This window comes from Candoia aspera, chromosome 7 (assembly GCF_035149785.1).
Source record: "Candoia aspera isolate rCanAsp1 chromosome 7, rCanAsp1.hap2, whole genome shotgun sequence".
NCBI classification, from domain to species: domain Eukaryota; kingdom Metazoa; phylum Chordata; class Lepidosauria; order Squamata; family Boidae; genus Candoia; species Candoia aspera.
Window position 1 is genome coordinate 70186315 of NC_086159.1, and position 72089 is coordinate 70258403.

At 43.1% G+C, this 72089-nt stretch overlaps 1 protein-coding gene across 5 annotated transcripts; it reads right to left on the minus strand.

Moving 5' to 3' along the window:
• Positions 1-274: 274 nt before the first annotated feature.
• On the minus strand, positions 275-29795 carry GSAP (gamma-secretase activating protein). 5 transcript variants are annotated; one of them, XM_063308057.1, is made up of 24 exons: positions 29777-29794; positions 29056-29160; positions 26797-26856; positions 25276-25319; positions 24530-24615; positions 23188-23265; positions 22544-22621; positions 21936-22032; positions 21613-21826; positions 20714-20783; positions 20285-20367; positions 19874-19927; positions 18717-18845; positions 16758-16810; positions 15394-15425; positions 13975-14036; positions 13058-13153; positions 11531-11601; positions 8577-8671; positions 6840-6959; positions 5950-6015; positions 2769-2869; positions 2396-2489; positions 275-1778 (listed from the first exon to the last, which is right to left on the minus strand). In XM_063308057.1, exons 2-24 carry the CDS (start codon positions 29158-29160, stop codon positions 1687-1689), a joined length of 1980 nt encoding a protein of 659 aa, XP_063164127.1. In that variant the 5' UTR covers positions 29777-29794; the 3' UTR covers positions 275-1686. The 5 variants fall into 5 exon arrangements, 4 of the variants coding, with proteins under 4 accessions (XP_063164127.1, XP_063164125.1, XP_063164128.1 ...); XM_063308055.1 differs by having other exon boundaries at positions 16758-16807; positions 29777-29793; XM_063308058.1 differs by lacking the exon at positions 2396-2489.
• Between the last annotated feature and the right edge of the window lie 42294 nt (positions 29796-72089).

The window sequence follows — 72089 nt, forward strand, 5'->3', positions numbered from 1 at the left end:
CAGCTCTGAAGAAACAGACTTTGGTTGTATTTCTGCACAGTTAATTATTTCAGTCCTGTTCGAATAGGACACTGACACTATGGTTTTTACCATTTGCTTCCTACAAGTCAAGTCCTTGAGTCAATTTTCTACAATGACAAGTAAAATTACATCACTATAATGGTATGCTGGCAAGGGGGAAAGTGAAGCCTTTCCAGCTGAACGCCAGCCTTTCTATTGTTACAGATGACAGCTAAAAAAACAAATGAATTTGCGCTCTATAAATAAATATATAAATAAAGGTGAGAAATGAGAACAAATTGGATGGCTGCATTTCAAGCAGTAACTTTTTTCATACTGACAATGTCGAGCAGGGAAAGGCAGCCTGGTGCTTTTGGGATGTTTTCATCTACAATTCCCACAGTCCCTCTCTATCTGCCATACGGATATGGCGGGCAGGAATTACTTCAAAACTTCTCAAAAGGACTAAGTAGCTTACTCTTGATGTAAATCTAGAAGCTGTAGCTATATCCCAAACTTAAGCTTCTTTAAGTTCTAGTAGAAGGAACTGAGGCAATTGCAATGGAATTAATAGAAGCTTTTTGAAAATCCCCACCATCAGCTAATGATTGTTAGAAGTTATGAATGTCTTAAGCCTATGAAATTACTATGCTAAAGTACCACCTTAGCTCTACTTCAAAGGTATTCGCAGGAGCATCAAAATATCAAGGTGGCAGCCACATTTAAAGTTAAATGCACATAAAAAGGGTGTGGGGCTTTGATTGCATGGTTTGAGATGCAATCTTGACTTTTTTGACTCCCCCTTCTAGCAGAACCCCCTGCTCTTCTTGCAGTATATTTACATAATTGGAAAATACAAAGTATATGACATCAATACAATAAAGACATTAATACCTAATTCCAAATCTATACATTTATTTCCATTTATATAAAACTTTGATTTCCCAATTGCAGTATTTTATAGTACCCTGTTCATAGATGTATTTCATCTATACATAATACAATAGCTGCCAGCTCCTTACTGCTCCATTATATTATTAAATCTTGCAGGTAATATTTGAATGCTAGCATTAGCAAATTTTATTCCATTTACTCTAGAAGACAATCATAATTTTGTAATTGCTCTTTACTGTAATTGCTTTGGGGCCTCAATGGTGCACCCCATTAATAATAACTACTATGTTGAACCCAGATTCAATTTATTCTTGTAATTCCATAGTGAGACAAGTCCCGTTCATTTCAATAGTGGATTATAAAATTTATTACAGAATATTTCAGTGCACCTATTCTAATGAAGTACAAAACATTTGAAGCTTGGACTATTTTGAATTCCAAAATACCATTTTTCTAATTCAAAAAAGTTCCTTTGTATTTGGAACAGGCTGTTTCCATGTGAAGCAACTATTTTGAAAATGAAATAGCCCATTATCAAGTTCAAAACCGTCTGAATTCAAAATATTTTGAATTCAGAACATTTTGCACATCCACTAGACTATTTTTAAAAGCCGCAAGCCCACTCATTATAATGAACTCTAGTCCAGCAGCAAGCAGAAGTTCTGGTATTTCTCTTCGACATAATATTAGAGCTTCGTACCGGTGTCCTCTCCAGCATTCAGTTGCATATGTTAAAAGGCACAACAAATTTCTGATGCTACTAGATTCATAATTTTGTCTCTGGGAAATAAATTAAAGACCTAAGAGCGTTGTAGTGTGCTTCAGTGCCAGCTCTTCAACCAATCTTGCATTCATGTTGGCTTGTTCCATAGAAGCTGCCCATCCTAGGAATGATCATGCAGAGAGAGAATACAATGGGCTGAATGTTGATCACTGGTGTCATTAGTAAAACTAAAAGTGCTAATCTCAGGTTGTAATGTTTTGCTTTTGAGCCTAGCTGGACAAACATACATCCTAACTAATGGAAGCACTGCATTTTTTTCTTTAGGCCTCTTGTACCTTTTCAGTTTTAGAACAAAATAAGAGGATATGCTTATTAGACTAATTGCAACAAAATTTGCAAACATTTAATTTTCTTAACAAGCCTCGAACTACATAGCTGAGCAAACCACAGCTACTGAAAACCCCATTTTCTTTTCAAGTGGTTCTGGACATGTCGGAAACATGCTACGGCCCTCAATCACTCTCCCATTGGGCTTGTGTCTCGTTTTCTTGCACATCCAACACAGGTATGTTGATGGTGATTATCTTCCATGTGTAATTGGTATAATATGAATAACATTTTAAAACATTTGACAAGCATAACACAGACATTAAAGGAAATTACTAGCTGGTCTCTTTATTCTTCCAGTTCAGGCTTTATGTATGGACAGTATGATAGCAAGTTGGAATGCCTTTTTAAGCTATCAAAAAAAGAAATAGAATATAGGAATAGAGTTACCTTGATGCTCCATCTCTCCTATGATAGTGACCAAATAGTTGAGTGGGAGAAACTCAATACGGGCTGATATTCTGTCCATGAATAATATATTGTGCTGCAAAGGAAAATGCATTTCACCATTTCGTGGCAATAATTTGGCTCCATGCTTCAGGGATTTCTTTTTTGAAATAACCAGAAGCAAAGTAAGTATGTTAAACCTACTGGAGACTTCAACTCCCAAAAAGCTAAGAAGGGGACTGTGTGAAAATTTCAGCCCTGCTCCTGGGAATGTCACTTCATTATTTCTGTGTTCTTGTGGCCCTGGAGGTCAGATTTTTTTAAAAGGGGAGGGGACAAACTATCCCATATTCTCAACACATGATCAAGCTTTTACCTGTCTATTTCTGAGTTCCTCAAACAAGAGTTTAACATAGTTCCTCGCAATAGCATTTGAGCTTAAAGAATGGTTCCACAGCTGACAAATCTTGCAGCCAAGTGCCTGCATGACCCAAAAAAAAAGGGGGGGGGAGTTTAAATATCAAGTAGGAAATGCAGCTTTGAAAATTGAATTTGTTCCTTCTACAAAGACAGCCGCATAATTATTCATTATAAACCATTGTGTAAATAGCAATTTTATGTATAGGACATATGTTGATAGGATTTCCTTTGCCTGTAAAGTAGGAAGAACTCCATTAACATATTTTACAGTTTAATCTTTTTATCCACTGCATTCTTTAACTTTCTGAATTCAATTACTGTCCAAATAATTGGATGCAGGTCTACAGAATACTATGGTAGGGGGTCTTTCTGCAGTCCATCCCTCTCCATACAAAGATCTGTCCTCCTAAATCTGAAAGCCAGATTCTTGCATCCTTGTACTGTTAGTATCAATAATTTTCTTCCAGTCCACCAATAAAAATATGATGTAAACTCGTTAAACAACAACAGATACACCAACAAGAGACAAATGTATCTTATTCAGCTACAAAGATAGATGCAAAATAATATTAATTCTGGCTCAAAATCTAAATTAAAATGTGACTGAAGAAATCTGACCCTATAGCTTAAAATAATTTCTAACGCCCACAGCCATTCTCGAAGAAAATGCCATTTTGTTGACTTTCTCTATCCTCTAAAACAAAAAGTACAGTGATAAGACTGGCTTTGTTTTTTTCAATACAGCCAAATAAAGAATGCCTTTCTGTAAGAAAGTTCAAGTCTTTGTTTCTTGAAATAGACGTGGCAGCTTACTGGAAGAAATTTGAGAGAGACAATGAGGTTTAAAGTCCTTTAGACCAACAGATCCACTTAAGCTTCTACAGACAATTCAAAATAGTGTACTGAAGAGGTAGCTGTATTGACCCTAGCCACAGAAATATAGATATATTTCTCTTTAAAGTGTTTCAGGAGACAAGCATATGATAAGAACGTATTTCTGAACTTACTTCCAGTTTATTTTCTGCAATAAAATTTTCCCCCTAAAGCTTTTATTGATATGATTGATTGATTAGGTGCCATCAAGTCAGTGCTGACTCCTAGCAACCACATAGATAGACTTTCTCCATGACAATCTGTCCCTAGCAGAGTCTTTCAGGTCTTCCAACTGTGCACCCATCACTACTGTAACTGAGTCCCTTCATCTCGCTGCTGATCATCATCACCCTTTTACAGCCTTCTCATAAACACTCTTAATAAATACCTGCAAACATGCTTTTCTTTAAAGAAATGCATAAGGATGTATTGGATGATCCAGAACTGCACTGCTTCTAGCTCTAAGTTCTCCATAAACAGTAGGAGTATTGGGGTTGTGTTTGAGGATATCAAAAAAGTGAAAGAGAGCTGCTCAGGTCTTATTAAAACGGGAACAGTATTTGGGGGTGTTGTACTTTAGCAGAGGGGAAGCAGGGAAAGGCCTGATTAGCTGATGGAGGAAAATCTGTTTCTGAAAACTTGCCCAACTTTTCCCAACTTTCAAAATCCTTACCAGAGTTTAGATAGTTGGGATAGGGTGGTGGAAATATTTTGGACCAAGCTTCTCTTATCTCTCAGAAACATGGTTTTTTTTATGAAGCTGTTGCTTTGAAATGAGGCATTTTTTAAAGATAACTCAGCTTTCAACTTAGCTCAGCAATGTAAGATGAAAAAAGAATTGTAATACAGCCATTAAAAAAGATGAACAGAGCCATTCCCATTAGGATCCTGTGGTTTATTATATTATTTTAGAAAAGGAAGAAAGAGAAGGCAAGACAAGGAATACAAATTATTCTTTCCTTGCCTCTCCAGCTATGATCCATCTGACTGATATGGATAAAACGTAGCAGGAAATGTTTTCAAGACTACTGCAACCCTCCTCAATGCCCTGAAAATCTACTGCAATTCCATTTGTAGCTTAGAGAAGCAATGGTTTTGCAACATTATGAATTTCTCAACTGGAAAGACCAGGAAGCACAGAATTGAGGAGCTGGCCAAAGGCTTCATCCCTGTTCCAACAAATAGAAGGAAGGAATTGAGGAGCCCTTAGTCTTGGCTCTTGAGGGATAAACACTGTTAAACTTGCACTGTTCATACCAAAATATGTCTTTTGTTAGAACTGCCAACCAAGACTTTGGGATGTCTTTTGAGAATTTGTATCAGTACAAGTCCATCCCACTGATAAATGTAAGGGAAGTTTATTAATTTATTTATTTATCAAATTTATATAGCTGTCCATGTCACAAAAAGTGACTCAGGACGGCATTCAACAATTAATTAAAACAATTAACATATAAAACCAGTCATTATTAAAATGTAAAAAACCACAAGGTACAAGAAAGATGAATGTTGACCATGGAGCCATCTTAGGGTTTCACTGATCCCCTGGGGCACCCAAGCCTGACATAGTCAGGGACTTGAGGGACTTCCGGAACATTAACAGGGATGGAGCTAACCTCACTTCAGGGGGGAATGTTCCATAAGGCGGGCACCATGGCAGAGAAGGTCCCTGGGACCCACCAAGTGTAATTCCCTAGCAGATGGGACCTGCAGCATGCCTCCTCTACCAGATCTGATGGGATGGGCAGATATAATTGGAGAGAGGTGGTCCCTCGGATAACCCAGCCCCATGCCATGAAGGGCTTTAAATGTTAGAATGAGCACCTTGAATTGGACCCAGAATTCAGAGTACGGGCAGCTATTTTTCTCAGTTATCCAAAGAATAGTTTAAGACTGAGTTCGTACAGAGGAAAGACAAGGATTTCATCTAACCTATGTACAAATTCAGGAATATGCCTCGCAAGCATGCCATAGGATCAAACTGATGGTGTGACTTGTAGCAAACTCCTCAGTCCCTCACTTCTGCTTCTAAATTCCACACTCAGTGAAGTAGAGTATCAGATGCTACTATCTGTAGGTGCTTAGGAAAGTGGTTCTGTCCTCAATATTTTTCTACTTTTATCCATCTCTAAACACTGCCCCGAAGATTTGTGCAGGTCAAAGAGAATAGAAGTTCTTGACTGATCTTACCCAGAGCAACCAAAAATATATTTACTGCAAACAGATCCAAGCTTGGCTGACCAAATATGTGAGTTAGTTAATAGTTACCTGGGGAAGCCTTGTAAGGATACTTAACTTGAGGTTCACATTCTTTTCAGTGTTGTCTAATTCTTAAAAACAAACAAAAAGATATGAAAAAAGTGTCCAGACTATATAGACATTGGTCTGGGTTCAGTTTAGTTTACTCCAACTGACATTTGCTTCGCAAACATATTCCATTCTACTGGAATGCAAAATATGGTTAGCAGGCTTTTCCCCCCTTATGCAAGAGAACGACACATATTACTGCTAAGCAAAAGCAACAGGTAGAGTCCCTCCTTGGGGGGGAGATGGGTGGTGATTAATTTGATAAATAAATAAAATAAATAAACAGTTCATAATCACTAGTTTGCAATACCTATATAGCTAGGTATTGCAGGATCCAGTATGAAGATCAAGGAGAGGGCTTTACTTGGCTATACAATGAGCCTCTTATGGCAATTTAATTTTATATGCAAGCTGTCTAGCAGATGGGTAGGTGGGTAAATAAATGAGTGAATGAATAAACAGTGGGACATTTTTTCCTCTTTTGCAGTGACGTGTGACCAAGCTGTATGCAATGAACTTTTATCTTTCACTCAACAACTAAAGGATATACCAGCTGCAGTCAGTCACATTATCTCATGATCCTGAAATCTTCACAAGTATGGAAGAAGTGACTGCCTTCTCTTATGAAACAATGAATAAATCAGCCAGATACAAACAAATTCTTTTTTGTATTTCTGAGCCTTTTGATACTTGCAACATATAACAGCTTGAACAAGTCTTATAACTCTGGCTCAAGGGGAGTTCCCAGTTCACCCACAGGCTGCACTGTCTGGGATTCCCTACCCCTGCTGCTTGTTTCTTTCCAAAAGTGGCTGCTAAATCATCTGGTCTGCAGAAATAACATTACCTTTCCAAAGATTCATGACATACTTTTCTGTTAGATGCAACACTCCGTGATCAATGTACTGTAGGACTGTGTGCAAAGGGAGGCATCTCATCCCTACCTCCAAATGCAGGGTGTGAAATCCTGCATTAAGGAAGAAATTAATGAAACTATGAATAGAAATGCAACTTCCCTTGCATAGAACCATAGAATGAAGTAAATGAGAAATGGTGTTGACAGAGTCTGTAAGGTTATCTTGTGACATTTATGGATTCTGTTTCTAATGAGAAAATAACATGACTACAGTGTAGGACTGGCGTGGTGAACAATATATATATAGAAATGATCTTATCACTACTTTTGGAATCTCTTCCATCAATGTTTCTCCCAGGTAGAAAAAAATAGACAAATGCAGAAGTTAAGTACTTCAGCGTTGATGTAACTTCTCTCTAGCTTTAACTGCATTTAAGCTATGTCATATGATCATTAGCCTTGATCACCAAGGCTAATGATCATTATCTGCCAATTAAAAGCAGGAGTGGGCTTTGGCTTTTAAAGCTTCTACCTAATATTCTGTCTCCCATATCAATACAAAAAAAAAGAATATTCAGCAATTAAGAAGTAATGCTCTGTAATTATTTCCATTTCAAAAACTTGTTTCTCCATAAAGTCTCTCCCGTAGAGGACATTAACATTTTCATCTGTCCTCAGACTTATCAGAAACAGTAATGAACCAGTTATGAAATAAACACTCATGACTTGACAGAAGTCAGCCTGAAGTGTCTTACACAACAAGTCATAATGGTTTCACAATGGACAAAATGATTAGCCAAGTTTTCTGGTGAGACCAGTTTTAATTGGATTAAAAACCAAGTCAAAAGTTTTGGGGACAATTATAACCTTTTGCCACTTTGGCAAGCTGTGCAGCAATGTCTTGGTGTTAAGACATTGGTAAGCTTCTTCTCAGAAGAAGGGAGTCTGCTGCTAGATACATGTCACAAGAACAACTGCTCTTTTCAAGGATGTTACTCTTAATCGGGTTTTTTTGGCCTAAAGACCCTTTGCTGAAAAGTGACACGGAATTCTACTGTTAGAAAAGTTTATAGAAAATGATCAACAAAGGGTTGCTGAACTACTCAACAATTGGCTCTGGAATGCTCATTGAATTCTATACCTTAGCAAAATCGAAATACAAATCTCCACAGTCCCAGGCCAACACGTCAAGTCAAAACTCCCCAAAGCTGACATTCCCCAACATGTTATAAATTACAGCTTCTATTATCTCCTGACAATTGATTTGATTATGTGCCATCAAGTCAGTGTTGATTCTAAGTGACCACACAGATATACCTTCTCCAGGATGAAGGAAAGAAAGCTTTAGTTCAATTCAATGCTTTCTCTATAGCAGTGCCTGACCTATGGAACAGCGTCCATCAAGATCTGGAGGATCCTGACCCTCCTTACCTACTCAGAAGCCACAAAGACTGGGCTCTTCCCCCAAGGGCTAGGCTGGGATGTCAGATGAAGTCAATATAGGTCTGGTTTGTGTTGTGAGTTATTATGGTTTTTAAATTTTGGTAAGAGATTTTATCACATTGTTTTTGTAGATTGTTGTCAGCAGCCCAGAGTTAGGAATGTAAGATGGGCGACCATATACATTTTCTGAATAATTTTTAAAAATACATAAATTTGGGGTGGCATAAGGTTAAGGATGGCTGTTCTAGGCTGATGAAGGTACAGCTCTGCTGCAGTAGGACTCACCTGGGGGCAAAGGCAAACACATCCCACTGGCTGCCTGCAGAATCTGACACATGATACGGAATACGGTGATCTCATTTGCTTTCCCTTGTTGCCTGCTGTATGAAAAAACAAGAACATGAATTGCAAATGCTGCACAGCAGTAGACAGCAGGCCACCCTCGTTCTTTACAATAGGTTGTCCTGCTTCATAAATCATATTCACTTCAAAGTTCTTCTCCTGCAGAGGGAGAAAGGAAAATGAGGGCACAGGAGGAGACGGGGAATTAGTCTGCCCTGCCAGCAGCTGCACTTGGGGAAATGGGACTGGTTTTCCCCCCCCTCCCTGAAAGGTTTAGCGGCATGAGAGGAGGGATGGATCTGATCTATGATTCGCCTCAGAAAGAAGCTTGAAGAGTCAGGCTAAAAAGTTTTTTTTAAACCACACATTTCTCATTTTAGGAATCTAAGCTTGTTGATCAACTCCATTCCACAAGCGATGGAACAAATAAATCAAGTAAATGTTGGACTCTGATCCACGCAATCAGCTATTTTGTGTGTCTCCATGTACATATTAAGCAGGGCATTTGTTCATCCAGAACCAGAGAAGACAACCTGGAATTCCTAGAGAAAGACAATTCTAGATAAAACGTTCACTTTCTTATGTCAAATTACTGCTATTAGCAATCACAGCATGCGGCAAGATTAGATGATTTCAAAGAAGCTAAACTGGGTCAGGCCTAGTTAGTACCTGGATGAAAGATTCATCAGGAAATCCAGAGCTTTAGGCTTATTTGGGAAATTGAAAAAAAAACTTAGAAGAAGGCTGTGGAATGCTATTTCTACACTGCTATTAAAAAAACAACATAGACAGGTCCATGTAGTCACCAGAAGTTGAGTCTGACTTGAAGGAGACACAACTGCTACCAGTACAGTGTTACTTTAAAATATTTTAAGGGCAACCACATGTTAGACAGTTCCACAAAATGCTTTTTCTACAATTAACTCACAGATATCAAATTGGAGATGCTTCAGAGTGTGCATAAAGCTTCCTGCAATGACTAAGCCAAATGTGTATTTTCCTGGCATCTCACTGCATCTGTGGAGAGCAGCGGTGCAATCCCAGGAAAAGACCCTACTGTTTTGAAAAGCTGCAGACAAGTGCCCCATAAGCAGTGCCCCTCCTCCCCCATGTTGCCTCTGAGCCCAAAGCACTGCACAGCTGTACTTATTAGCAGGAGTCTACAGAGAGGCGGTCACTGGGGCATGCAGAGCTTAGATTCAAGTCTTCAAGAAGAAACCTGAAGAGTTTCTTCAACAGATTATTCATTATCTGGAATTCCCATGTGGAGTTCTGGGCGTTCTGGGCCTTAATTGCTTGCAAAAGGTCAATCATGTTATCTGGAAGCGTTAATAGCACTGGAGTATAGTTGTTGGCTTTTTTGAAAGCAACTTGGAATCAAAATATGAAACTGACAGGGGTAGAATGGTGGTGGTGCTTGTACCTATAGCCCTCTGCTTGGAATCCTCCAATAGCTATCTACTCTTATTTCTCCCTACAATCTTACTCATGCCTTATGTTCCTCTGGGCAGAGCCTTCTTTCCATTCCTTGCTCCAGGTTGCAATTTCTAGGTTGCACGCTTTCAGGGAACTGTCTCCACAAATCTGGAATCTGCTCCCTCCTTCCTTTTTTTCTCTGTGGGAATTAGATGGTCTTTAAACTCCCTTTAAGACCCTTTTGAGAGCCAGTTTGGTGTAGTGGTTAAGGCACCGGGCTAGAAACCGGGAGACCCTTGGGCACAAAGCCAGCTGGGTGACCTTGGGCCAGTCACTCTCTCTCAGCCCTAGGAAGGAGGCAATGGCAAACCACTTCCAAAAAACCTTGCCAAGAAAACTGCAGGGACTGGTCCAGGCAGCCTCAGAGAATCGGACATGACTGAACAGCTTTAAAAAAAGACCCTTTTACTGAATAACATGCTAGTACAAAGTTGCATCTTTTACCCTACTCTAAGATGGGCAGTTTTTAGCTTACATTTGTTTTATACTAATTACAGATGCACTATGCCCTGCAGTATTGCAGGCAGTTCCTTGAAATATGTACAGTAGCATTTGATCTTAGCTATAAAAATTAGTTTGACTGGGTTAGTTGTTAAGTTGTGAACTCAGTTTATTGAATGGAACTTTGTAATTATTGTGTTTTTCATTTGGTCTTTTGGTAAAAGGGGTAACAACAACAGCAACCACCACCAGCACCACCATAAGAAAGAGCAATATCCTGCTCGCCTATGCTTATGATGAAGTACTTTTTGCTATTCCCGAAAGCCACCTTGGCCTCACCTACATGGAAAGGCAACCTGAAAACTAACAATGGTAAGTTACCAGCACCGATCTGAGGGCCTACGTCTGCTGCGTTCACACCACTGTCAAGCCTCAGAAGCACAACACAAAGTTAGGGAAGTCCCCAGTGGTATTTCTGACAGTCTCTTGAATAGCTGGATTCCCCATGCCATACCATGAACAACAAGCCTTCTCAGTTTCAAAAGTGGTTTGCTGTAAGATGGAAACTGACAATAAATGCGTTCATTTGGCCTAAATCATAGATAATAAAACATGAAGGCAGACATTTTTGAAGTGACCTTGACTTCTGGCAAGTATGTGGTTTTCTTGGCAACAGCTTGGAAGAGGTTGGCAACTGCCTTCTTCTAGTCTAGACTACAAACCATAAGATTCCTGGGGATCCATCATCTAGTTTCTAGCCTGGTCCAATTTGCTAAGCTTTTGAGCCCAAAGGTGGTAGTCAGGTGCTATGAGATGCTACGGTTCAACAAATAATAGCAATAAGCTCTTAAGTCACAATTACTGTTCATTCATTAAGAAGCCTATCAATGTGTGAAGTAATACATTTGCCACTGTTAATTCTTTCCTGTTTCTGTCTTTCTCTTTTATCATTAAATATCATATAGAAGTTATCTGCTTACAATGAGAAGGACAAGGAACAAGGACTGTATTTCCTCCAAGCATTCTCCACCATTCGACATATTAGGTCCAGCTGCAAATACACAGAAGAAAGAATGCATCTGAATTCTTAATGGAAGGCCCTCAGCTTCACTAACTCTGATTCTCAAAAGTATATTAGATCAATATCAATAATTCACTTACCAAATTACCAATATTATTTAACAAATGTTAAAGTTGAAATCCTAGGCACATTTACTGGCAAATAAATCCTTCTTGAAGTCATTAGAGCTTAATTCTGAGTAATTGTGCTTTGCTTTGTATGGCACCAATCACACACATTTGTACATTTTAACAGAACCCAATTAATTCAACCAAAACTGCCTTCAGGTCCTGAAAAATCTTTTACAAGACACTCTAATTTCACTAATTTATGTGAAAGGGTTTTCTGAATAGCTATCTCAAAGTCTTAATGGGCCAGAGCCAGGAGTATTCACAGGGTATGGCCAAAAAGTCAGGATGGTGGCTGTGGCAATGAAATCAAAAACAGAAAAAGAAAAAGAAAAAAAAGAGAAAGCACCAAAATACTCAAATGTCAAAGTTCCACTTCCATTCTATCATTTCAAAGTCTTACTTTCATACTGATACAAATCACTACCATTCAATTTTTAAACTGTAAATTGAACCGACAGTATTTGGAATCATGTACTAGAACTTAAGGTGGCATGGGCAATCTGTATCCTTCAGGTTCCCTCAGGGCTGCTGAATTTTTATTTCCTGCTAGTTTGAAGTGGGAAACATAGAAGAACTGTACTGCAAACCTAAAGTAAGCCTCCTGTATTTTTTTTAAGGAAAAATCAGTAGTCCACTCCAAAATCTCAAGAAAAAAGACAGGAAATCATGGATGGATGGATGGATGGATGGATTGATGATAGATAGACAGATATAAAAGGCAGCCTCTCCCCCTTTTTGTCCTCATCCTACCCACTGAGCTCTTGATCCCCCAACCAGTCAAAATTGCCACACTCTGGCCTTAACCATCATTAGAAAAAGGTTAGGCATAGTTGGACATGGTACTACGCAATGCAGTAGGCTATCACTAGATGACTTTCCAGAGAACACTAGATGATTTTCCAGAAATTGAAACATCAAATAGGTCTGCTTTGAAAATCATGAATACTTGTTTTACAACTATGCTGAGCTCCCATGAAAATCCAAAACACTTCTTGAGGACTAAACAGGGATAGGCAATCTACAACCCAACTCTGATTTTTGCAACCCCTGGAGTTTCTCTACAATTGCAGCAAACCAACAGCATATCTTCCTGCCACTTTGAGGAGTGGAAACACATGAAAACTACAATGTAAGGCTAAAATAGGCACATTAGTGTTAAAGACAAAGACCATCTAACACAGTCCCACTTTCTTATGAGATGTGGCCACACCCACCTTGGTTCCTCGACCCCCCTCTTCCCAAAAGGTTGCCGATCTTTCATGTAAGACCTTCCAAAAGTTAACAATTGCTTCATTTATTTTTTTAAAGAAACCAACCAGTTTTGAAACATAATCCACAGCTATTTGATCAATCTTCTTTTTGCCAACATACTGTAGGGGTCTTAGGAGATGATCTTTCAGCTGCGCCACCATCTGTAAAAATATGTGGATAATATTATTAAATTCAAATGTTAAAGTCTGCCAACTTATAATACATTACAACAAAGCAAACATAACTCCGATGCATAATCTTAGGTCTGCAAGCAAAGAGCCACAGAATCACATTACTTCTGCTATCAAGAAGTATCCTTATGAATTGTGAACAGTAAGCCAGCTGAGGAATTTTCTGCACAACAAAAAGAGGGAGTGTGTAAATTACAGTATCTGTTCCAGAGAACTAACAACAAACAACTAGAATCTCAATTACTAAGGATGTCTCAGATGGAAGATGCTAGCAAGGGAACAATTCAGTGGTCTTTCTGCTCTCTGATCATAAAAAAAACTATCTTTCTATTCAGTGGCCCTTTTTCAGCCATCTACTGCCAAAGTATCACAATCAGATTAGGAGGTGGTCTAACAGCTCTAGTGTTAAATGGCAACAATTAGCAAACACAGTTGGTTCCAGTTAATACTTGGAATAGAGACACCAAGGAATCTCAGAGCTGTAAGACCAAAAAGCCAAAAAAATATCTTGGCAGAACGCAATGCAAACTACTTCCACACTGTTGCCAAGATAATTACATGGATGTGTCCATGAAATCACCAAGAGTTGAATTTAAGTTGAGCAAGATCTTATCTTTTTAATGTCTTTAGTGGGCACTTGTACCTGAAACGTTGACCAGCATTTCTGTATAGCTGTTTTGCTAATGAAAGGAAACAGAGGCTCATAAAGGAGTTAAACAGTAATACTTATATTTTCTGATAATTCTTATTAAGGACTTTATGCTGTCAACCCAACTGGAGAATGAACATACCAATCCTGTTAGCAAGCGTTGCTGGTAATCCTCATCTTGAAAAAGAGGAACTATCCTTTCTTCTGAAAGTAAAAAAGAAAAGGGGAACAGCTAGTATGGAAAACCTGTGCTACATTTCAATATTGTTTTGCAAACAGAAGCTAGTTCTTAGTTTCCTCTAAGTGCTATTCAAGACTCTTAAATTTTACAAACTAATCAAATGTTTTGATTACTAACAATTCAATAACAGAGATTAGAAATTTCATAACAGATTTCAATTTATATTCATTTTAATGGGAGATGCAGAAGAAAATGAGTAACATATACTGTAATCTGTTTTAAATATTTCGACCAAATGATGGATTGAAGCACAACGAACACAGCATCCTTAAAAAACAACAACTAGCACATACATACATACATACGTGCATTGCTTTGCCTTTTTCCATTATGAGTTAATATAATGCATTCTCCTTATTCTTAAGCTATGCTAGTATCTATAAACATCGAACTTCCTGAAAATCAGTATCTTGATGTTCTTGAGACATGCCACAGCCATTTCCAATCTACCAGACGATATGTAAACCACAGTTTATCTATATAAGCCACCAGCCACCACAGGAACCAGCTTCTCTACAAGCTTATACGATTAAAACGACGAAACCACACATGGCTACTCAAGATATGCTCAGCTACCTTCCTACAAAGTCCAAGAGCTACCTATCCAAGAAACTATTTTGCCTCATCACAAGTCAGAACCAGCAAAATCACAGAATTTGAGGAAATAAGGGAAAGTCCTTTCTCTTTCTGAACTTGACCAGGAAGAACGTGCAAACCCTTTGAAGAAGAAAACAAGTGATACTTCTCAGAAGAACATCTACTCTATCTGAAGAAAAACTTACCCAAGTAAGCAAAACGAACACAACGGCTACCACATTCTATGTTTCACCCCACCGGATTTAAAGATTAACCTAGAGGGATTAATTTATAGATTTCTCTCAGTAACACTAACAGCCTTATTGTTCATGAATCCTGTAGGATTCACATTATATTCCAAGTAGGAAAACACAATAGAGATGAGAAACCTAATCAGTCCAAGGACTAAACCGACCCTCAGCACATCCTTCTTGGACTAGATGAAGTCAATGATCTGCCTTTTCACTGCCCAATATAATGTGCTCCCTAATGTTTCACCCGCTCAGCCCAAAAAACCTAATTCCTGCACGGGCTCTGTGTGTGCAGAGAAGAACAAGATTCCTTCAACCCATGGAGAAAGGGACTGAAGCTGGGGCAAGGTTTCTACAGCCAGATGCCTTGTAGATTTCTGGACAAAAGCAGAGTGAGAAGCCTATGGTCCTCCAGATCCTGTGAAGCAGTAACCCTCAGCATGGCCATGATGAGGGATGCTGCTATTTACAGATCAATAAACACTAATCTTACCTGTTTCCCATGTATTCAAACTAGATAGCACCCTAAAAGAAAAGAAGCAAATGTTTCTTAACAGCTTCAGTGGAGGATGACTTAAAAAGTCAACCCATCCAACAACCATGCTTGTTGGTTTGTATAATAAAATGATGCTTGTTGGTTTGTGTAATAAAACCCAATGCAAATGAAAAGGGGACCAGGAAGAATTAGTGGGGAATATATTATCTTTTCTAATGTTATGAGAAACAGCCATTGGCCAACTGGAACAGCTATCTATTTTCCTTATTAATGCTCCTGGGAATACGGTTATGTCATGAGTTAGTACCACTCTGCTCTGAGATGATGATGATGACGATTTGCTTTTTAACTTTCAATAACAAAAGTCAAATCATGTCACCTTTAGAAATAAGACAACCTGCTATTAAAATATTGGGATATTCCTGCCCAATGCAAACAAACTTCTGGGTTAAGTACTTCAGCCCCATGTTCCATATCGGTAGTCCTTGACTTACGGTCATCTGTTTAGCAACTGTTTGAAGTTATGGCACTGAAGAAAGTGACTTACGACTGGTCCTCACACTTACAACCATCGCAGCATCCCTGTGGTCATGTGATCACAATTTGGGCACTTGGCAACTGTTGTGCATTTACAACAGTTGCCGCATGTTGCGGTCACGTGATCGCCATTTGCAACCTTACCAGCCAGATTCCAACAAGCAAAGTCAATGGGGAAGCCGGCAAGGAAGTTTGCAAGTCACACGTGATGTCTCCTTTAATGACTGTGGTGATTCGCTTAATGACCACAGCAAAAAAGTTTGTAAAATTAGGAGTGGTCACTTGATGCCTCACTTAACAACTGTACTATTTAATGATAAATTTTCCTGACCCTATTGTGGTCGTAAGTCGAGGACTACCTGCATGCATGTAAAAAACATTCTTTAACCCTTCAGGCCAAGAACAGCTCTACTTTCACTAACAGTTTCTTGTGCCTCCACTCAAAAGTACTACTTCTCTAGTATTTCCTCAATAAAATATGTCATATTGATGAACACTGATCAAATAACCTATTGAAGTGATCAGGAGGCAGTAGAAATAAGGATGGAAAAATCAGGGCTTAACAGATCAGAGCAGATTGTATGAAGAAGCATATGAAACTTCTCTGCCAGCCCTTTGAGGCAGCTAATTTATTGACTTCATAAAATGCTGAGGAATGAGATTTTTTAATCCCTTCCAAAGAATATTCTGGTACACTGGGGACATCACTTCCTAATGGAGCTTTGAGAACTGGGGCCAACTAACCCTTTAAGGCCATTACATTTTGTAATGTACTGAAGACGGGCAAATATCTTCCATTCAATTTAGGAGGATTATCAACTCACCTTTTTGTGTTTTCAAATATACTTTTGATGTAAATTGTTCTTGCTGCAGTCTTCTAAAACAAATTGTGAACAAGGTTATACAGTCAAATTTACTCTCTCAATATTTAATAAGAACTGCACTCAATATATAAAAGACATGGTTTCGTATGTTCTTGAATTAATACTGTAGAAAGGGGACAGGCAAACCCAAGAGGGGGATCTCGTCTTTCTTTTGCAGCTGCCACAGGTGACCCCCAAGTTCATGTTGCTGAAAACTGCCAGCAAATACCCTAATATTTCAGCACAATTTCATGCCAAATTTGGAACAAAGACAGTGTATATGACCTTGGTAGTGCTGTACTAGTTTTCAGCAACTGGCACCTTAGGTGAACTATGCAATCAACAGCCACACCCCCACAAAAAAATTTCACTTTTTAAATTTATTTTCCCCCCTCTAAATTTTGTTCGCCATTTAACTTAATGCCTTAGGCAACTATCTATTTTTGTCTATGTGGACAGGTGTGCATGAACCACAGAGAAAAAACGAAATTAACCAACTTGCTAACAAATTCACTTGCTCGCTTGCATAACATTATGTCATTGCCTGACTCCACTGACCTTTGACTGCTGAAAATAATGATTTTTAAGAAGTAGAGTTGCTAGTCACAAAAAGGTCAGCAACTTAGAAAATGAGCCCCCCAAAGTAGGGGTGTTTCCAAAATAAAAGATGTACCCTCTGCTGTTTGGACTACATCACATGTAAAAGGAAACCAGCTCTTTCCTTTGAATGAGCCCCATAAGAGTTTGCTTTCTTCCTGTCCTTTTTCTTGTTTGAGCTCTAATTTTGGAAGATGGGATGTGAAATCATGCTATAAAAATCACATTCAATAAGCCACAGTGCCCAAGGGAAAACCCCAAAATACTTGATTACAGGTAGATGTTTCAGTCATCTCCTGGCTGCTGTGCAACATAAGACCAGAAGCTTGAGCCTCAAGCTCATTTATGAGTTGAAAATCAGGGCTGAAATGGTCTTTGCATCAAATATATCTTCAATGTGCAAGACACAAAGCTTGCGCTGGCCTCCTATAGTTTCCATCAACCCCATAAAGCCAATCGATACTCAATCCATACTCAAAATGAATGGATTACTGAAACAGATTTCTTAGTAACAAAGTAAAAGCATTTCTGAATAAATTACAGTATTTCAAATCAGGTAACATGTGGATTCAGAGTAAGATTACACTCTTTGGCAGCTTTTCTACACTGGATGATACAAGCCATCTTCCAGACACAAAACCGGCCTACCAGTTACAAGATATGTCCACAGTCATGCTGTTAAACCTTCTTTCTGCTGAAGGGAAAGGAATGATTGGGAAAAATGTTACTCTTTACGTAAGTTAAGTGTCAAGTAACATTATTTCTGCAATTTATGATTTCAGTCCTGAAAAACTTTGCAGAACAGCACAATTCAAGATTTGCACTGACCCAATAATTTTCCTGAGATGCAGTCCAATGATTCTTTTACAGGTAGTGCTCGCCTTACGATCGTTCATTTAATGATGCGCCAAAGTTATGATGGGCTCAGAATGGGCATCTGAGCATCGCAAAATGTCACATCACCCCCCCCAAGGCCACATGATCGCATTTTGGTGCTTGGCAACCAGCTCACATTTACAACCGGTTGCAGTGTCCTGCGGTCACGTGATCACATTTTGCGATGCCTTTTGCCGTTTCCGGCAAAAAATGCCCACTGGGGAAGCTGGATTTGCTTAACAACTGCGGTGATTCACTTAATGACTGCCATAAAAATGGCTGTAAAACACGACTTACGACGGAAATTCTGGTCCCAACTGTGGTCGTAAGTCAAGGACTACCTATATTCAGACCCACAACAAGATCATCACGTGAACAGTTGTGCTTGATGGTCAATCTGAAATAGCATCTACCCACTCAACAAATTGAGTGCAGGGAGACACTTACCTCATCTGAAAGCAACTTATCCCATTCCTTCCTAAGCACCTTGTGGCTGAAATGCAAGGGCTGTTCAACGTATTTCACATATTCCAGGTTCAGGTTTAACTTTTCCCAGAAGCCTTTGCAGTTTTGTACCTCAAACAAACAAAAAATGGGAAGGAAGCAAGAGAGGATTTTTTGTCACCTACCCACTCATTTTTAGTGCACAGTGAATGAGGATGGTGATGTTTAACTCAGCCATTTTTAAATGACAAAGTTTTACCACACACCCACACAGCTATGCAGCTGTAACCACACAATCCTTTTATTTTAAAATCCACTTTCCTGTACAGCATGACCATTCCAGTTCTCCTACAGTTATAATACCAATCTTAAGCACACCACACAGTATGCTCAATTCATTAAAATGTGACCATCCAGCAACAGGTGCAAACAAGAAGAAAAATACTGGGTACAGCAGTGCTTCAGAAAGGAAAGGGCACAAGTGTTCATTCTGTTACAAATCCCTGCTTAGAAATCATCAGTAAAAAATCTAAACTGATTTGTCTTCCTGGGTTGACTGGCACTGCTCTGTTAAATACAGCTCCAAGTGCTACAATTATCTCCAAATTTAAATGTTAAAGATATTACCTCATGATGCTAGTTATAGAACATGGAGGCCTTACTCCTTGCAACAAATATGCTATTTAATATAATTGCTTAGAATGAATGTGGAACAGTAGGGACCTCCAGTGGTAATTTAAAAAAAAGACTGCAACTATTAACTGCTCATAGCCAAACTGGACATGAGAAGGTTTCAGATGATTTCCATTTCTGGTCTGGAATCAAGATTGTGGATTGTGGAATTCAGGGAAGATGGAAATCAGACTGCCAAAACATAGTTTGGATGTTATGTTTGAACCAGCCAAGTAATCCCAAAGAATAAAGCAGTTTTAAAATGGTCAACAAACAAATATTAAGAACCACTGTTGAATCAAAAGCATCATCTCTCCATAACTATAATGGAAACAGTCCAAGGAAATCTCTTCCAAATTATTAACACTATTCCATGATGTGGTTTTTACTGCAGGAAACACATCCAGTGAAACCAAATGAAAATTAAGGTCCCAAGCATGCCATACACCATATTGTTAGTGTATTGTTATTGTCTTATGCAGACTTACCTTTAAAAACGGTAATGAGGTAATGTGTGTTTTACACAGAATTCCAGGAACTTCCTACAAATATGGGAATATCAAGCATAAGCTTTCATACAAAATACCTAAATGGAACAGAGTTCCCCTTGCCTAAAGCTAATAGTTAGTTTAACCTGAAGAACAAGATGCCTTTAAAGAAGGGATATATTAGACCTGTTTCAGAGGAGCCTGTTTTGTAAAGATCAATTAAAATATTTTAAGCACCCATTTTTACCAAGACCAAGACCATACCAAGGGTATGACCATAAAAAGTCATACAGATTCATTATGAGCAACGAGAAAGTCTTGTAGGCTCATTTTTCAAAGATCACCTGAAGCCCAGATTTGTCTCTTAATTTAATGATAGAAGGACCTCCCCTGGTTTAGAACATCTCTTACCTCCTTCCAGTTCAGCAGTGAAGTGTATGGTAAAAGCCTATCCAAGTTGATGGTTTCCAGACACATTTTCCAGTATAAAGAGGCTAAGAACGTTGACAGAAAGACAGGCTTTTGGTTACATCAAGTAAAACACTGCACACCTCTGTGAAAATTAGCAGTGTTCTTCTACATAACTCTGTTCACAAGGGAGTCCTACTGAATTCAGTGGAGCTTACTATCACTAAATGGGGTACAGGGGTTCAGTGTTAATATAAGTGTGGATACCAAGGCTAAAGAAATCTTTCTCGCTACTCCATTTCAGTTCATCTCTCCATGAGCGTCTTGTGGAAGTGTTACCTTCCTCTGCATACCTCTGAACATGCAATCTGAAGGATACATACTCCTAACCGCTGCACCCTTGTAGTAGGATGCAGGCGTAGAAACACCTACCGATTATAAGTTCTTGTATAGGATCAAATGCAAAACAAGTAGACACATTGTCAGAAATCCATTGGATAATCTGTTAAAAACAGAAAACAAGATCTGGAACCACATGCAAGCAATCAAACCTGCAAAAGGAGTCGAATTCCCTGTTTTGTTGTCTCAGGTTAACAAAGGTCACATCACCTATTACTGATCAAGTGCAAAATGAAATGCTTTTCATTTCATAACTACCACGTAGTAATTGGAGTGCCTACTTTTGGAACCCATTATGGGTCCTTGAATCGTTTTCAAGTGCTTTCTCAGTTTCTCAACCAGGATTCCATGGCACCCTGGGGTTCAGCGAGAGGTCACAAGGGGTTCTCTGGGAGATCACGATTTCTTTAAAAAATTATTTCAAATTTGGGCAACCTCACATTAAAGAGGTAAGTTTCATTCTTTATTTTCAGTTTAAGAACACTGTTAATACATATACACAGGCCTACACATGAAACGAATATATTAATTTTGTAACCTCTGGCCTATATCTGGGCCTGAATGTGCAGGGGTTCCCCGAGGCCTGGAAAATACTTCAAGGGTTCCTCCAGGGTCATAAAATTGAGGAAGGGTGGTCTAACTGGATGTATTCTAGTATGTTTTAACCCTGGGCTATCTTTACCCAGGGTTTGCATCAAACAATGGATGGAATGGATTTAGATTCTTAACTAAGTTTTGTGTTTTTGTCAACTGCACTCAGCTTACAGCTGGGCTCACCTTCTGATGTCCAGAATTAACTGGGATGTATTGCATCGCTTGACTGGCTACTGACTTGATAAAAGAAACAGTGACTTCAGAGTGTTTTCTATTTTATACGCAAGGTAAGTAGACATCCATTTCTGTAATGTACACAGGAGGAACTATACACACACCTGGCTTTCCAAATCCACTGTGCTTCCAATATGTAGAAGGAGACAGTGCAATGCTGCTAATTTGTCATGATCCAACTTGCTGTTCCACAGAAATTGCAACAAGGCCTTTTCGCCCATTGCAACAGTAAATATCTTTCCTGTGCTGCGGTCCAAGATGCTCGACTTGACAGGGGAAAAGATAGCGTGAGCGTTCAGTTGATTAATTTCTGCATCTCTACCTGAACAAAATAAAATTGGACAGAAGGAGTTTACAGAGGATACCTTCACTACATGCTGAAATACAGGCATTCCATTCCATTAGAAAAACGCTTTCTTTCATAAACATACCTGTTAGAAAGAAACTATGGCAGATCAAGTCAGGATGCTGTGTGTTCAGAAGGTGCAGGAACTGTCCAGGTAAGTACACAGCCATGTAAGAGTCTGTTTTTGGATGGATTTTTTTTTAACATAATAAGTGAAAATAAAAGAACACAGAATTGAGCTTTATATACCAGATGCATTATTCAGCACTGCGGTGTTTGACTGTGAAATCTCATTAAATCTAGAATATCCATATTCCATATGCAGGCAATTCACAATTTAGCTCCCTTTGCCAGACAATCCTAATATTGAGGGATGTTTCAGAGGTAGTAAGCAGCTTAGGAATTCAAATGTTTCCCCTCAAAAATAATGCAAAGGTCTTATGACTATAGGCAATTAAAGCTATTCGTTTTGCCAAGTAGAATGAAGGCCAACTTGGAAACAGTTCCATATGTAGCAAACCAGATTGGGGGAGTCGGGGGAAGAATATCACGGCAGAACCATGGGAGAAAGAGGGGAAAAAAAGTGTGTTCCAGCTTTTCAGTAGAAATGCCTCCCAAATGCCTTAAAGTGTCTCTCATTTAGAGAAGCAGAAAAGGAGGAGGAAGAGGGGATTAAATTATCAATTTACCAAGATCCAAAAAAGCCAGCTCCTTTATTTCTAGGGAATCCATTTTTTCCAAAGTAGTAGTATATGTTTTACTATAACCTGAAAAAAGGAAGACACAAAGGTGCAGGTATATAACTTCTGAAAATGACATTAATTAAAATTGGAATGTAAACAATTGCTGTAGGGTAAGTTTTGATCATAATTTTACAAACCGCACTATTAACTTAAAATTAACAATATAGCTTTCTTTGTTCTGTTCAAAAAGCTCTAGGGTGAGTATACAAAATAAACAAGAAGGATAGAGAAAGCATTTCATAAATAGCCCTGATGTTCTGATAGGGAATTTTTAAAAATTAGATTTCAAATAGAAAGTAGCTTTAAGTAACAGTATTTCCTTTAATGGTTTTCCAATACACCTGCTTCTTTCAACATGTCTTTATATATGTACTTTTGAAAAATTAGCTACAAAATTAAATATCAAAAGGGACAAGCTGAAAATGCTGTAATAACTTGCAGAATAAACAAAGCTTATTAGAATGCATCCTTAACAGTTTGGGCAAAACTTCTTAGTGTTGCTAAGTCATCAAATTTACCTGTGAATAATTTCCCTTGACATTAATCAGAATAACATCTGGCTAATTTTGTGAGAGGCAATATAAACTTACCTTTGTGTAGAAAAGACACAGAATATGTCACTTCTCTGAAATTCATAGTAGTCAGACTGTAACACAGACATAAGCTTCCTAGAAAGAATATATATACACATATATGTGTGTATGTATGTATAAAGAAACTGCAAATATAGAGTTTCTACTTTTTTTTTTTAGTTCTTTAATTATGATTTACTGGGTCTACCTTAAAAGTTACTCTGTAATGATCCTGCTCCTATGTTAGAACACACACACACAGCATTTATAAATATTGTAAGTATTTTAAATACTTATAAAAAAGATCTATTTGGACAGATCTTCCTGGACAATTTTACATTCATAATTATTATCCTCACTTTTGTATTCAAATTTGTATGTGCTATTTCTTTTTTTTAAGTTTCACTGTTCCGTTTCTTGCAGAGCAATATTTTTAATGAAAATGTTGGGGGGAAAACAAGAGTACCCTAAATAGTATACATTGATGTTATACAACTTCATGCTAAGTTGTATTAATCTCTCAATATCATTAAACACATTTCTTTCTTTTTATTTGACCTGTTGTTTTAACAGTATTTGTGGCCAGACAGTATATTTTAATTCCAAACTCACTGGAAGTCTTTATTAGGGACCTAGGCTGAGCTGCATTTCAAGTTCATGAAATACACAAGGACAAGATGATCCCAGCTTTGGGGAAAATTTGCTTTGTGTATCTGCATTGGGATGGAACAGAGCAAGCAATTAATTACCTGCTGTGCTGTAATTCAGCAGGCCCTTAGTAAGACATGCAGATCATTTGATAACTCATGTGTGGCGCAAATTATGACAACAGTATCAAGCAGGATACTATATGGAGGCAGTGACAGATAAACACACACAGCCCTACTCCAGTACAGTTCAGCAATTTAAAAAAAACCCATGTAATTGACAATTTAGGAATGGCTGACTACATTGGACAAAGACAGAGAATGTTTTATGGACAGGACAGGGTGTTCAGGAGGACAGAGGTGAAGTCATCTTTTTTTGGGCAAGGAACTTTCTGACATTCTTTCCCTAAGTTGAGGGCTGCTGATTTTTTAACAAATAAAGTAGGTGCATATCGGAGGCTGTATACACCTATTTAACCCCTTTTTTCTTTAGGAGAAAACTATGCTTCCAAAGCTGGGAGGTCTGGGCAGATGGAATCTGTCCATCCTACATATATTGGTCTAAGTACCAATATACTTAGACCAATATACTCTACCTCTGGAAGATAAACTTACTCTGCAAGATAGCAAGGACTAAAAGAGAGAATCTGCAAACGTAACTCAAAGATTCCCACCACTCAGATTTCAAAAGATAGCGTTTCTTGTATACAGACCTTTGTCAGTGGTAAAAACACGTACATCCAAAGGTTTGGGTATCGCTTCTTGGTCTTGATAATAGCTATAATCCAAGTTCAAAGATCTAGGAAGAGAAACCTGGAGATAGTTACATCTTTATTCCGAAGAGCTACATTACTGAAGTAAAGTACATAATCAATGTGCAAGGTAAGTTAGGTATCAACAGCATTCTGCAACAAATCACATATGCCATTGTAACAATTCTCAGGACAGTCCTGGCAAAACTTTATTTCTTTATTTATTTGAGTTACACTCAAAGTTTCCACACTGATAACAGCTAGCAAAATTTAAATGGAATATTAAAAAATTAGGCGCACAAATTAACAATAAAATCGGTACTAAAACCATGTAACAATTAAATGCCTGGCAAAAGTGAGCTATCTTTACCAGTTGATTAAATGCAGAGAAAGGAGGGGGCACAATGCAACCTGGTGGCAATGGGAGATAGGCCTTTGACAGCTGGCATTTCTTCAGAAAGGTCTCCCCTGTAGATCCAAATGGGAGAGGCTGTTCCTATTACTGACTGAAATCCTTATGCAAAATTTTCATTATATGTATTTGTGAATATATGCCATGTAGGTTTAGTTCTCTTTCTTTCTAGTTTCTTTTAGAGGGATGTGGCTTTTTTTTTTTTTTTGCAATTCTGTATGCTTTTAAAAAAAATTTAAATTGTATTTAACTGTACTCAATTCCTAGAAGCAATTTTTTCCCCCCAGAAACTCACTTTAATCTTATGTCAGCCAAGGAGATCTCTAAAGGCACTTCCAGCTGTTGAAAAACAAAAGGCAGCTTTGTGTTACTATGAAGCCCTAGTGGAGAGGAATAGAAAGCAGTACTATTTCAAGCATAACTGGGAAAAATAATTCAACAGATTTTCTATAATTTACTAGCAGTTCCTGCTAGTACATCAGTAGGTACAAGTAAATTGTTAACATCAACATGTTTTTCAACCTTCTCCTTCTTCTCTCAACCAACTCCAAGGAATTCCTCTTCTGCAGATAATGTCTACCTGCCTGGAATACAGGTGTTCTTGAAGGCTAAGGACAGCCTTCTTCAGTTATACCCCTCCAAATGCATATAGACTATAACTTCTAGAATTCCCAGCCAGATTGACCAATCACACTTTGAAAGTTGTAATCCCGGTGTATATGAAGGGCATGATGTTGAAAAAGGCTAGGCATTCACATTGTTGAAGAAGGCTAGTCATTGACATGGATAAGGTGGGTACAGCAAATCAGTTAGGCAGTTAATGCTTATGAGCCAGTTTACCTTATCCCAATAGGAATCTTTTAATGAAACTGGATGATAGCTACCTTCAAAACAATTGTGCATTTAAAAAAGCAATCACTAAATTAGAGATACTAAGAACCAGGAGGCAGTATGTGACGTTTCATCCTTATTGGAACTTGTGAGATGTATGTAGCCAGATCTTATTCTAAAGGATTTAAACCGTTTACTGGGAACTGAATTCATGGACTTGAACCCACGAGACTTACACTTGTTGACTATGCAGGAAGGGCCTTGCAAATTACTGGAAGCCAGGCCGAGAGAGCTTTAAAGCCAAATGCACTGTATAGCCAACAAGTGCAAGGCCCGTGACTTCAAGTCCTGTTAAAGCAGTGTTTCTCAATGGTAGCAACTTTAAGCTGTGTGGACTTCAACTCCCAGAATTCCCCAGCCAGCATCCTGGCTGGGGAATTCTGGGAGTTGAAGTCCACACAGCTTAAAGTTGCTACGGTTGAGAAACACTGTGTTAAAGGGTTGACCACAGAACATCTAGCATGGAGATACCTATGCCTCAAGAGTCCCAGTGAGAATGAAACTGGTTGTGTAGTGCCTCCTGTTGGTCAATAGGTAATATAACATATGTAGGCTTTACATTATGTCATGCTCCTGTGTTTGAGATATGCTCCACTTTTGAAAGTATTATTTTTCAAAGGAGACAGGTCACGTGCATTCAATAACTAAATGCACCAAAATACACAAGTAGTAGATGTTAAATTCACATAGTGCACTTAACCATAATGTAAATTTGATTGCTTTAAAATAACGTCTGAATACAATCAAATGTGGCTTACTTAAATTCTGTTTAACCCTGCCTATATGTGACTCACATTTGTTTAAGATTTAAAAATGGATATTGTCCTTTGCATTCATCATGCCCAGATCTAGACCCCACCCCCCCAAAAACAGCACATGCAATTTAACAGTATTTGCACTGAATAAAATCTCCAGGGGAACTTACTATTAGTTTAAAGTCTTTATTGGGATAAAATTGGATGCAGTTTAATAGGTCTCTTTCTTCCTACAATAAAAAGCAATGTTAACAGAGCTTGAAGCTTGATCTGTGAAAGTAAACATTATCCTGGCAACAGAAAGTCTAAATTATTTTTTTACAATTGCAACTGAAAGTTTCTCAACAGATTCTTAATGAGAAAGTCAGGACCAAAACAAGGGGAGGAAAGCTGATTTGTTTGTTTAAGTTTACTCCTTATTTTGAGCTGCCGCTGGACAGAAAATGCCACATTACTATGTTCATTCAGAGGAGGGTTAACAAATGTTGATTGTAGCTGCAAGTTGGTATTATGGTCTATTCAAGTGAATACGTATACTGTATCTGTTGCAGATTTTCTGCATGTCTCAGCTGAATTGTAATAGAAACGGCGAAAGTTCCTTTCTTTTCCTTAAGGTATACAAAGCACCAATTCGCTTTACCAGTAAAAAGAATTAATGAAATCCAGAGGATACAGAAGAATGAAAGAACAGCCAGCTCCATGTCTTGTTGGTCAGCAAGAGCATAAATGTAGTGCCCAATTTGTGAATATGAAAACAACCTTCAATATTATTAACTGACCAGCCATATATTTCATTCTCAAGAAAATTCCCTGGTTTTCAGTTACAATTGCCACTTTAATGGTATCTGGGGAAAAAAACCCCTTATTTCAATGCATGAATCCATTTTTTATCAAGATACCAGATTCTACCCACCATTCATGGAAGGGCCCTAAACTGAAATGTTTCATCAATTGCTCTGGTTCTCACAGTGCATTTATGAACAAAGAACCTTATGGCATATAAGTTTTGGGGAAGGCTTCAAGCATTTTGTTCCAAAACCATCTTCATGAAGTGTTTGGGCCAAGCAATATGGAAAAACGTAACAGACATGATGAGCTTTGAAAGCTGAATTGCAAGTTGTGTTTCCTGATGCAACAGGTGAAGAATATTTCTCCCCGTTTTTCTCCATTACTTTTTCTTACCCATCAGTTACCTCAACACTTTTGCATTCAAAATTATTTAGAGAAAGTTATTTTGCAGAGTTGTTTAGCTGCCTCAGCACTCCCACTGTACTGATGGGAATAATGGAGATGATCGTCGTAGGGAAAAGAGCCGTTACGCTATCTCCAATGGCTCCTTATCAGAGCATTTCCAGCACAGATTTTCCTCCAGCCAAATTCATTTCTGGTGTCAGAGTTCAAAGTGCGTGTGGGATGGGAGGGGTTAAAAAATAGCTAATATGCAGTGGCCAAAGTACTGGACTAGGGAGACTCAGAACTGCTTCTTGGGAGACTTTGGACCAATCAGTATTGGCCAGCCAGTGTAAAACAGACAAATAAATGCATGGAGACTTCTATAAGAAAAATACAGTAAGAAGGAAAATGAAGCATCAACTTCCTACCATTCAGCTCTCACTAGCAAATGCCTCTTCTGATGCTCCAATCGACACTGCAGAGAAACCCAGGCTTAGAAAGCCAAGTTCCTCTTTTTAATGTTTATTTCTGCCATCAGAAGCTTTCCATTTATAAATGGACCCTTGGTTAAACATCCTCACCAAAATCAGGAAGAAAAAGCAACTTAAAAACTCACTATACCACAGCATTTTTATGTCCTATATCCCGCCTCCCAACTGTCTTCCTCTATCTGTAAACGTTTGACGGTTGTTTACTAAAGAACATAATTTTCATTCAGAGGAAAGCTTTGTTTGTGGACATTACACTGCTTCCCACTCTTTTGGAACACAACCCAGTTAGCCCCACTAGGTGGACCAGACCAGAAATCAACTTTGCAGGAAGACCAGCTAAGCAGGGCGGTGTTTGCCTGACCCACTTCTGAATATTATCTTGTTTCCCGGGACATAAAGAATGTTTCATCCCCATTTGCCTCGGTAACCGTTTTTGCATGTTTCTGTCAAGGCCACCTTGCTTTCTCTCTACACCATCATAGATCAATTGTGGACATTCTCTTATGCTACAATTCTGGAACCAAGTCTATAATTTGCATCAGAATTTCAGTATGTTTAGAAATTCTTACTTTGTAACAAGAGAGAGAACACAGAGCAAGATTATTTCTCTCCTGTGAATTCTTATGAGCTCAATTTGCTTTAGATGAGCAGCAACTCATCGTGTTAAGATGGGTGCCAAACTGCTACTATTAAACACAATAGCCCACTGTATAAAGAGTAAGTAAACTATATGATCAACAGAACAAAATGTTCCTTGTTTTCAACCTTTGTGACAATGTAGAATAGTCTTTGTTCTAGCATATCCCATTGGGACCAAATGACATCATCGGCAATTCTCTCTTTCGAAAGCCGGCTTGAATTTTCAATCATCTAAAAGGGAAGGAAGTAAACACGGTCACAGGAAAGAAATGGTACAGTATTATGTATTAAATCAAATCAAATCTCCATTTTTGGAACTTACTTGTTCTGAGAATTTAACTCCTTCCCAGAACCTCAACACACACAAGATATAGTCTCACATGCTTCTTTCTTTGTTGCTTCTAATCTCTTGAATACTGGAAGATACTCAAGAACCTGTGTTTCTCCAGAAGTTACTGAGCTACTACCAGTTTCACCCAGCAAGAGAACTGTGGTTCTGCAACATTTATAGGGCCAAATCTCCCTAAACGTGCTTTAGAAGTAACATCTGAGCTGATCATTCTGCAACTAGATTATCGGGACAATCAAGGTTATTTTTCATTCCATGATGGAGATTACAGTTAAACTGTAATGATTTTTGTCCATCTCTGAATTGGCAACTTGTATTCTGGAGGGAATGATTTTACCTTACCTTCTAGTTACTGATCAAACCCACATCAAACCTCTGCCCATGTAATTATTTTTACATGATGAAAAATTGCATTTAGAACAAGGCTTCGATATTTTCACTCTGCCCAATCTCACTTCAAAAAGAGAAAAAGTATGAAGAAAGAAAACCTAAACTTACCACCCTGTCTCCTTCTTTGACAGTTCTGACGTCCAATTTTTCAACATCTTAAAAAACATAAATAAAATCTCAGGTTACAAATATCAAGGTGCAAAATATCGGGTATGTCAAACATTCTTTAAGTAGTTTGCACTTTGATTCTACGCATTTGTTCATTTCTGGTATCAGGGTACAAAGTGTGTGGGGGGAGAGGTTGAAAGACAGCAAATAAGATGCAGTGACAAAAGTCTTCGATTACGGCAACTGAATACTCAGGTCCATTCTTTGGACTAATCATTATTTGCATGAAAGTATATGACAAAGTGGGATGCTTATGATAAAATAGAGTTTTGGGGGAATGTGCTGTTATAAATTCAAAATCATAACGTTCAATCTCCTTCTGATGATTCAAAATATTCAGCATATTAATAAAATGATACTATAGTTTGAAAAAAAGTCAACAATATTAGGAAAAGGAGGAATATCTAAAAAGTTTCCATCAACACTAAACAAATAAAGCATTGTAATATTTCACCATGTATTTGATATGCATTACAGATTTCCAATTTCTTAATCAATGGGTTTTGAAATAGTAATGTTAGTTTTTCTTTAGTGGGTGAGATTTCTTTTTAAAAAAGCAGGCGTTGGTTTATCACACTGACCAAAGGATTAATTTCATAAATTTACTTTACCTCTTTAACTTCAATTAAATCTACAAAATTGGAAAGATTTCCTGGGTCAGACAGATTTCCAATGGAGTCCTATAAAAAGTATTCTTGGATTATGTCTTATATCTTCTATTTTAGTAGAGTTATATGATGAAGCCTTCCCAAATAGACTCTTGCATTTTAGCTTTAATGTGACAAATTTCAGTTATTCTTAAAGCTGGGAAGGATTCTATCACGCATTCTAATTAGAGATCTGTTTCCTTGATAAATGTGGATACTAAGGTTTTCACAGCTGGTCTGATTCTATAATTTCAGGATATTCTTCCAACTGCTCTGCACCCAGCTCAGCCTAGATTTTTATAGGGCTGACAAAGTTCTGACAATATCAGTTTTAAAATTATTCTCTTTCTGTAACTCCGGGTAGATAAGAACCAGTTACTATAATTTCCTTAGATGCTAAGAAAACCTCTGGAATGTTGGAAGTGTGTGCTGTGTTTTGTTGTTGTTGTTTATTCGTTTAGTCGCTTCCGACTCTTCGTGACTTCATGGACCAGCCCACGCCAGAGCTTCCTGTCGGTCGTCAACACCCCCAGCTCCCTCAGGGACGATTCCGTCACCTCTAGAATATCATCCATCCACCTTGCCCTTGGTCGGCCCCTCTTCCTTTTGCCTTCCACTCTCCCTAGCATCAGCATCTTCTCCAGGGTGTCCTATCTTCTCATTATGTGGCCAATTCAGTTTGGCCTTTAATATCATTCCCTCAAGTGAGCAGTCTGGCTTTATTTCCTGGAGGATGGACTGGTTTGATCTTCTTGCAGTCCAAGGCACTCTCAGAATTTTCCTCCAACACCACAGTTCAAAAGCATCTATCTTCCTTCGCTCAGCCTTCCTTATGGTCCAGCTCTCGCAGCCATATGTTACTACGGGGAACACCATTGCTTTAACAATGCGGACCTTTGTTGTCAGTGTGATGTCTCTGCTCTTAACTATTTTATCGAGATTTTTCATTGCTCTTCTTCCAAGGATTAAGCGTCTTCTGATTTCCTGACTGCAGTCAGCATCTGCAGTAATCTTCGCACTTAGGAATACAAAGTCTTTCACTGCTTCTACATTTTCTCCCTCTATTTGCCAGTTATCAATCAAGCTGGTTGCCATAATCTTAGTTTTTTTGAGGTTTAGCTGCAAACCAGCTTTTGCACTTTCTTCTTTCACCTTCATCATAAGGCTCCTCAGTTCCTCTTCGCTTTCAGCCATCAAAGTGGTATCATCTGCATATCTGAGATTGTTAATGTTTCTTCCAGAGATTTTAACTCCAGCCTTGGATTCCTCAAGGCCAGCTTGTCGCATGGTGTGTTCTGCGTACAAGTTGAATAGGTAGGGTGAGAGGATACAGCCCTGCCGTACTCCTTTCCCAATCTTAAACCAGTCTGTTGTTCCGTGGTCTGTTCTTACTGTTGCTACTTGGTCGTTATACAGATTCTTCAGGAGGCAGACAAGATGACTTGGTATCCCCATACCACTAAGAACTTGCCACAATTTGTTATCGTCCACACAGTCAAAGGCTTTAGAATAGTCAATAAAACAGAAATAGATGTTTTTCTGAAACTCCCTGGCTTTTTCCATTATCCAGCGGATATTGGCAATTTGGTCTCTAGTTCCTCTGCCTTTTCTAAACCCAGCTTGTACATCTGGCAATTCTCGCTCCATGAACTGCTGAAGTCTACCTTGCAGGATCTTGAGCATTACCTTACTGGCATGTCTAATGAGTGCCACTGTTCGATAGTTTGAACATTCTTTAGTGTTTCCCTTTTTTGGTATGGGGATGTAAGTTGATTTTTTCCAGTCTGATGGCCATTCTTGTGTTTTCCAAATTTGCTGGCATATAGCATGCATTACCTTGACAGCATCATCTTGCAAGATTTTGAACAGTTCAGCTGGGATGCCGTCGTCTCCTGTTGCCTTGTTATTAGCAATGCTTCTTAAGGCCCATTCAACCTCACTCTTCAGGATGTCTGGCTCTAGCTCACTGACCACACCATCAAAGCTATCCCCGATATTGTTATCCTTCCTATACAGGTCTTCTGTATATTCTTGCCACCTTTTCTTGATCTCTTTTTCTTCTGTTAGGTCCTTGCCATCTTTGTTTTTGATCATACCCATTTTTGCCTGGAATTTACCTCTGATGTTTCTAATTTTCTGGAAGAGGTCTCTTGTCCTTCCTATTCTATTGTCTTCTTCCACTTCCGCGCATTGCTTGTTTAAAAATAATTCCTTATCTCTTCTGGCTAACCTCTGGAATTTTGCATTTAATTGGGCATATCTCCCCCTATCACTGTTGCCTTTTGCTTTCCTTCTTTCTTGGGCTACTTCTAGTGTCTCAGCAGACAGCCATTTTGCCTTCTTGGTTTTCTCTTTCTTTGGGATGTATTTTGTTGCTGCCTCCTGAACAATGCTGCCAACTTCTGTCCAGAGTTCTTCCGGGACCCTATCTACTAAGTCCAGTCCCTTAAATCTATTCTTCACCTCCACTGCATATTCCTTAGGAATATTAGTGAGCTCATATCTAGCTGATCTGTGGGTCTTCCCTAATCTCTTTAGTCTGATCCTAAATTGTGCAAGAAGAAGTTCGTGATCTGAACTACAGTCAGCTCCAGGCCTTGTTTTTACCGACTGTACAGATGTCCGCCACCTTTGGCTGCAAAGGATGTAATCAATCTGATTTCGGTGTTGTCCATCTGGTGAAGTCCATGTATAAAGCCGTCTCTTAGGTTGCTGGAAGAGAGTGTTTGTTATGCAGAGTGAATTGTCTTGGCAAAATTCTATCAGCCTATGTCCTGCTTCATTTTGTTCTCCCAGGCCATACTTACCTGTAATTCGAGGTGTCATTTGACTGCCCACCTTAGCATTCCAGTCTCCTGTGATGAAAATAACATCTCTTTGAGGCGTGTTGTCCAGAAGGTGCTGCAGATCCTCATAGAACTGCTCTACTTCAGCTTCTTCAGCATTTGTGGTTGGGGCGTATATTTGGATCACTGTGATGTTAGATGGCTTGCCCTGAATTCGAATTGAGATCATTCTGTCGTTTTTTGGGTTGTATCCAAGCACTGCTTTAGCCACTTTACTATTAATTATGAAGGCTACTCCATTTCTTCTGTGGTCCTCTTGTCCACAGTAGTAGATCTGGTGGTCATTTGATGTGAAGTGGCCCATTCCAGTCCATTTCAGTTCACTGACACCCAGAATGTCTATCTTTAATCTTGACATCTCACCAATAACCACATCCAATTTGCCCTGGCTCATAGATCTTACATTCCAGGTTCCAATGGTGTGTTGATCCTTAGAACATCGGATTCGCCGTTCACCACCAGCACCGTCGGCCGCTAGCCGTCCTTTCGGCTTTGAGCTAGCTGCGTCATCACGTCTGGGGCTAGTTGAGCTCATCCTCTGTTCCTCCCCAGTAGCATTTTGACCATCTTCCGACCTGGGGGTCTCACCTTCCGATGGTATACCGACATATCTCTGGTTGTACTGATCCATTTAGTTTTCACGGCAAGAATACTGGGGTGGGTTGCCATTACCTTCCCCAGGGATCGCATTTAGTCTGACCTCTCTGTCATGACCTTCCCGTCTTGGGTGGCCCTTCACGGTTTAGCTCATGGCATCATTGAGGTGCTCAAGCTCCAGCACCACGACAAGGTAACGATCCTTTGCTGAAGGTGCTGTGTTGAATTTTTCAAGCATGGGTTTTGGATAATATAATGATCTTGCAATGCTGGAAGGAGAAATCTACATCTGATTTGTAGCAATGTATTATTGATACATGTTGTCTGTCAATATCTGAATTGCATTTTCTTTTTCAGCAAAGGACAGAGGAAGAAGATTTTCAGGCAAGGTGGTCAAAGTTTTTGCATTGCTCTGCTTATAACTTAATTTTCCAAGCCTTTTTAAAAAAAAAATAATAAGTTTGAATACTGTCTTGGAAGTATTATAGGTATATTTATTTCAGTTAAGTCAGCACATTAAAATTATTTGAAAAATTCATCCTATTTACTCTTGCCCATAAACATTGTCATGCTGGATATACATGGAGAAAACAAGGGGAACAAAATACATGCAGCATTTCCAATGCACAATTCTGATATGTATGTGTGTCGGTATTCCTATTGCCTTTAAACAAATTAAACTCTAGAACCTGCCAGAAAACTTGCAATCAAAATGCAGAACTATAAGCACTTACATTTATCTTCTGAAATGAGTAAGAGGCAGCTATCTGGAAACAACTTTTTTTCTGTAATGGGATACAGAAACTGAAAAAGAAAATTGTTCAGAGATAAAAATATTACGGTTTGCCACTGACATCACATATTTGCCTTATAATTTTATTAGTGTTATTTGAGGGACTGCCTCCACCCAATTATATCTGCCCATCCCATCAGGTCCAGAAGAAGAGGTATGCTGCAGGTCCCATCTGGCAGGACCCAGGAGATGGGCCTTTTGTGTCATGGCACCCGCCCTGTGGAACAGTCTCCCACGAGGTTAGACTGTCCCCATCCTTGACATCCTTCCAGAAGTCCCTTAAAACATGGATGTGTCAGCAGATCTGGGGATCTCAAGGCAATGGCCATTTGATGAGATGGCTGCATTGTTTTTAACATCAATTCTCTCCATTATCTTGTTATTAATAGTATTGCCGATGTCTTTTAACTGCAGTTTTTAACATTTGGATTTTATGATTCTTTTTATTGTAAGCCACCTAGAGTCACTTTATTGTGAGATAGGAGACTATACAAATGTGATGAGTGTGTGTGTGTGTGTATTAAGATTGAATGAGTTTATAATTAAAAAGCAGGTCCCATTTTGTGGGCATAGATAGCACAACCCTGCTTATTGGGCTTAGTAAAAGTATTAAGAAAATGCACTGCATTTAGTGCTTTCTAGTGTTTTTAGTAGTATTTCTAGTATTTATATTATTAGTATAAATAATTCTAAGTCTGGGGGAAAAGGTCAGTAAGATCACTTACTTGTACTCTGACACAGCTATCCACAGCCTTTAAAACTTTCACATTATTAAGCGGATGAATTTCAATTAGCAACGTCAGACATTTAGACACTGGAATAAAAAAAACAAAGAGAGAATATTAATCCATGGTTAAGTGACTTCTTAAGTCCATTTAAGAGAGTTTCGATAATTCAAGTACCTGGTTGAAACAGGAGCTTTTTTTCTGCCTGTGTTGCCTGAAGAAAACTGATGGCTAGTTTTTAAAAAAAGATATCAAAAATGTAAGCATTCAATATTCAGCTTTAGAAGTTTCATTGAAGGAAGTTAAACAAAAGTAATGGTGTTATACATCTGGCAGAACACAGAATCATAGAGGTCACGTAATCCAACTCCTCCTGAGTTCAGGATCCACTACAGCAGGATTTCTCAACCAGGGTTCCACGAGAGGTCACTAGGGTTCCCTGGGAGATCACGATTTATTTTTAAAATCATTTCAAATTGGTCAACTTAACATTAAAGAGGTAAGTTTCATTCTTTATTTTTAGTTTAAGAACACTGTTAATGTATATATACAGGCCTACCCATGAAACGAATGGAGTAATTTGGTAACTTCTGGCCCATATTTGAGCCTGAATATGCAGGGGTTCCCCAAGGCCTGAAAAATATTTCAAGGGTTCCTCCAGGTTCAAAAGGTTGCAAAAGGCTGCACTACAGCATCTCTGACAGATGACCTCTAGTCAAGGAAAACTCATCACTACATGTGGAAGCCTGTTCCATTGGCTGACATCTTGTACAATCAGGAAGTTCTTCCTCATGTCTAACCTAACCTTCTTTCTTGTAATTTGAACCAGTTGGTTCTAGTTCTGCCCTTCAGGGCAATAGAGAGTAAGTCAATTCCTTCTTCTTTGTAATATCCTTCATACATTTGAAGAGTGCTATCATATCTCCCCTTAGACATCTTTTCTGTAGGCTCAACATACCCAGCTCCTTTAATACAGAGTTCCTCAACTTTGGCAACTCTAAGCTGTGCAGACTTCAATTCCCAGAATTCTAGAAGTTAAAGTTGGCACAGCTTAGAGTTGCCAAGATTGAGGAACCCTGCTTTAATAGTTCCTCATAAGGCTTAGTTTCCAGATCCTTCACCATCCTGGTAGCTGTCCTCTGAACTTGCTCCAATTGTCACTATGCTTTTTTTTAAACTGTGGGGCCGAAAGCTGGCCCTACAAATGGGGTCTCTAAATGGGGTCTAATCAGGGTAGAGTGGAACTGCTTCCTGTAAAGTGGACTCTATGCTTCTCTTAATGCATCTCAAGATACCCTTTGTTTTTTAGCAGTTGCATTGTCCTACTGGCTCATATTTAGCATATAAATATTAAAAGGCAGACGGTTCATGTTTTAAAAACACAGAAAATATTTATGCAGAAGGAAGTTGTGGGAGACGGTCCAGGTAACCTGTGTTGCTCCAGGTACAGTTTTAATTCACCATACTTTAGGGATGTGCAAGTATTACTACGAACAGAACATTCTGGACTCAGATTAAATGGAATTGTCTATTCCTGAACAAAATGTGTGTTTTGGCCATTTTGGTTCATAGATGGAATGAGACGGGGCTGTCTTTTTACCAGATAAAGATCAAAACACAAATATGCTGGGCAAAAGTGGTTTGGAAAATCCAAGGGCAAAGAACTTCTTTGGTGACAACAGGTATGGGTAGCAGTGGCTGGGGAGAGGAGGAGAAGGAAAGACGCTGAGGAGATCAAGGAGGCAGTGACTGTGAGATTTGCTGTGCTTGGTGACATGGAGAGGAGCTAGAGAGATGGGTGGGTGGGCAGGCCAGCACACTGATGATGTAGGAGAGGTAAGAGAAAGGATGATAGACATTGTAAGATTTGTTTGGTTTGGTTAAAATGTAGAACAACCAAAGTGCAGCCAATCAAAAGTTAATTTGCCAAAACTTCTGGAATGGGGTATGTGAAACAAAGCATCCTTTCCTTTTCATGTACGCCCCTCCTACAACTATGTGATCTGTGCCCAGGTATAATTTCTTTACAGGTTTTCCATTCAACAAGTGAGCCAATGTCAGACAGCGGCTTAGATGCTCAGACCCAGGTTGAACCGCAACCTGAGCCATAGAAACTTACTGGATGACTTTGGGTGAATAATCTTTAGGCCAACTATCCATAGCACTATTGCTACAGATAAAATTGGAGATGGGGTCTCTTTGAGATTTGGAAGGATAAGATACAAGTCTAACAAACAAACAAACAAACATGGGAAGGTTAATGTTGGAGAAGCAACATCTCATTACATGGCAATTTCTGAATACCTGGAAGTAGTATCTGTATTAGAGAAAAGAGTAAAGGAGATGGAATAAAGATGAAATTTGTCAAAATTGAATGGGTCTATTATCAATATACGGTATGACATCACTTGAATAAGAGGGCTTACCCAACAAGGTCTTTTCATGATTGATCGAGCAGCTGATCACACGTAGGTCTTTTTCGGAAGTATACAGGTGCTATTGAAAAAGAAATGGTTATAACCTGTGTTACAAACTTGGGTTTCCAAATATGCCTAAGCCATATATGCCTTACACTTGTGTTTAGCTTAGAGTGACACATGATTCAGGTAATGTGTTTTATAAACCATAATTTACAGCTTAGTCAAAAATTAAGCCAGTATCATAAAATTTAGGGCAATGCTGTTCAGTAAACCATAAGAAACAAAAGGAAGGCTTAGTCTAGCACAAGGTGTGAATGCAGTCACTGATTCATTTTCACTGGAATAAGTCTCATTTGTTCCCTGGTGTTTCTTCTGGACACAGTTTTACTCACCAAAGTCCAACTAACTGAAGTCCTTGGAAAGCTTTCTGCACAACATCTGCGTTATCAACCATTTTCCTAGCTGAGATATCTAGTTGTTACTGTTGCTAGCGTTTCTTTCACTTGGTTGTAGGATCTGCTTGTTTTGCACTGAGCTCAGCATGTTGCAGAACCTGACATAGATTAGGACCGAGAGGGAGCAACTGGCCCAAGGTCACCCAGCTGGCTTCCATGCCCAATGGAGGACTAGAACTTGGGTCTCCCCTCTCCTAATCCAGCATCGTAACCACTACACCATGCTGGCTTTCTAACTCAGGGATCTGGTACCCTCCTTATATTAATTTCTGGAATATATTACGGATGGGGTCAGGATTCAGCTATGGGAACCCATTTTATAACTTTAAATGGCCAAAGGCCAGGGAAATGCCTGCTCCCCTATGAATTTCTGCATGTCAATTAAAGTAAGACATCTATGGGAGGATTTTTCTCCCAAGAGCAAAAGGCATTGCAAATCCTATGCCATCTCCAAGGGAAAAAAAAAAATACTAGGTCTCTTCTTCTCTCCTAAATTTTATGATATTGGCTAAATGTTATTATATTGAACTTCTGGTTCTAAGAAGAGATATACTGCTATTTTTTATCGTTTTGCTATGTATGTTTATGTAACTAGACATCATGCTTGTTGATCTTATTGCAACAGATACAATTTTCTTGTAAACATTAAGCATTAAACAAAACATCTGATCATCAAACTGCATTTGACCCTTATGGAAGACAAATGCAACAAATAATGCATACCTGATTTTTTTTATTATTGTGATCATACAATCCAATATTGGTGCATTCCTGAGCCCCCTGCAAAGAAAGTGATTGAGTTTCAAATACTGATTCATATTTTAATACCACTTTAAATATTTACTCTCCATGATGACAAAACACTCTCTGTCAAGACTTCACCAGTTTTATTTCTTTGCTTCCTACAGTCTGGCACACCTAAATTTAACAGCTGGAATCTACCCTTCCATAGTTATAAACTGATAGAAAACTTGAGGATACTTAATTCCTATATGCCAAGTTACTCTTAGCACGTAAAAAAGACAAAGGAAAAATAGTTAAGGTTAGAAGGGGTTTTTTTTAGTAAAAAAAAAGATTACTAAAAAAATAAAAAGAAAGCTTAGAATCCTACTTTTTCCATGCTTTCTTTTAACTGTTAATCCTATGTTAGGAAAACTTAACTTGGCTTACTGGAATATCTTGTTTTATTGTTTGATGCTTTGAGTTTCTTGGATAGAGATGGGTGGTCATGTATTGGACAAATAAATAAAATAAAATAAACTTCCTGTCCCCTTTAACTTTTCTCAGTAAAGAGAAGAAGTGTGAAGCTATGGAGTTGCATTTCTGATACCCTTTTCACTCTGATACCCTATAAATAAAACCTTGCAAGAACGAGTAATTCTTCATCCATGTTCAATCTCTTATCAACTAGCAAAAACAATGTTGGGAAATTAAAAACACTCACTAAGGTTTATCTTTTTATCAACTGTAGTTGCTCCTCCCTTCCTTTTGCTGGGCAATGGACCTCATCCTTCATGTTGCATTTCGCTTCTTCAGGCCCAGCTCAAGATTCCACTGACGGTAAAATCTATTGCACCAGGGAATTCCATATGACCATTTTTCAAGTAAGTAACCAATCAGTCTTACCTTCCAGGTGTAAAGAACATTTCCATTTCTTTCCACATTTATTATATGCGGCGCTTCCAAATTATTTCCCCACGTATCTGCAAAAAGCAAGCATTAATGCATTGTAAATGGCCTCAGTCCAACTGTAAATGAAAGCCTACGTTTGAAAAGAATATGCAAAGAAACATACCATGTTTAGAGTAAATTTGAATACAGTAAAAATAACTGATACTTTCAAACCCTTTTCAGTGGCCTTATTAGGGAGTGATGTTTCTGCATCACGAATAGGAAAACTGTTCAGATGTTGAGTCTTACAGTTGGCTAAAACATAACATCACATGGATCTTGTTAACTTTTGGGACAGTGAAACACAACTTTAAATGTCATCCATAAAAAGGAATTGATCCATCACATGAAGTTATTTCAAGAATCTTATGAGTTAAGGGTTCCTTGTCTCTCTTCTCTGAACAGAGCAGCATCTTCTTTAATTCTTGTAAGTAATAAAATAAATGAAAATGGCATTTTCAGCTGCTTTATTATGTATAAAAATACATTAAGTCATAAATCAAAAGCAAAGTGTCTGCTGTATGGACTATGGACTAAAAAATAGTGGGTGCCATTTACTTGTGTTCAGTTTCAACTTATTTCACAGCACATTGGGATGCTTTGTGAAAAAGGGGGAAGGGTACCGATACTTTTGACTGCATCTGTAGGTCTTTCAACTATGTTGAATTTCAAGAAGATTAGGTTAGCATGCTGGTCAAAGGCCGTACAAGGCAGAAACAGGGATTTTCTTACCTATACAAACTCACTTTATATCAAAACGTTTCATATTGATTCAGGAAATAGAACACTCAATCTGCAAAAATTAGCAGACTGGAAAGAAATGATCTACATCATATGTGAGTCCACTAAAATCAAAGTTAAATTCACGTGTTTCGGAATTGGGATCGCATGGAAGTTTCTTGGCTAGATGGATCTTATAAATCCTTACTGGCAGCAGCATTCCTGGGGGCCGAATGATGCAAGCCCCATCACTTGCCTACATGTATCACAATGTCACATCCTCCCAAAAGCAGTGGGGCCTACAGACACTCCTGCTTACTTGGGAGTAAATTAATTCAGTTGGGCTTTCTTCTGAGAAACAGAACTGGATTATGCTATCACTAACTAAAACCCATATGGTTAATACATATAAAATGTCCTTAGTTGAGAAGCTCTTCTAAATAATTTTTGCCTTATTCAATGAAACAGTTTGCAAAATGCCCGAACTTCTAACTTTGACGTTTGCTTTACTGAGATTTGGAGTGGAACAACAAGCAAGTACCAAGCAATAAATAAATGCTTTTACAACATTTCTGAGAAGAAAAAACTGCAAATACAGTATAAATGTCAAGTTGAAACACAATGAATGAAAACTGGCATATATGATAGATTGTTGCAGGAAGTTGGAATGAATAATGATTTCCTGTTGCCTCCAGTTTCAGTTCTGCAGTTTTAAGCCCTCTTTTTAAATTAATATACTACAAGGTGACCTTATATCACCTTTTAAGGAAGTTTACATAAAAATAAATTCGCACTTTATATATATTTTTGCAGTTAGTTCCAATTAGATATGTAAATATACTGAAGGAGCCCATCATTCTTGGCACTGATCTTTGCTAACTTATAGCAACTGGGGACAGATTCAGGCAAAACTTAAATACTGTTTAAAATTCCCTTAATTTCAAGTAGAAAGAGTGATGTTTAACTTTGCTAGGGCCAGGCAGTCTAAAAATCAAATAATCCAACTGCTCATCTCAAGAACTTCAACAGAGGGGCTTCCTCTAGACTATGCTTACAGTTCTTAAGCTGAGCTGAGCTGAGCTACATGACAATATGAAAAGCTATTTGCCAATGACCTCTGCCAGAATACATCCCGCATCTCCCGTCTGAGGCCACATACTGAAGAAACGTGTAACTTTTTCCTAAGAGTTGTGCAATCCTCAAAGAACGTATTCCAGACAGCTCTGAGACTTTAACAATGGAGCTCGTGTCACGCAAGGAAGACATGATTTAGCAGCCCGCGTATTAAAAAATATTACTGGGGCGGAGGGCGCGGAATGAGGATTGTTGGTTTCGCAGCCACCCAATTCAAGAGCTCTGGTCGCAATCCTATGCAGAGGCCTAGAAGCAAGCCAGGACGTTAGGCGCAGTTTCTGGCTAAGAAAACCAAAGGAGACCGGCTACCCGGGGGTTGGGCTCGGCGGGATTCTTCTGGTCCAGCGTTGCTCAACCCGGGCAACTTCAAGACGTGCGGACTTCAACTCCCAGAGTTCCCCAGCCTGAAAGTTGCCCAGGTCGAGAAGCGCTGCTCCAGCCGCTCACCTGCCTGCGGAGCGCCTCGACTGGCGGAGCCGAGCGAGAGCCCTGCGGTTCTGCCGGCGGCGCGTCCCGAAAAAGCGGGGGGGGGGGGCACTCAGCCGCGCGGACCCGAAGGGGGCTCGGCTGGCTGCTCGCGAGCGACCAGGCGCCCCACGACGAGCCCGATCCTCACCTGCGCTCCCCTCGCGCCCTCGCCCCTCCGCCGCCGCCGCCGCCCGCTCGGACAGCCAAGGCGCCACGTCCCGGGAAGGATCGAACTGAGCGCTCAGCTGGCAGAGCATCGCCCCCTTCGGGGGGCACCACCCACCTCTCCGGGCAGCACCCGGAAAACGGCGGCTGCGGGGGAAGACGGACGCTTTCAGGTGCGCGGGCGCCGCTCCGCCAGGGTCTCGCCCGCCCTCTGGGACCACCCGGGCGGCACCCGCCGACGCCCGCCCCCCCCACCCGCTCGCGGGCGCCGCTTTCGCCGCTTTCGCTTCTGCTGTCCCGGGCACGGCCGGGCTCCTGAACGCGGCGGCAGCAGCCCAACCGCAGTGGGCGGGGAAGCCGTTTCCTATTGGGCGCGCCGCGCGTCCTTCGGCGTGGCCCGGAGCGGAGGGGAGGGTCCGGGCGTCGTCCGCGCGCAGCCGGCAGCGAGCGGGCTGCGCGTCCGACGGGGCTCCCTCGGAAGGTCCCGTGGAGGAAACTCCCCCGGTGGCTTCCTCCGCCGGGACGCCCGCGCCGCTCTCCGCTCCGCTCCGCCGGCGCTCGCGCAGGCGCCCCGCCAGGGTTGGCAGCAACCTCGCCCGGCTGCGGGGTCGCCTTCCTAAGAGGCAGGACTGGTGCGGGTTCCTCGACGTTCGGGCAACCCGAGCAGAAAGGGGCAAAGCTCCCGCGGCGGCGGGCTGGGTTATCCGAGGCGGAGTGAAATGGCTGGGTTCTATGAGGTTGCTTTTATCGGGGCGGCCGCTCGAACTGCCCCGAGGAATCGATGAACAAATGTAATGTGTTCAAAGCCTACCTTGCTCGTTGAGACCTTCTGAGATTGCCTGAAACCTTCTGAGGTCTGTGAAATCAATCTCTGGCTCAGCTGTGCTGTTAAAATCTCGTTTTTTCAAAAACTGCATCTGCAAAAGCAGCCTGCCTTCCTGTCGTTTCTCTCCCCCATCTCAATTTATATCCTCCATCAGTCTGGCCCAGTGTTTCTCAACCTTGGCAACTTTAAGCTGTGTGGACATCAACTCCCAGAATTCCCATGCTGGCTGGGGAATTCTGGGAGTTGAAGTTCACACTCCTTAAAGTTGCCAAGGTTGAGAAACACTGGGCTAGCCATTTCATGAGTCTGACAACATGAGCTTGTGATAAGCTGTGAAAGCTTTGCCTTTTAATAAAACGTGTTAGTTGAAGAAGGTGCTTTCAGACTCCTGATTTTTTGATGCTATAGATTTGGGATGCTTGGACATGGGAGTCTTTAAATCAGAATGATGTATCTGGGCTGCAAAAATTCAGATGAGCACTAGAAGGCAGCAAAATTAAAGTTTTCTTTGAATCTTTTCTGCCCTCTAGTGGTCATCTGAATTCTTGCTGATCTGTACTGAGTTGACCAGTAGGTCATTGCTGCCCTTTGAACAGCTCTCCTGCTTTCTTTAGGGAGTTCAGTACCTCCCTGTGGTCTTACATCTACATAGGCTGTGTCACCCACATTGACCAGGCCAGACAAAGGACAAGCATTTGCAGAACATGTCACCTCTGATTAGTGTTAACCTTGTTTAGGATTTTGTGGCTTAGTGGGGTTGGCAAATGGAGCCAATGGACTTTGAGGAAGCAGGATAGGAAGCGCATTGATGCCTTTGAACTTTGGTGTTGGAGAAGACTTCTGAGAATACCATGGGCAGCCAAGAAAACAACCCAATGGATCATTGAACAAATCAACCCAGAGTTCTCACTCGAGGCCCAAATGACCAGGCTCAAATTATCCTACTTCAGACACATTATACGAAGACCTCGCTCTCTGGAAAAGGCTCTAATGCTGGGAAAGGTGGAAGGAAAGAGCAGAGGACAACCAGAAGCAAGATGGACAGACTTAGTCACGATGGTGCTGGTGCACCATTGGAAGACCTGAAATATCAGGTTAGGGACAGATTGTCATGGAGAAAACCTATCTGTCTGGTTGTGAAGAGTTGACATACACTTGATGGCACATAATCAAATGGAGCCTACTTGGTTATCTTAGTGTTCCATGTGCCATGTGAACTCAGGAAATGGGTTAATTCAGTGACTAAGTTGTGTGTGTTGCTAAAGTAACCATATAGTAGAGAAAGGAGGCATAAAGTTCCATGCAGTATTAGAGACTGTCAGCCTCCAGCATCGGTTTTATTTTTAATGTAGCTGTGAGCATCAGGGAAGCACCTCTAGAAAATAAAACTAGTGGTTAACAATCGCTCAGCTTTAGCAAAGGCTTAACTCTTTTTCCAAGGTAGAGAGAAACAGCGATGATGAATGTGTGACACTTTAAGGCATGGTCAACCTAAACTTATTTTTATTTATTTACAACCCCCCCGCCCCATATATCTATGTACTACTAAAACTCTCATTGTGTTTATGTGCTTGTCTGTACCCTCAAGTTAGCCCAAACAGTGCATTACACTGCAACAATTTTTTAATCGAGGTACCTAAAATCCACTAACTTAAAGAATGTGTAAAAAATCTGGGACCCATTGCTGCTGTGGAACTGAAATTTCCACCATGTTCAGACCAGTTTTATCTGCAAAGATGTGGCCCTTGTAACATCCCCGTAGTCATGTAATCATGATTTCCGATGCTCACTGCCAGCTTCCCACAAGCAAAGTCAACGGGAAAGCTGGCAGGAAGTTGGAAATTGCTCCGCACCCACTGCTTTTTTGCCTGCCTGCGGTCATTCTGTTGATCTGTTTAGGTAAGTAAATATTGACGCATTACTGAAGTTCTTTTGCTGCTACAGTTATTTTTTGTATTTATGATACTGTATATACCCTTCTTAGATGATCATGGGACCGTCCAGAATTGGGGTAAAAAAAAATATGGTCAGCCTAAAATTTAATGTTTATTCTGGTCACATCAGACTTCACTACCTGTAATGATTGCCTATTCTAAAACACTCTCAGACGCATGAGCAGGAATTCAAAGATATCTGATTTATTAAAGAATAGTATGCAGGATCACAAAGAAAGCTGAGAATGATAAAAGCGCACCAAATGCAAACTAAAAACCCTCGGTGCAATTGAAATCCTTCCCCCCATAGAATCTTCCCAGGCTCACAATCCCAGGTGCTCCTAACGGCTTCTGATGGTCTGCAGGAAAAGTCCTTGAACAGAGCACTTAACCCAAACACATTCCATTGTAATGAATACAGATACAGAGCTTGGTACAAAGTTTCAAAGCAGCTCCGTCCCAAACAGAAACGCACGTCAGCGCCATGGCATGTGAAACGTTACGATGTATAGTGTACATTGAAACAGTGAACATGACATACTGCCCCCCAAAAGAAAGAAAACACTAAGCAGCAGGCTTCAAAGGGTAAGCCAAGTGGAAATGGCGAATTAAATCAGGAACATTAACGTGGCGAGCAGACACCCATTCAGGATGAGGAAAGTGTTTCCATCGGACCAGATACAGGAGGGTGCTGCGAAGCTTGCGAGAATCAACGACCTCCTTGACCTCAAAGTGCTGTTGGCCATCAATCATGATCGGAGCAGGAGGAGGAGGTTGGGTATGCCAGCGGGAGGAGTGGTGGACAGGCTTGAGCAAGCTGCAATGGAAAACAGGGTGCAAGCATTTCAAATTGTGAGGCAGGTCCAATTTAACAGTAACTGGATTGATAAGACCAACAATAGGGAAAGGACCAATGAACTTGGGAGCAAGCTTTTTAGAGGGTTGTGGTGACTTGATAAATCTGGTAGATAGATACACTTGATCCCCAATCTTGAAATCGTATTGCAAAGAACGATGCTTATCGGCTTGAAACTTGTAAGCAGCCTGGGCATCAGCCAAAGCCTGTTGAATCACCGGCCAGGAATCAGCCAGCTTAACAGCCCAGTCAGAGGCAGAACATGTTTGGGAAGGGGGTTGTGGCAGTTCAGGGATGGGAACAAAGTCGTGACCAGAAACCACACGAAAAGGGGTTTGCCCGGTACTTTGATGGACAGCATTGTTGTAAGCCACCTCAGCAAAAGGCAGTAACTCCACCCAATTGTCCTGATGGTAGTTAATGTATGCTCTAAGAAATTGTTTAAGGGTGGAGTTTAAAATCTCAGTAGATCTCTCAGGCTCAGGATGGGTCGAGGTGGACAGCGCTTGTTTGGTGCCAATCAATTTTAAAAATGATTTCCAAAACTGGGAAGTAAACTGTGTGCCGCGGTCGCTGACCAAATGGGAGGGGCTACCGTGGAGATGGTAGATGTGGATGATAAATAGGTGCACCAATTGTGGGGCAGACGGGATGGATGCACATGGAATGAAATGGGCCTGTTTGGAAAAAAAGTCTTTTACAACCCAAATGACAGTTTTCTTCTGACTGGGAGGAAGATCCACAATAAAATTCATAGAAATCTTGTCCCAGGGACAGGACGGGCTGGCCACAGGCTGCAGAAGCCCCTGTGGTTTCTCCCCCTTATGTTTTGACATTGCACAAACAGGACAGGAAGCCACATAGTCTTTTACATCGCATCTCAAGGTAGGCCAGAATTGATGACGAACCAAATGCAATGTTTTAACAAAACCAAAATGCCCAGCAAGTTTATCATCATGGGAATGCTGTAAAATGTCAGGTCTTAAAGTTTCGGGTACATAAAGGCGGTGTTGCACCCATGCCAGACCGTTTTCAAAAGAAACAGTGTCTTTATTAGCTAGCAACCAAGTTTCAGATTTCAGCGCCTGGAGAAAGTCTTTCTGTAACTGGCAAGGAACTTGCACTTTCTGCTTCCCAGACTGGGCTGGGGGCAGGGTTGCCTGCGCATGGGTCTGGCTCTGAGTGACAGCAACTAAGCCCAGTTGTGGTTCAGTGAGAACAGTCCCAACCACATCCGCCACATGGTCAAGGTCCTGAGGTAAACGTGACAAAGCATCGGCTAGAAAGATTTTCTTTCCCAGAATAAATTTTAACTGGAAGTTAAAGCAACTGAAAAATTGAGCCCAGCGAATTTGTTTAGGACTGAGACACCGGGGTGTGTGGAGGGCTTCCAAATTCCTGTGATTGGTCCAAACCTCAAAAGGGCATTTAGCGCCTTCCAGGAGGTGACGCCAGGCCTCCAAAGCGGCTTTTATAGCAAAAGCCTCCTTTTCCCAAACATGCCACTGGCGTTCGGTTTCAGAAAATTTTCTGGACAGATAAGCACAGGGTTTTAAGTGATTTTCAGAATCTCTCTGTAACAATATAGCCCCAACTGAGGAGTCAGAAGCATCAACTTGGACCACAAAGGGGTGTTCAGGATCAGGGTGCTGTAGAATAGGCTCAGCAGTGAAGAGGGTTTTCAACTTCTCAAATGCTGCCTGGCATTCAGGCATCCAATTCAGCACTGCCCCAGGGTTTTTTACTTTGCGTGTCTCCCCCAAGCCCTTGGTATGGAGTAAATCAGTGAGGGGCAAAGCAATCTCAGTTAACCCCTGGATAAATTGGCAATAGTAATTACTGAACCCGAGGAAACTTTGCAATTGCCTCTGGGTGCGGGGATGTTCCCAACTTAAAATCGCCTGAATTTTTTCAGGGTCCATTTCAATGCTCTTGTCAGACACCCTATAGCCCAGATAGTCAAGTTGGGTTTTGTGAAACTCACATTTGGAAAGTTTGGCATAGAGTTTGGCATCTCTAAGCTTGCTTAACACCTTTCTGAGGAGGTGTTCGTGTTCCTCCTCGGTTTCAGTGTAAATTAGAACATCATCTAAATAAACCAGGACCCCTTTAAACAAATGATCATGTAATACTACATTAATCAATTGCATGAAGACTCCGGGCGCCCCTGCCAACCCAAAAGGGAAGACTTTGTACTGAAATGAACCCAGTGGGCAATTAAAAGCAGTTTTCCACTCATCTCCAGCTCGTATGCGGATGCGGGAATTGGCTTCATGAAGATTGAGCGTGGAGAAAATCTTGCCCTTAGACAAGTGAGCTAACATGTCCTTCATGAGTGGAAGAGGGTACTTGTTGCAAATTGAGATGGAATTTAACCCCCAATAGTCCATACAGAGTCGAAGCGTGCCATCTTTCTTTTCCCGGAATAGCACAGGGGTCCCAACTAGGGAATTTGCAGGTTCAATAAACCCCCTTGAGAGATTTTTGTCAATAAAGTCCCGTAATGCGTCAAGCTCTTTCTGAGTCATTGCATAAATTTTTGGTGTGGGCAATTGAGCGTTGGGAACCAACTCTATTGCACAGTCAGTTGCAATGGGGGAGTAGCTGATCTGCTTCCATTTCTCCAAAAACGTCTGCAAAGTCTTGGTATTGATCGGGCAAGCCTTCTAAATGTGCCAAGCTAGGGCGCGGTGTGGCGATCGCGGCCCTTCCAACCCCTGCACGTGAAGCTCTCTCTGCTTTAGGAGCTTGGTAAAACCCATCTTTAAAAGTCACAGTTCTGTGTTCCCAGTTTATATATGGGGTTCGATAGGTCAACCAGGGGATCCCCAGAATTACCAAGGGATTGCCAACAGGTGCTACTACGAATTTTAAAGTCTCACGGTGGCTGCCCATTTGCATTGCGACAGTTCCAGTGAAATGGGTTGCCGCCGCCCCCCCCGCCGTTGAACCATCCAACTGTGTGAAGATCAAAGGCTGCTGGAGGGGGAAGCTAGGCAGGTCCAAAGCAGCAACCAGATCAGGGTGAATCAGACACCTGGAACACCCAGAGTCAACTAAAGCCCAGACTTCTGTAGTCTTTGTGCGGGAGCCCAATTTGACTTCTACTGCTAAAGTGGGACAGTCAGCACTCACCATAGCATCCTCACACCCATCCTCCTCCACCTGCCCGCAGGCACTCTTCATGGCAGGTGGCTGGCGTTTCCCGCTGGCTCCTTAGAGTCATCTTAAGCCTCTCCCAGGAAGTAAAATACTTCCTCAGCATTGGCCACGCCCTTGGCTGCTGTCATCTGCCATGAGGGGGGCAGCAATTTGGCCGGCAGCTTGCCTGCTCGATCTCCAGCCTTGGCTTTTGGGCAAACAGCTGCTTGATGCCCTTCCTTTCCGCATCGGAGACACTGACCCCTCGCATAGCGCCGATCTCTCTCCTCTTCCCAGGCTCTATAGCCTGGCTGGGCAGCAGTTGCAGCACTTCGGGGTCCCCTCATGGTGGCTGGTGGTTTTTCAGGTCGTCTGGTTTGCATGAAGGTATGCTGGGCATGCTCAGCCTTGCCGGCCAGACAGATCCATTCGTACAATGACTCTGGGTCGTCTCTACACAATGCCCACTGCAGGACGTCCCTGTTGAGTCCCTCTTTAAATTGTTCTATTAAGGTTGACTGAGACCAGTCGGGGATTTTCCCAGCTAAAGCCTTAAACTCCAGGGTGTAATCAGCTACAGACAGCTGGCCCTGGGTAAGATCCTTCAGTGCCTTCTTAGCTCTTGCCTTGGCCAGAGGATCCTCAAAATGCAGCTTTAATGCCCACATGAAGTCCTCGAAATATTCAAGTTCAGGGGTGTCAGCCTCACTTAATTGAACATACCAGTCAGCTGCTTGGCCCTTCAACTTGGTGGCAATGGCAGTTATCTTAGCCTCTTCAGAAGGGAAGTATGCTCCAAACTGCCTCATGTAACTTTTAGCATTGTTTAGAAAGAAAGATAACTTGGTTGGATCCCCATCAAACTTGACAGAAAAGTCTCTCACCCCCACTCCTGTTGGAGCGGAATCGGCAGCTGCTTGAGCGGTTGGGCCCCAGGTTACAGTAGTTCTCCCTCTTCAGGGTGGGGACACTGGTGGTTGAGCTCTGCGGGGTGGAGATTCATCCCGGAACCGTCTCCGGCCCCACTCCGCCGGTGGTCTGGGTGGGAGGATGGGGGATGGGTGCATGAAGCTGGGATCTCCTTCGCACCTCCCCTGCCCCCCCAATGATAAAGACAGGTTTCTTAACATGTACTCCATCGATTCTATTTTGGCCTCTACCACTCTTAGCCTTTCAGGGGTTTGAGATTCCTCCCTCCCTCGCCTGTTAAGCTGTCTCTCTGTTGATACCATGGTAGATTCTACGTCTGGGGTCAGCGGGAACCAATACTTCCAGGACGCCTGGGACGTCCCTGGCTGGGGTTCTCCCATTTCATCCCAGGTGATCAACTCTGCGGGCGATTCTCTGGGTGCCGGTTGCTCTGGTTCTCCCCCATCGTCAGATTCCTCTACCTCAGGGCTGGAACTCGAATCCTGCTGGAAATCTGAAGGTTCTGGGGTGAGGCTCAGTTCTCCGCTCTTGACCATCGACTCGGGCATCAAGCTAGCCGGCTCCTCAAGTCCCCCGGTCATGAGCTTGGACTCGGCCATCGTTAACTATTTTCCTTCACAAGAAACTAATCTTGGTAGGAGCTAACGGTACAACTTTGGTGATTCTCAGCTTTATGTAATGATTGCCTATTCTAAAACACTCTCACTCATGAGCAGGAATTCAAAGAAAGATATCTGATTTATTAAAGAATAGTATGCAGGATCACAACGAAAGCTGAGAATGATAAAAGCGTGCCAAATGCAAACTAAAAACCCTCGGTGCAAATGAGACCCCTCCCCCTGTAGAATCTTCCCAAGTTCACAATCCCAGGTGCTCCTAACGGCTCCTGATGGTCCATGGGAAAAGTCCTTGAGCAGAGCACATAACCCAAACACATTCCATTGTAATGAACACAGATACAGAGCTTGGCACAAGGTTTCACAGCAGCTCCCTCTCAAACAGAAACGCGCGTCAGCGCCATGGCATGTGAAACATTACGATGTACAGTGCACATTGAAACAGTGAACATGACACTACCTTTCTCTCAAAGGATGCCCCAACGGGTCACAGAGTTGTTTTGTGTGTGTGTGTGTGTGTATGTCTGTGTATATGTGTGTGTGTGTGTAAAGTATAAAATATTTTATACACATGCACACACACACACAAGCAATAGGGTAGGTAGGTAAAGGTAAAGGTTTCCCTTGACGCAAAGTCCAGTCGAATCCGACTCTAGGGGGCGGTGCTCATCTCCGTTTCTAAGCCTTGGAGCCGGCGTTGTCATAGACACTTCCGGGTCATGTGGCCAGCATGATGACTTGGAACGCCGTTACCTTCCCGCCGAAGCGGTACCTATTGATCTACTCACATTTGCATGTTTTCGAACTGCTAGGTGAGCAGGAGCTGGGACATTGTGGGGTCTGGCAGAGATCAACCTCCTAATTTTCATTCTAGTGAATGGATGTTTTGAGACTGGACCATACCTGGTTCAAGAGCTGTTCTGCGAGAAGGAAAGGCTCTCTCCATGGATTCATGGGCAGGTTCCAAATGGAGCTAAAATTTGGTTGGCTACTTTGTATATTCACACAACATTCACGTGCTGGGTGAATCCAGTTAATGTGGTTAGCTTCTCGTTCTGCTTCGGGACAGAAGTAAATGGTAGCTCAACTAAGCATACGTTGAGATGTTTTTGCAGCCAGTTCTGCACAAAGCTTCTGACTGGAAATGTGCAGAGAATATTTTTGTGCATAGTTTCATTGTTCCCTTCCTTCTCCCGCTGGATATTTGGCTGTCCCCTCCACTTCACAGACAGCATTCTGTATTCCCTGTGTGTGCTCCTTCAACTTTAGGTGGTGTTGATTTTCATGTATTTTTGAGAACTGGACATAGTAAAGCAAAGGCCCAGACACATTAGTACCATGGATTTTCCCATTTATTTTTATGGGTAACTATCCCTGGGGACATTTAAAAATAGCTTCTCAGTAGGACCTGAAATTACCTAGACAACCTTTTGAAGGGAAACCAGGGATGGTTCTGTCTATACTTTAGTATAGATCTATAGTATTTCCCTTACTTTGTATTTTTTCCTGGTCACTTTGCTGCATTTCTCTTACTCATCCATTAGATTTCTCTTTCTCTCTGTGACTGCCAAGACTAGTCCCTGCAGTTTTCTTGGCAAGGTTTTTCAGAAGTGGTTTGCCATTGCCTCCTTCTTAGGGCTGAGAGAGAGTGACTGGCCCAAGGTCACCCAGCTGGCTTCGTGCCTAAGGCGGGACCAGAATGCAAAGTGTCCCGGTTTCTAGCCTGGTGCCTTAACTACTACAACAAACAGGCTCTCATTTTCATCTGGGTGCAAATTTAGGATCTTCTAGCCTTCCATCTTCTGTGCTGGCATCTCACAGTTGCATAAGCAACAGCATTTGGAACTAACTGAAATTAGAAAACAGGATGATGATAAGATGGCATTGTTAATAGCAGCTGCAGAGGAAATTAGAGAAAAGTTATGTTTGCCCAACTCTTGTTTTCTGCTGTAGAGTAACCTCATAGCCACTGGTATTCCCATTACTTTGCTGTCTGGAATTTAAAAATACTCCCTGGCTGTACTTGCTGTCTCTTATTTCTTTTTCAATTGTAAGAGCCAGGTCTAAGCATAACCTTCCATTCTGAATCACATCCTGACATCCATTTTTGCATTCAGGTTGAAAGTTCTTTTACCTACCTGGCCTGCTTCCCTACCAGGAATTTTCTTCCCAGGGACCCAAAATTGGCCGTTCTGGAAAAGCGAAGCCACAGCCAGGTCTAAGCATAACCTTCTGTCCTGAATCGCATTCCGCCATCCGTTTTTGCATTTGGGTTGAAATTTTTCTCACCCCCCGGGTCATGCCCCTACCCCCAGAATTTTCTTCCTGGGGACTCAAAATCTGTTGGCATGTGGTGTTTTCTGCAAGAAATTTTAGCTACAGAGAAGTTACTATGGTAACAAATCACTCTGGCAGAGTCAGAAGGTCAGACTTAATTGTCCTCAGGTTTGGGTGTGAAAAGGATGACCATATAAGGTAAAGCTGCTGATTTGCCTGGGGGAGGAACTTGCCTGGACTTGTAACAGTTTCAGTTTCTATTTTGCAGCCTCCCTTCCAGTCCAGTTCTACCTGTGTGAATGCATGAGCTTGTAAAGCTTTTGTGCCTATCCAGGGATCAGGATATGGAACTTGTTTATGTTTTATGCTTTTTATAAATACACTTTTTAAAAAAGAAATGCCTGGTGTGTGTTTTTTCTGATCTCTTGGGCCAAACGCTTTCCAGCACTCTGAAGAAAATCTTCCATTCTGGAAAAGTGAAGACAGAGGTGGGTCAAAGCATAACATTGTGCCCCAAATCGCATCCATCCATCCATCCATCCATTTTTTCGTTGGGTTTCAATTTTTTTTCTCCCTCCCCAGGACATGTCCCTCCCCATCAGGAATTTCCATTCTGAGGACCCAAAATCAGCCATTCCAGAAAAGTGAAGCCAGAGCCGGGTCTAAGCAAAATCTTCTGTCCTGAATTGCATCCTGACATCCATTTTTGCGTTTGGGTTGAAATTTCTTTCACCCCCCCAGGACACATCCCTACTGCCAGCATCAGGAATTTTCTTTCTGAGGACTGAATATTGGCCGTTCTGGGAAAGTGAAGACAGAGGTGGGTCGAAGCATAACATTGTGTCCCGAATTGCATCCATCCATCCATCCATCCATTCATCCATTTTTTCATTGGGTTTCAATTTTTTTTCTCCCTCCTCGGGCCACACCCCTACTGCAAGCATCAGAAATTTTCATCAGGTGGTCCCAAAATCGGCCATTCCGGAAAAGTGAAGACTGAGCTGGGGGGTGGGGGGGGGAGGAGCAAAGATGGCGATGAGGCAGCAACTGCTATAAGGAGCTCCCCCAAAGAATTATTTTTTATCATCTTTTTTCTTAATTATCGGGATAGCACATGTTTTTCACAGCTCCTGTCAGTCTAATGACGTTAATAGATTAAAACGTATGTATGTATGTATGTATGGTATATATTTAGTATATATATATTTAGTTTTTCTTTTTTTAGTAGACTTATTTTTATGGGAATTCTTTTAACTCAGGTAACTTTGTTTGGATAAGACAACTGTGAAAACAAATGCTTAGCTAAAGGATTTTGTGTGGAATTGATTGACATGGGTAAAAGAAAGAAATGGCACGGTATTAGCCTGAGTTCCATTCCTCCACTGAAGCTTGCTAAACAGCCAAGCACTGAAGATTGCTTTGTTCAAAGGGGAAATGTAAGTAAATGAAGCCTAAGCCAGGTCTCAGTGATACAACCCAGGTTGTCTCTCCCATCAAGGATTACATCACTGATGAGGGCAGCCTTATTATGGACCGACCTAGCATTACGGAGCAACAGCCGGAATCCGGGGCCTGCAAAGGTCTGCTGGCAGGGTACCGGAGCTGAGACCAAGGAGCTGGAAGGCGAGACCGGAATCAATCAACAGCCCTGAGTCCCCCGGGAATGGCCTGCTACCTGTCTCCCACCATATGTCCCCATGCCTGTCCCCAGCGTAATACTTTGCCCTGCCCCCATCCCCGCAATGGCAGCCCTATCCCCATATCCAAGCCCCTTGGTTCCCAAGACCGGGAAGCCCTTACTGTCCTCACCAGCCATCTCCAGGAGGGGAAGCCACACCCCGAGGCACTTGAGCTTTACCAGCTCTCAGTGCCATCAAGATACCTCCGACCCAGGCCTACCGCCAACACCGTCCCAACGGGCCTGAGCAGTCCAACAATCCCACTTCCATTCAGCTGAGCACCAGTCCAGACACCGCCCTCCAGCCGGGCACAGCATTGCCCAACCACCCAATCACAAGACGGCGGCTCTGGACCTTGCCCTCTCTCTGCCATCTGAAATGAGTTCTTCAATCTGAAATCGTTTTCCAAAAGCCTCTGTGCCGCTTTTCTATGTTGCCTCCGTTTTTGAAATCTGTCTTTGTTGGGTTTTCTGATCTCCAATCATAAATAAAGTTACAATATACATAAGTCTCTAGTTTATAGAAAATTCTTTATTGGATCCATCCAGGGCATCTCCTGACCCCAAATACTTTGCTGGGAAATTACACAGACACAGACTCAGAGACAAACACCCACCCGAAGCTGATCTCCAGACATGTTAGGGTAGGGAGATTCCCTTCTCTCTCTCTCTCTCTCTCTCTCTCTCTCTCTCTCTCTCTCTCTCTCTCTCTCTCAAAGTGGGACTTTGGTGTGCAGGAGAAAAAGAGGGGGCTCTTCATCCCAGCAGAAGGAATGGCCGGAGCTGAGCCCTGATGTGGGCCACAGGGACACTGCCTGGCAACATCTGGCAGAGAGCTGGCATGATGAGTCTTGCCCAAGTGGGGAGCTGAGCAGAGCTTCCGTGCTCAGGGGCAGGCTCCATGGGCAGAGCTAGGCCGCTTGGGCAAGCAGACAAGAAATCTGCACCTGTCCCAGATGGTTTTACATCTTCCCCGAGGCATTCGCCTGGCATTGCTGGGACGCAGAAAAGGTGGAGCAGGTGGAATCGCAAAAGGACGGCTGTGAGTAAAAGAGACCCAAAGGTAACGTCCAAAGTTGCACAGAAAGCGCAAGACACCTGGGGCCAGATACTCCCACTCACCCAAGGGAGGCGAGGCGAGGCAGGGAGGGCACGTTACGGGTGCCGTCCATGAGAGGATGTCGATTGGCGACTCCGGGAGGAGGGCCTCCTCTGCTGTGGCCTGCGCCTGGGGAACCCTCTTGCCCCGGAGGTGAGGCCGGCCCCCTCTCTCCTGGCCCTCGGGAAATTGCTAAAGAGCTGGCTCTGCCGTCTCGCACGGGGTGGGATGGGGGGAGCTAATCCTGGGGGTGGCTAGCGCCCTGAGAGGCTCCACAATTTTATGAATTTACACACTTAAATGGAGAACTCTTAATATGCCATCTTGGATTTTATATTTTATATTTATATTTGTACTTAAGAAATATGGTTTTTTAGTGTATTTTAATTTGTATTTATTTTTAGTTTTATTGTAAACTGCCCAGAGTGGGTGGGGACGAAATTTGAAATGAATGAAAGAAAGAAAGAAAGAAAGAAAGAAAGAAAGAAAGAAAGAAAGAAAGAAAGAAATCATTCGCCTGGCATTGCTGCTATGCAGAAAGGGTGGAGCAGGGGGCGGCTGGGAGAATCCCGGAGGGACGGCTGTGGCGAAAAGAGATCGGAGAGGCAATACTCAGAGTCCTGCCGGAAGAGCAGTGCACCTGGGCCGGATACTGCCGCACCTCCCAACGGAGAAGAAAATGAGATCGATTCTGGAAGTTTGTTTGTTTGTTTGTTTGTTTATCAAATTTGTCACCGCCCATCTCCTCCCACTGCAGGGACTCTGGGCCGTGTACAACAAAATCCTCAATAAAATATAAAATATATCAAATACATTATAAAATTACAAATTGTTAATACTATAGATAAAAATAAAGTCCAGATGGCTATCTCTCATTCCCTCTTGACATGGAAGGGGTGCTTCAAGGCAGTAGCCAACCTCAGGCGTGACTCTTCTCCTCCCTGCCCCAGGCCAGCTGGCCGAGCCAGCTCTTCAAGTCTCTCCGAAAGGCCAGGAGCGATGGGGCAAGCCTCACCGCCGGGGGCAAGATGTTCCAAACGGTGGGCGCCATTGCAGAGGAGGCCCGCCTGCTGGACCCTGCCAGATGGAATTCTCTTACCAACGGGGTCCTCAGCATGCCCTCTCTGCCAGATCGGGTGGGGCGGGTAGAGGTAACGGGGAAGAGGCGGTCCCTCAGGTAGCCTGGCCCCATGCCATGTAGGGCTTTAAAGGTGATAACCAGCACCTTGAATTGGACCTGGAGGGAAACTGGTAGCCGGTGCAGCTCGCGTAGCAAAGGTGTTCTATGCGCCCTTCTAGGGGCGCCACAAACAGTGTGCGCGGCTGCATTTTGGACCAGCTGAAGCTTCTGGATACTCTGCAAGGGTAGCCCCAAGTTGAGGAGAGGGTGATCCATTAATGCATCGGGAAGTAGCCAGGCACCTATCGTGCAGTCCTGATGATAGAAACGCATAGGACGGCTGCCTTGGGACCTTGAAAGGGAGAGGGAACGTCTGGCTCAGCTGATCTTCCTGGGACAAGTAACATACCTCCGGGGATGAGATGCTGGTGAGAGGAAAGACTGAAAGTGACCGCCGACTTTACGACTCACCGCATTGACTGTGTGACTGGCTGGGGTGGTTCTAAGAGGCACCTCCGTGGCCTTTATTTGATCCCATGACAATTCCTGCTCTGAGATATCAGAACGAGGACTTTCCGCACAAAAGCCGGCTATCTCCAAATTAAGGGGGAGCAGAGCGTCAGAACATCCTGCCAAAGATTCCTGCTAGGGGGTTTGCTCTCAGAAATCAATACATCGTTGCTGGGAAAAGGAAGCAGGAAATCATGCAATTTTGGAATGATCCAGCTTTCTGGGCATGGAGGGATGTCACTGAAAAGCCTCACTCACTTAATTTACAGTGCAGAAATTAAGAACAAACTCTCTTGGAGATCATCTTTGGAGACACGAGGTTTAGCCGTTCGGCATGCCAAAATGTTGACCAACCAGAGGACAGCAATTTCTTCCCAAAAGGAAAGTCTGATCCTTGGGCTCCCTCACCAGCTGGATCCCACAACCCGGGGAACTTGGCTGAAAGAGGGTCATGTGACGTTCAATCAGCCAGAGAGACTTGTGTTTTGGCAGAATCTGTTCTATGAATGCAGGACCCTTTTCCCCCTACCCTTGGCCTGGATTGCTGCTTCAGAACAGATGTCTGATGTTAGAAAACCGGGGGTGTGGGGAGAGTTTCTCTCCTCTCTCCCTGTCCTTAGAATCGGCACCATCTAACTGAAGCCAATTCAGTGGCCTGCTAGAACCACTGAAATGGAGCAGAGCTTATAACACAGCTTAGAAGCTGGCACAGAGAAAGAACATTATCTTAGATGGCTTCCATCAGCATGCCAGAGAAAGAGCGGTTATTGCTCTTACACATTCAGCCCTCCCAAACATAAAGAATCACACGCTCAGACATACTGTATTAGGTTAAGACGTAAACAGAAGCTTACTGACTTTATTCTTGGTTGTTCTCTAACATCCATCTTGGTGGAAAAGGTGAGGCTCCTTTGTTCTTCTTGTCTTTCTCATTACATCGTTTGCCCTAAACTCTCAGCCCTACAGCTGCCAAGAGGTGTGTGTGTGAAAGAAAGGGACAGAATCCCTCATCAAGGCCCAAGCACATGGCCCTGCTGAAGAGAGCAGCATCCATGGTGCCTCTCCCTGGGTGGAGAAGGCAGAAAAAAGGAGAAAAAGGAAGTGGGAGTGGGAGTGGGAGTGGGAGTGGGAGTGTCAACAACAGCTTCCTCAGAGTTGCATTTGTTGGGATGTCCTTGTTTTTGCAAGGACCAAGCCACTAAGTTACTGGGGTAACAAATCACTGTGGCAGGGTGATTTGTTACCCCAGGTCAAACTTAAGTATCCTTTGTTTTGGGTGTGAAATGATGACCATATAAGCTAAAGTGTCAGATCCCCCGATCAAAGCTTTCACCGAGACCCTTATCGGGGCATCTCCCCTCAGGTCATTCTCTCAGGTTGCCGGATGGGAGGGGTGTGTGAAGTTGGAATCTAAAGGGGTTGTTTCGGCTATGGAGCACATCAAGGATGCGAGGTTGAGATGCAAGAGGAATACCATCTGGATGGGAAGGGGAGTGACATGCTTCGTGGGAAAGGGGACTAGCTAAGGGAATGTAGTTTAAGTTAGGTTTTGGTGTGAATTCTTTATTCGCAGCTTGCCTTCTGTACCGTTCATGACGCTTCATTAAAACAGTTCAAAGACATCCAGTTTCTTGACTGTGAGTGTGTGAATGCTCAAAAGAGCAGGTGCTGACACTTTGGCACACAGCACGGTTCTCTCCGATGACGGCAGAGGCGATGGCCGCTTAACCCAGGACTGTCCGTCTTTAGCCATGGTTCGTTAACTCTCAGCTGATTGCTTTTTCAGGAAGAGTTTTCAAATTATGGATTCGCAGCTTAATGTCAGCACCTGCTCATTCGAGCATTCACGCACACACAGTCAAGCAACTGGATTTTGAATTGCCTGGGGAAGGAATCTGCCTGGGCTTGTTACAGTTTCAGTTTCCTTTTTGTAGCCTCTCCTCCCAGTCCTACTTAGAGCGCGTGTGCGTGTATGAGCTTGTAAAGCTTTTCTGCCTATCCAGGATATCTGGATATGAAACTGTGTATGTTTTTATTGTTTTCTGTAAATACATTTATTTTCACAGAAATGCCTGGTGCATGTTTTTCCTGATCTCTCCCGCCAAATGCTTTCCAGCAATCCCTAACAGCATTGTGCGAAAACTTAATTCACAAGCAAATGAGGCATGCTGGATTTGCTGGAACTTCCAACACTAACAACACTTTGGGATGCAGAAGATGGTTTCTGCACCTAAGCAGAAATAAGAGAGGGAGCTGACCATAGACACAGAGATGTTGGGACACACACACCGACACACAAACACACACAAACTAGCATTGAAAGGCCATGGGAATCAGCCTGCAAGGACCAAGAGCTGCATCAAGGGGTCTTGCTCAGTCAGCTAGCTTCATGGAGCTTCCAGATGAAAAGCCCATGTACATCCTTCTGTGTAAGAAAGATGGGAAACATGCAAATTTAGTGATTCATTTAGTAGCTTCCTAGAGACCTTGGCCTGGCTTTGGTGTATGCAGGAAAGATAGAGCAGGTAGGATGCCAAAGGAGGCCTGTGATCTCCTTGGTAACTCTCGTGGCTTTATGACGTCATCCAGCCAGGCTAAACTGTCAGTTACTGACTGTTGACAGACTGAAAATGTCTTCCAGGATGTAAGTTGGACTTGAGAAGGGCTCCTGGACACTGGGGACCCTGCCCCAATTTGTAGGCACATTCTCAGTGGGTTGGGATATTCCAGGGGTGAAAACACCCATTTGTTCTCCTCTTAGCAAAGGGAAAGGCGGGCCAAATGTGCTCCAGATGACTTCGGTCTTTCATTCCCTCTTGGTGTTAAAAGCCTGGGTTGACCGTTTTCCAGTTGACTCGGATCACATAGCATCCTTAACCGCTGACTGAGGAAAAGATTCTTACATTGGTTAAACTCATCTGGCCATGAAACACACCAGGTCACCCAACACCAAACCAAGGTTTAAACTCACCTCTTCAACCCGGAAGGATGAGATTCCCACATTGGGTGATCTCCACCACAGGGATAGGCATAATGGAAAACGGGCTTCAGTCCATTCCTTTCCTCCGCTTCCTTCCTCTCTGTTCTAGGGGATTCCTCAAGTGGTTTTCGTGTTTCGGGAAAAGAAAAAGAAAGGCTAGGACAGCAAGCGGACCAGCAGCTGATGCTGCAGGTTCTCCAGAAGGAGCAGCAGGCCAACTGGAGGACACTGCCAAGCCTCCTCAGAAACAAACATTTATTGTTGATCTAGAGCTGCGAAAAGAGGAGCGGCTTGGTGAGTGGACGCTGGGCGTTGGGATGGGAGCTTGAGAGGGAAAGGAGAGGGCTCAAGATGGTGCAGTGGCCCTCCTTGACATCCTCGCAAATGGGGAGGGGGAATATAGAGAGTGGGAAAGCCTCCGTGAGTCTTCTCTCCTGGCCAGGAGACTGAGCCAGCTCTGTGAACCAGAAAAGGTTTTGAGTGAATGGAATTGGGTCTCGATGGGAAGGAGGCTGCCAAGACAGGGCTGGTTTGGCGGGTTTTCTTCATCTGTAGCAGACCTACAAATTTGTCTGAGGATGGCAGCCCCCGTCTCTCCTTTGCCCAATTTCCCCACAGAGGACCGCCGAGGGAAAAGGAAGGCCCTCTTCATAAAAAGGGACCGGGAAGAAGCCTGTAAGGCCCAACGCGAGGCTGCCAGTGTGAGGGCAGACTGGCGGACCAGCCAAAATCTCTGGCAAGAGGTCCAGGAAAGGAAGAGCAAGGCAGCCCAAAATGTAGGTGCCCCTTGGACACAGAAGTTCCCCTGGCTGGGCTTTGCTCCCATGTTGGAATCCCAGACTCTTTTGCCCAATCTCCGTGTGGCGCACATGATTCTTCAGGACAGAGAGAGCCTCCAAAGGGTTTCCGGCTTCCCTTCTGCAAGGGGGAAGATGCCCCACAGCCTCCCTGTCTGACCGCCTGACTCTCTTCCGTTGCAGCAGGACAAGAGCATCATCCAGTGCCTGAGCTCCATCACTGCTCTCTTCCAGATGAAGCAGAGCGGGCAACTGAGAGTCCCGGTTCCCCGGAATAAGAACCTTTACGGTCTCGCTGTCCTGGTTAGTAAGATGGAGGGAGGGAGGGAGGGAGGGAGGGAGGGACGTAGAAAGGGGTGGTAAGCAAAGGAGAATGGAGAGAAATGAGGGGAGGAGGGAGAGGGAAAAGGCTACCCCTGGTTTTCAGAAGGGTGAGCAGAAGCTCACCCTCGCTGAAAGTCTGTCAGGGAAAGAGAAGGCAGCTTCCAAAAACAGGCCCACACAAAGGGCCCCTCACCTGCGGGTCATTCTCGTTTGGACTGAAGGACAAGCTGTAGCAGAAGAGCAGGTCAAAAGGGGCTGGACAAAGAGGAAGGCGTGGGCTGGAGCAGCCTGGTTGACTTTGGGTTCTCTGCTTCTCTCCACTCTTGTTTGCCGCCAGGCTCTGCTGGAGGACAACAATTTAAGGAGCTTCTCTGCAGGTCTAGCTGCACTTCTGGCGGTCTATGAGATCAGGTCAATCTCCCGTTTCTTTTGTAGGGTGTAAGGACAATCTGTTTGCAGCACTCAGAGAGTAGGAAGGGGGAGATTAGGAAAAAACAACAAGGAAAGGGACAGCTTCATCTGGTACACCAGTTGTTGCTCCTGCCAGGCCAGGAGGCCTTTCAGACAGTCACTCATTCCCTGGTCCCTTTGCGGCTTGATTACTGCAACAGACTCCAGAGAGGGCTGCCCTTGACCACCCCCTAGAAGCTTGAGCTGGTCCACTGCCCTTTTGGACACTTTCAGCTGGGGCCACCCAATGAGAGGAAAAATTCTCCTTGAGACATGGAGAGAGGAGAGGGTAGCTTGCCTGCCCACACCTCCTAGCATTGCCCACCTTCTCCTATTTTCTTGGGGACAATGACACCGAAGGCTTTTGACTAAGATGGGCACTGATGTCTCTTCCTCCTTTTGTCTCTACAGCAAGGTCCCACCAGCCATGGACCCAGCAGTGGAATCAATGCTCCTGGACATCTTTGTCTTCCACTGGATGGGCTCCCAGAAGATAAGAGATGAGGATGCTCCTGAGGTACCACGGTCACCCACATTTGAAGGGACTGGCTTTCGGGGGTTGACATGGCTGGGAAGGCATTCTGGAAAAGTGCACGTCTTCCCCTGTCTTTCCTTTCAGGTAGAGAAGAAATTGGTGGAGGAGGCCTTGGGCCTGTCGCTCAGAGCTCTCCTTCGGCAGGCTCCCACCACAAAGCACTTCATTTTCATTTTGAAGGTAAGGGCGTCAAAGAAAGCCTTGGCCAGTGCAGGCATTCCCAGAATCAAGGGTGAAAACTCCTGTTCATTGTCCGACTCTGAAGAACAGCTGGAGGATTGTTCTTGAGGACAGGCGCCCAGTACCAGAAGAACGTTGGCTTGTCACAAGAGCTGTTTTTCATCATGCAGGGATCTCTTTGTGCACAAGTACCTTCAACTGTAATAGGCCAAGGCCAGAATTGCAAATGTGAAAATGAAGTGTTTATAGTGACCTGGACTTCTTTGCTTGGAAATACCATCCCAAAGCCATCCCAAAGCATCCCTGGGATTTAGGAAGGCTGGGGCAATGTTGGAGGGAGAGTGTGGCTCCAGAGGCCTAGAGAAGGATGCAGCATAAACTGCGCACATGCGCTTAGGCAATGAGATGCTTGGTTGTAGCAAACCAGCACAGGTGTCCTCCTTCCTTCAAATCCGCAGCACTTTGAGCCGCACGGCTGGAGATGCTTCTCCGCGGTCCTGAAGCAGCTTCTCTCCTGCAGCAACACCCATGCTAGGATCAATGTAGGTAGCAAACCGATCACGCCATGGATTGCGGGCTTCAGGTCCCCCGCTGCGCTTGGGAACCCATCCTCGTTTAACCTCTCCCTTGAGACAAAGGGGCAGGGAGGGCTTCTGTTCCCCTTCATTCCACTTGATGGGGCATTAGGGACTCCCTGGAATGGATATTTTGCTGCAAATGATTTGTGTTGATGGGCCAGGGGAAGAAGGGGAACTCTTCTCCAAGACAGCTTGGCGACAGTGGGATGCACTTCTCTCTGCCTCTTCCAGCTCACAAAAGTCAAGCAGGCATTTCCCCAAATTCCTGCTGAACTCTGGCATGATGAAAATGAGTCTGGCTTCATTAATGAAGGTAAGTTCATTCAGAACGGTAAGGGGAAGGGGTGAGGGTATCGGAACATCCAAGGCAGGTGGGCAGGCAGGCAGGCAGGCAGGCAGGCAAAAGCCACGCTTTCTATCCCCAATGGGGTACAGCATATCTTTTCCAGCTATGGACCCCGCTGATTAAATTTCAACATCTCCGTCTCATGCAATTCTTCTCCCTTTGTTGACACATGTAGGGTCCCCTCCGTTCCTTATCTTTTTCTCACCTTTTCTTTTCCACGCAGATGACCTGGCAGTAGAGGAGCTGTGTCCTTCCCTCACTGTTTAAGAACCGTAGCTGGGGGAATCAAGATCAGCATGAAAAATAGGGAGCCAGGTCATCTGTCTGCTGATCTGATCAAGGTGATTCTTGGTTTTTCACTAGCCATGACCAATATGGTGGAGACTGAAAGAATGGCAAGATGCTGCCCCTAGGATGCATCTCTGATGACCTCAGGAAGTACATTGGGGAGTTGGAACTCCCCCCAGATTTAAGAACGAATAGGAAAAAAACACAACACGCTGCCTTCTGTCGGCCTCTGGCAAAGCAGGCCAGCTGCCTGGGGTTCAAAGCCTCGGTGAGCCAGCATTCTATTCCCTCAGGGGTCCACCAGATAGGCGCTCTTGGAAAGCCCGAACCCAGAATACGGGGGAAAGAGGTTTCTCTGTTTCCAGTTCACTCTCTTGAGAAGGAGGGCTGAGCATGATAGGGCTTTTGTTCTGCAGTTCTAAGAAACCTGCTTCTAAACCAAGGTGGTGATGTCAACATGGAAACTGAGGAAACCGCCCATAGATCATCATTTCCCATCCTTGGGAAACAAAGGACTGCCTGACCTCCCCTCTCCTCTTTATTTCTGGAGTTCTTTTTGCTTGACTGGATGGCACTTACGCTCCCTCTAAGGGCCCTGAATGTGTATCTGTGTGTCCGTACACCCTACCCATGAAACCCACGAATTAACGAACGCAGGGAGAAATATATAGGTATACCAAAAAGACAGGGAGGGAAACATTATCCTTTTGGATTTCTTGCATTCCACCCTTTGGCTGTTGAGGAGAGTGCTGATATTTCTGGGAGTGATATTTGATGAATTACTGTAAAGAGAGGGCCTCAGCTGTGGTGTTGGCATGGCGGTGAAGAAGTTCTGGGAAAGCGCATGACAACATCTCTGTGTCTCCCTTCAGGTAGAGAAGAAGTTGCGGGAGGAGGCCTTGGGCCTCACGCTCAGAGCTCCCCTTCGGCAGGCTCGGACATCACAGCGCTTCATTCTTTCTTTGAAGGTAAGAGCACAGAAGTCCCAGGTGAGGTTGAAGGAACAATTGGCTGATGGAAATATTCACAGGATCAAGTGTGAAAAATGTCCCACTCTGAACAATAGCTGGAGGATTGTTCTTGAGGACAGGCAACCAGTACAAGTAGAAGATTGGCTTGGCAAAAGAGCTGCTTGTCTTCCTGCAGGGATTTCTTCGTGATCAAGCGTCTTCAACTGTACTGTTCCAAGCCCAGAATTGCAGAGGAAAAAAAAGTGTTTATGGTGAGCTTGAGTTCCTTGCTGGGAAATGCCATCCCAAAGCTTCCTCCGTCCAAAGAGGCTGGGATTTAGGAAGGCTGGGCCAATGTTGGAGGGAGAGGATGGCTCCAGAGGCCTAGAGAACAAACCTCAGAACTGCGCATGGGTGCTTTGGCAGTGAGATTCTTCCTTCTAGGAAAGAAGCAAAGGTGTCCTCTCTCCTTAAATCCATAGAACCTTGAGCCACAGAGCTGGAGATGCTTCTCCGTGGCCTTGAAGTAGCTTCTCCGCTGTGGGAACCACCATCCTAGGATCAATGTAGGTAGCAAACCTATCATGCCATGGATTGTAGGCGTCGGGTCCTCCCCTGCTCTAGGGAACCGATCCTCGTTTAAACTTTCTCTTGGGACAAAAGGGCAGGGAGGGTTTCTTTTTCATTTCATTGCACTAGATGGTGGACTGGGGAATCCCTGGAATGGATATTTTGCTGGGTCAGATTTGTGTCGATGGACCAAGGGAAGAAGGGGAAGTGCTATCCAAGACACCTTGGCAACAGTGTGATGCCCTGCCTTCTGTGTCTTCCAGCTCACAGAAGTCCAGCAGGCGTTTCTGGAAATGCCTGCAGAACTCTGGCCTGGTGGAGAACAGTATGGTTTCCTTACTGAAGGTAGTTTCATTTAGAATGTAGCTGGGAAGGGGTGAGGGTATTGGAAAATGAAAGGAAGGAAGCAAGGGAGGGAGGGAGGGAGGGATGCCAAACCCTCATTTGTATCTCAAAAGGGGTATATGTTTTCCTGCTATGTAGCCAACCGATTAAATTTCAACAAGCTCTATTTAAGGAGGGCAAAGTCAAGATAGTCTATAGCACCAAATACAAGATGCCCCCTCAGCATTCAGTGAGGATGATGTGGATCGTCCGTAGGTACAGTAAGGTTCACCTGGATAGAGTTACTCGGGGATGGATGAAGGATGGTGAAAAGGACTTCCATTCGGTCTCAGGGAACGGCCCTGAGTTTGTTCCACCTACAACTCTGAAATGTTGCAAATAATTGCTGCATTTGTGCCCTTGCACGCTGCTGACCATTTTGCACAATTTGCAGGGTGTAAAATGGCCTTGTCTCAGGAGTGATATTTCTTGGCAATACTGAAGCTTAATTAAGATGGCGAGGAGAGAGGGATCCACATTTGGGCTGTCGTCATGCGAGTGCTTCAGGCTGGAGGTTTGGAAGTGGTTGGATGTGACCCGAGAGCAGGATGCCATAATTTCCCCGTATTTGGTGACGTTTTTGCGGCATTTTCTACAGTAGCCAAGCCAACCGAACCGCTGTTGGATGGTCACACGGTATCCTTCCTATTGAGGGTTGTGCAGCAGTTTTACTGTACTGCAGCAGGCCCCAGCTTTGGACCTGTTGTTTGGAGGACTGGACTGAGCCTGGAGGACAGGATTGCCGCTGGACGCTGAGGGCAGGCTGAGAGGCAGGCTGCTGCGGCACGCTGCTGCTGGACGTCCTTTGCTGCTGGTGTTTCTGCTGGTGCTTTTGTTGGAGATTCTGCCGCTGGATGCCTTTGCCACTGCCAGATTCCTTCTGCATTATTGACTTTGTTCTTCTGTGGGACACTGGGGCTTTGGACGTGTGGGCAAGGCCTGGGTGGGAGAGGGTGACATTGGAGTGGCAGGCTACTGTGGAATCCCTTCCCCCAGGGAGGCAACCTTGGCTTCCCCTCCGGGTAGCCCTGAGAAGGCAGGAGGGAAGAAGTCAGGTAGAAGAAGTGTGTGTGTGTGTGTGTGAATGTGTTGTAGAGTGTGTGTGTGTGTGTGTGTTGTGTGTGGGGAAGTGGAGGCTAAGTATCCTGTTGGCAGGAGAGCTAGTGAAGCTAAAGTGCCCCTTTTTGCCTGGCTTCCCCTCCCAGGGATGGCTAATAAGGGCACTGGGAGGTTCCTGGTCCCAGATCGTGGGGGGCTTGGATGTGGGGATCGGGCAGTCGTTGGGGGGTCGTGTAGAGGCAGGCTATAGTATCGTGGTGGTAACTGGGATGGGGAGATATGGTGGGACAGAGGGAGTGGGCCACCCTCGGGGAACGTGGAACTGTTGTCTGATACGAGGTCTGCCTTCCATCTCCTTGATCCCAGCCCCGATGTCCTGTCAGCAGATCTTCAGTGGTCTTGGCCTCCGGCTGCTGCTACTGAATGCCAGGATGGTCTGCAATAAGGCCGCCCTCACCCTTGATTTAATCTGTTTTTAATTATTTATTATGACTGTTTCAAATAATGACAGAAAAAGAAAAAAAAAGAAAAAATACGTAAAGGTCCTTGTGTTTTAACTAAAGGTAAAGGTAAAGGTTTCCCTTGACGTAAAGTCCAGTCGAGTCCGACTCTAGGGGGCGGTGCTCATCTCCGTTTCTAAGCCTTGGAGCCGGCGTTGTCATAGACACTTCCGGGTCATGACGACTCGGAACGCCGTTACCTCCCCGCCGAAGCGGTACCTATTGATGTACTCACATTTGCATGTTTTCGAACTGCTAGGTGAGCAGGAGCTGGGACTAGCAACGGGAGCTCACCCTGCCGCGCGGTTTCGAACCGCCCACCTTCCGATCGACAGCTCAGCGGTTTAACCCGCAGCGCCACCGCGTCCCATCTGTGTTTTAACTAAGTAGGTAATATTACTTTATTGATTAGTCAGTTGACCATATGAAAAAGTTGGGCATCAGCCCCCAGAAAATAGAGTACTATCAGACAGAGAAAATGCAATAAGATAAAATAAAATATACTAAGGTGAGATAAAAGGCTTCTCGGCCTTTTAGCTAAGATCAAGTGTAGTTGTGTTATAAAAAGGCACAGAATATGTGCTTAGAAAAAGAAGAAGAGAAGAGAAAATAAAATAATAACATGAGACATAATATGTCATTCCAACAATGAAGAATTAAAACTCTCTCTCTATTTATCTAATGCAAATATGATGCAAGGAGAGATTAAAAAAAAAATCCCTTCCCTTCTTACCGCTATGGGTAAGCAGCTGTCCAGTACCTGCCTGTCTGTCTGGATCTGGAAGTCCCACAGGATCTGAGCCCTGTCATTCTCCACAACCTTCCGTGGAATCTCCCATCTGGACTTGGGAGGGTCTAGCCCGTACACTCTGCAGATGTTCCTGTACACAATGCCAGCTACTTGTTTGTGCCGTTCAGTGTATGCTCTTCCTGCCTGCATCTTACACCCTGCCACTCTGTGCTGGACTGTCTCTGAGGCCTCACTGCACAGTGCGCACCTCGGGTCCTGTCTAGTGTGGTAGACCCCTGCTTCTATGGTTCTGGTGCTTAGCACCTGTTTTTGTGCTGCTCTGATCAGTGCCTCAGTGCTGTCTTTTAGTCCAGCCCTTTCCGGCCACTGGTAGGATTTCCCAAGGTCAGCCACCTCAGCTGTCTGTCGATGGTACATCCCATGCAGGCTCTTGTCTTGCCATGGCACTTCCTCTGCTTGATCTTCCTTGCATGTCTGCTGCTGCCTCAGGCATTGTCTCAACAGCTCATCTTTAGGGGCCATCTTACTGATGGACGCCTGGATGCTCTGGGTCTCACCCAGGACAGTGCTTTGGACACTCACCAGGCCCCTCCCTCTTTCCGCCTGGTGTACCGTGTCTGGGTGTTGGACTCGGGGTGGAAGCCTCCGTACATTGTGAGGAGCTTCCGGGTCTTCCCATCAGCAGCCTCCATGTCCTCCTTTGGCCAGCCCACTAGACAGGCAGGGTATCTGATGTTTGTCAGGGCATACATGTTGATGGGGTGGATCTTGTTCTTCCCACTGAGCCTTAGGACCTGTCTTATCCTTTGGTGGGACTTGGATGTTGCTGTCTTCCTTGCCTCCTCATCGTGGTTGCCATGTGTCTGTGGGATACCAAGGTACGTGTAGCTGGTCTGTATGTCTGCCATGTGGCCTGCTGGTAGTTCCACCCCATCATTCTTAGCTACCTTCCCTCTCTTTACTACCATCCGGCCACACTTCTCCAGTCCGAATGACATCCCAATGTCCTCACTTTAGATCCGTGTCAGGTGGATCAGTGAGTCGATATCTCGTTCCCTCTTAGCATACAGCTCAATGTCATCCATGTAGAGGAGGTGGCTGATGGTAGTTCCTCTCTTGAACTTGAGTATATATCCAGTACATATACATATACATATACAATATAACTATCATCCTTCCCCCTACTATATTTTGTATGAATGAGTCCTATACTTCATTGTACTTATCCATACAAAGTCTACCTCTATAGCCAATCTTCTCATAGGTGGGAAGTATAATCAGGTCTTCAATCCATTGAGTCAATTGGGCCAGACTTTCATCTTTCCAATGTTACGATATCAGTCTTTTGGCCATAGCAAGTTCACAGAGAATCCATTAACGTTGTCCAGTTTTCAAATTCCACGGACTATGTAAGTAATTGAGAAGAATCTTGTCCTCTGAAAAAGTTAGCTTTTCTCCCACAGTCACCTTTTCATATCCACCCTTTTCTCCCAGAACTGAGTAAGTATCGCACATTGTAAGAACATATGTTTTGAGGAAGCACTGTCCTTTTTACATCTCCAACAGCATGTTGTCTTAGACAACCCTTTCCTGTAGAAATGTGACAAAGCTCATAAAGAGATGATTAAAATAGAATTTTAACCGTAAATATAACTTTTTCTTGGAGAAGTCGTAGGTTAAGGTCCATTGAGACTCTTGATCTAGACGTTAAAACTCTCTCCCTTTGTCTAGGCAATATAGGAACCTCTAATTCTCTATTCCTTTCACATTTGAGCATCTGCATATCAAATTGATTTATTGATAACAAATATCTATAAAAGCTCATAGTAGGTTTTTTAGGGTTGAATGATAGTAGAGTTGTATTGTTTTCATGATTTAATCCTTGATGAGAGGGCCACCTGGCATGTACCACCGCGTCCTTGCTGCGTCGAGAAGCCGGGGTTGCCCTTTCGGAAGTCTGCCCAGCTGGGTTTCGAGTGTGGCATCAGCCGAGCGATTGTCATCTGCGAAACCCTTCGGGCTTTTGCCATACCTCTACGCCTGCCCCGGGATCACTGCTGACGCCACACCTCAAACCCAACTGGTCATAACTCCGAAAGGGCCACCTCCTTCTGGATTCAGCCAGGTCTTGGGGATAAAAGCCAGGTTGTCCCTCTCTTCAAGGATTACATCATTGATGAGGGACCTGGCATTAAGGAGCACCAGCTGGAAGCCGGGGCCTCTGAAGGTCTGCTGGCAGAGTACCGGAGTTGAGACCAAGGAGCTGGAAGGCGAGACCGGAATCAAACAATGGCCCTGCATATGTCCCACCATATGTCCCCATGCCTGGCACCAGCATAGGACTTTGCCCTGCCCCCATCCCCGCAATGGCAGCCCCATCAATATATCCCACTCCCTCGGTTCCCAAGACCGGGAAGCCCTTACTGTCCTCACCAGCCATCTCCAGGAGGGGAAGCCACACCCCGAGGCACTTGAGCTTTACCAGCTCTCAGTGCCATCAAGATACCTCCGACCCAGGCCTCCCGCCAACACCGTCCCAACGGGCCTGAGCAGTCCAACAGTCCAGCTGAGCGCCAGGCAAGACACCGCCCTCCAGCCGGGCACAGCATCGCCCATCCACACAATCACAAGACGGCGGCTCTGGACCTTGCCCTCTCTCTGCCATCTGAAATGAGTTCTTCAATCTGAAATCGTTTTCCAAAAGCCTCTGTGCCGCTTTTCTATGTTGCCTCCGTTTTTGAAATCTGTCTTTGTTGGGTTTTCTGATCTCCAATCATAAATAAAGTTACAATATACATAAGTCTCTAGTTTATAGAAAATTCTTTATTGGATCCATCCAGGGCATCTCCTGACCCCAAATACTTTGCTGGGAAATTACACAGACACAGATTCAGAGACAAACACCCACCCGAAGCTGATCTCCAGACATGTTAGGGTAGGGAGATTCCCTTCTCTCTCTCTCTCTCTCTCTCTCTCTCTCTCTCTCTCTCTCTCTCTCTCTCTCTCAAAGTGGGACTTTGGTGTGCAGGAGAAAAAGAGGGGGCTCTTCATCCCAGCAGAAGGAATGGCCGGAGCTGAGCCCTGATGTGGGCCACAGGGACACTGCCTGGCAACATCTGGCAGAGAGCTGGCATGATGAGTCTTGCCCAAGTGGGGAGCTGAGCAGAGCTTCCGTGCTCAGGGGCAGGCTCCATGGGCAGAGCTAGGCCGCTTGGGCAAGCAGACAAGAAATCTGCACCTGTCCCAGATGGTTTTACATCTTCCCCGAGGCATTCGCCTGGCATTGCTGGGACGCAGAAAAGGTGGAGCAGGTGGAATCGCAAAAGGACGGCTGTGAGTAAAAGAGACCCAAAGGTAACGTCCAAAGTTGCACAGAAAGCGCAAGACACCTGGGGCCAGATACTCCCACTCACCCAAGGGAGGCGAGGCGAGGCAGGGAGGGCACGTTACGGGTGCCGTCCATGAGAGGATGTCGATTGGCGACTCCGGGAGGAGGGCCTCCTCTGCTGTGGCCTGCGCCTGGGGAACCCTCTTGCCCCGGAGGTGAGGCCGGCCCCCTCTCTCCTGGCCCTCGGGAAATTGCTAAAGAGCTGGCTCTGCCGTCTCGCACGGGGTGGGATGGGGGGAGCTAATCCTGGGGGTGGCTAGCGCCCTGAGAGGCTCCACAATTTTATGAATTTACACACTTAAATGGAGAACTCTTAATATGCCATCTTGGATTTTATATTTTATATTTATATTTGTACTTAAGAAATATGGTTTTTAATGTATTTTAATTTGTATTTATTTTTAGTTTTATTGTAAACTGCCCAGAGTGGGTGGGGACGAAATTTGAAATAAAGAAAGAAAGAAAGAAAGAAAGAAAGAAAGAAAGAAAGAAAGAAAGAAAGAAAAAGAAATCATTCGCCTGGCATTGCTGCTATGCAGAAAGG

What these genes read in the sequence shown, in the direction of transcription:
- GSAP (XM_063308057.1), bottom strand. Translation starts at nt 29,160, where the DNA reads ATGATTGAAAATTCAAGCCGGCTTTCGAAAGAGAGAATTGCCGATGAT. An exon ending in GTGTTTGCCTTTGCCCCCAG is followed by an intron (nt 6,960 to 8,576) that starts GTGAGTCCTACT and finishes TCCTTAATGCAG; the next exon opens with GATTTCACACCCTGCATTTG. An exon ending in TGTCATGAATCTTTGGAAAG is followed by an intron (nt 6,016 to 6,839) that starts GTAATGTTATTT and finishes TTTGTTTTTAAG; the next exon opens with AATTAGACAACACTGAAAAG.